This window comes from Triticum urartu, chromosome 7A (genome assembly GCF_056163025.1).
Source record: "Triticum urartu cultivar PI428250 chromosome 7A, HENAU_Tu73, whole genome shotgun sequence".
Classification (NCBI taxonomy): domain Eukaryota; kingdom Viridiplantae; phylum Streptophyta; class Magnoliopsida; order Poales; family Poaceae; genus Triticum; species Triticum urartu.
The window spans coordinates 4979602-5050075 of NC_141879.1; the positions used below are offsets into that span (position 1 = coordinate 4979602).

The 70474-nt window shown below is 47.4% G+C and overlaps 5 protein-coding genes and 1 pseudogene across 6 annotated transcripts; 1 reads left to right on the forward strand and 5 right to left on the reverse strand.

The window, feature by feature from the left end:
- Positions 1-11352: 11352 nt before the first annotated feature.
- LOC125524215 (disease resistance protein RGA5-like) lies at positions 11353-13590 on the reverse strand. Its single transcript, XM_087532832.1, has 2 exons — positions 12776-13590; positions 11353-12147 (listed from the first exon to the last, which is right to left on the reverse strand). The coding sequence occupies exons 1-2, from the start codon at positions 13588-13590 to the stop codon at positions 12105-12107; spliced, it is 858 nt and encodes a 285-aa protein (XP_087388958.1). The 3' UTR covers positions 11353-12104.
- A 6408-nt stretch (positions 13591-19998) lies between these two features.
- Positions 19999-20736, reverse strand: LOC147956726 (secreted RxLR effector protein 161 pseudogene; annotated as a pseudogene).
- A 1575-nt stretch (positions 20737-22311) lies between these two features.
- LOC147956727 (uncharacterized) lies at positions 22312-24385 on the reverse strand. Its single transcript, XM_087531444.1, has 3 exons — positions 23972-24385; positions 22739-23918; positions 22312-22562 (listed from the first exon to the last, which is right to left on the reverse strand). Exons 1-3 carry the CDS (start codon positions 24383-24385, stop codon positions 22312-22314), a joined length of 1845 nt encoding a protein of 614 aa, XP_087387570.1.
- A 1469-nt stretch (positions 24386-25854) lies between these two features.
- LOC147956728 (E3 ubiquitin-protein ligase BIG BROTHER-like) lies at positions 25855-27595 on the reverse strand. Of its 2 annotated transcripts, XM_087532834.1 has the most exons (6): positions 27448-27595; positions 27251-27318; positions 27084-27128; positions 26724-26848; positions 26533-26641; positions 25855-26238 (listed from the first exon to the last, which is right to left on the reverse strand). In XM_087532834.1, the coding sequence occupies exons 1-6, from the start codon at positions 27593-27595 to the stop codon at positions 26203-26205; spliced, it is 531 nt and encodes a 176-aa protein (XP_087388960.1). In that variant the 3' UTR covers positions 25855-26202. The 2 variants fall into 2 exon arrangements, with proteins under 2 accessions (XP_087388960.1, XP_087388959.1); XM_087532833.1 differs by lacking the exon at positions 25855-26238 and having other exon boundaries at positions 26262-26641; positions 26718-26848.
- Positions 27596-29786: 2191 nt separating this feature from the next.
- On the reverse strand, positions 29787-33718 carry LOC147956729 (disease resistance protein RGA5-like). Its single transcript, XM_087531445.1, has 4 exons — positions 33459-33718; positions 32213-33074; positions 30094-32121; positions 29787-29796 (listed from the first exon to the last, which is right to left on the reverse strand). Exons 1-4 carry the CDS (start codon positions 33568-33570, stop codon positions 29787-29789), a joined length of 3012 nt encoding a protein of 1003 aa, XP_087387571.1. The 5' UTR covers positions 33571-33718.
- Positions 33719-35811: 2093 nt separating this feature from the next.
- LOC147956730 (disease resistance protein RGA4-like) lies at positions 35812-41357 on the forward strand. Its single transcript, XM_087532827.1, has 5 exons — positions 35812-36846; positions 38086-40232; positions 40346-40474; positions 40612-40823; positions 41286-41357. Exons 1-4 carry the CDS (start codon positions 36029-36031, stop codon positions 40791-40793), a joined length of 3276 nt encoding a protein of 1091 aa, XP_087388953.1. The 5' UTR covers positions 35812-36028; the 3' UTR covers positions 40794-40823; positions 41286-41357.
- Positions 41358-70474: the final 29117 nt, after the last annotated feature.

Sequence of the window (70474 nt, forward strand, 5' to 3'; positions counted from 1 at the left end):
TGGCACCTAATATACGCTGCACAAAGGTTCTGAAACCTTCAGCTAATGCACATCACACATTCATCAGGGACATTGTGTAATTCAATAGGCTCTAGATTTTTTGCGTGAGATTTCGCTCCAAGACTTGCATGCATGTAACATCGAACATTCAGTACAAACCACAAAGGCAGGTCAAGAATTCAATGTCATTGTTCAAGTTTCAGTACAGACAACATTCAGTATATATGCCTATATGCGAGTCATACAGATTACAGAGAGGCACTGATGGTTTAAATGATTGTGCTGAAGTACCGCGGGCACACGGTCAGAGTAGGGAGACGGCGTCAGTGTTGAGACAGGATGGTCGCGATCCAAAAGCAATCGAGGAGGTCTCCAAAGGACCACAGTGATGACTTGTATAGTTTACACACATACACGTACACATGTCAGCGGAAAAAAAAACGTGCACAATCGAAATGGGCCCAGAACGCGGGAATCCCGGGAGAATATTGGTTTAGCGCGAACGATGGGCCGTCGGCCCACCTGAGCGCAGCTTTTATTTTAGAACGAAGGCTCGTCGACTTTGAATTAACAAAGCCATCAACCGGCCAGGAAGTACAAACACACACAAACCCCATGACCAAACGATACAAGGAGACACTCTAGGAGGCTTACAACTCAACGGGTCGCACAAGCTCAAAAAGAATACATGAAAACAAAGATCGAAGCTTGTCCTAGCCGAAGACTACAGCCAAACAGCCATCTAGGGGTGAGGCACACTCGAGCACGACGAGGACCTGCTTGCAACAGAGTGTGGCAAATGAGCCCGACCAACGCCCAAGTAGAAAGACATCACACATCCGCCGTCTCTCTCGCCGCAGAGGGACCCTTCCCTCTCGCCATGGCTCGCAAGGCGCCGTACCCGGCGGACTTGAGAGACGCTCACCCTAGAGCAGGGGACATGCCAGCTTCAGGACCTGGAGCAGCCGCAGCACACCACCACTAGAACATTCGAGCACTCCGCGACTGCCGCATCGCCACAACCTAGAACGCCGGAGAGCTGCAGGAAAACCACCAGGTGCAGCTACTGAAGAAAGGCAGCAGAGGCATCAAGTAAACCGGCAGGCCAACGAGGAGAACCTCGTGACACCGCCGTCACCGGACCACCCAAGCCACCCAAGCTCCGACCTTGAACCCCTCACCTGAACGCAACCCTCCCCAGGCGGCGCCCCCAAGGAAGACACGACGCACAGCGCGCCGTCGCCGCCCAATCCAAGCAGGATTTTGGGCTTTCACCCGGGAGGAGGAACAGGGGTGGAAAGGGGGAGGACCTCTGCAGCACCTCCAAGGAGGAGACGGCGTCGGGGACGTCGATGCTGCCAGGCCGGCCAAGCCGGCCAACGGTTTCCCGCGGCCCAAAACCAGACCACCGAACACCCACCCACATCATACCTGCTCTCGGAAGGAGGCTGGCGAGAAGCGGCGGGGACGAGGGAGACAGGGGAAAGGAGCCACCCTCAGATCTGACGAGGAGGGAGACCTCCGCGCCACCGCCGCCACCCGCCGTCGTCCCACCACCCGCGTGGTCGAGGCCGCCGGCCAGAGCACCCCGTGAACGACGCCGGCCGAGAAGGCGCCGCCGCCTCGCCAAGAAGGGCCGCCGCCCCAGATCCGAGGCCCTCCTCGAGGAAAGGAGCGACCGAGGCCTCGCCGCCACCATCACGGGCGGTCGCGCGAGCGGATTCGGCGGCTTTCTCAGGTGGCGGCGAGGGAGGGAGGGTGATGGAGCGGCAGCGCGACGGGGAAACCCTAGTCGCCGCCCGAGTCGCCCGAAGCGGACGACGCGGGGGCCGCGGGGGGGGGGGGGGGGTCGTCCCACCTGAGCGCAGCTACACATGACACCACGCTCGCTCGGCTTCTCCCTCTCTTGAAGAAAGGGGAAAAGACCAATCCCGTCGCCCACCACCACAGCTCCACGCCGCCGGCGACGAACCTCAGCCGCCGCTTTATCCATTCTTCTCCCGTCGCGCCTCCCCGCTCTTCTTCGTCCCCCTTCGTGCTGGGGGATTCAGCGACAGCGGTTTCCTCTATCCATTCGTCTCCCTTCATGCTTCCCCGCCCTTCGCGCTCGCAGCTTCAGCGACCGTGGTTTTCTCTCCCCCTGAGTATGGGAGGCGAGGGAAGGGGAGAGGAGCATGGGCGGCTCGGTCGCGGCCGGAGCGGAGGGATGTGGATGTCCGGCACTCAGCGGCTATGGGGCTGAAGCCGTTACAGTTCGGTCCACCCAGGCATTAAATCCTCGAAACACGATGTAAGTCCAAGGTTGAAGTGTGGTGGTTCAGATTGTGAATCCACTTCTGGTGAATCTCTTCAATACAAGTCTACTCTCCAGCTATCTAGGATTTTTTTTCGAGAATGACGGGGGGGGGGGGGGGCGAAAGCCCCACGGGTTGTTATATTACCCGAAAGCGACTTAGCGTCATACAGTGTTTTCCATCGAGGAGATAAAAACATCAAGATGAGAGGCAAAAAAACAGAAAAAGAGAGAGGAAAACTAGGTGGCTGAGAAAAGGAAGGAGCGAAACAGGAGGAGCTGCTCCCTCGGTCCAGTCTCAAAGCGCTTAGACCACAGAAGCGTATCGTCGGCCGCTCGCCGGAGGACGTCGCCAGTCCCGCATATGATGGAGTTGAAGACCACATCGTTCCTGGCTTTCCACATGCTCCACATCAGGATGTAGAGGCCATCTTTCCAGGCAGCAACATCAATTTGCAGCGAGGCTTGAGTAGAGAGAATTTCACCAACGGAGTAGAAGGTGCCCAGGCCAAGCCTAGCCCAGACCGGAGCCACACGAGGACATGCAGCGAAGAGGTGGTCCGCCGTTTCCTCCGCCTGGCAGGAGGCACATGTTGGAGAAGAGGCGCAGTTTTTGGCGTACAGGTTAGCCCGAGTGCTAAGCCGATTGCTGACTAGTAGCCTCGCGAAAATCTTGATTTTGCTAGGGAGCCTGGAGGCCCAGATGTTGATGGAGTCCTGGTCGAGCACGCCGTGTGGCGACAGAACACGAAAAGCAGCCCGGGAGCTGAAGGAAGGTCGCCTCCCCACGCCATGAAGCGACGGTCATGCACACCCAACAGATGAACATCGCGCAAGAGTGCATGCACGACACCGAGCTGACCGGCCGCCACCGCGGAGAGCCTCGGCTGGAGCGCGAGGCCGCCCACGATAACCGCAGCGACCGAAGCGTTGGGCCGTGTTGAGTGGGAGAAGAGCGCCTCGAAGGTGAAGCAGAGCGCGCCGCCTGGGAGCCACCGATCCTGCCAGAAGGAGGTGGTGCGCCCGTCTCCAAGCTGCACCCGAGTGATGGATCGATAGGTCGGGAGCGCAGCCTGCATGATCGTCTGGAGGAACGAGGGCGCCGAGCAGGGGTCCCCAACGTCACCCCTGACGTTACGGAGGAACCAAAGCTTCCAAGGCGGGGACCCGGGCCGGTGAAGAGCGTCGACGAAGTTGAGAAGAAGGCACATGTTTTGCCGCCGGAGGTCGCGAATGCCAAGTCCGCCTTCCTGCACATCAACACACACTTTGTCCCAAGCAATTAAACAGCGAGCACTAGAGCAAGTATCCTTGCCGGTCCAAAAGAAAGCACGACGCCGACGATCAATCTGCTCAAGCACTCCAGGGGGTAGCATAAAGGAACACATATAATAGGTGGCAAGGTTATTAAGCACGGCATTACAGAGAACAAGCCTACCGCCCGAGGAAAGGAGAAGAGCGCACCACCCGGACAGATACCTATCAAAGGAGTTGATGAGGGGGTCATAGGCAGAGATGGGGAGCTTTAGAGGGGAGAGGGGGAGACCAAGGTAGGGTTGAGGGAAGGTGGATATGGGGCATCCCAGGATAGCAGCCATCTGAGCAGACAGCTCGGAGGAGTAGTGCATGGGGACAAAGCCAGATTTATGGAAGTTAATGGTGAGCCCGGTCGCCAAGGCAAAAGCATCGAGGATGTTTTTAAGATAAGTAATGGAAGGGAGGTCGGCACGACAAAGGATTAAAGTATCATCTGCGTATTGCAAGACGGGGCAAGGGAGGGAGGGATCGATTGGGTGCTGCAGCCGGCCAGCGGCGCTTGCAGCCTGCGTCATGCGTTGAAGAACGTCCGCAACAATAATAAAGAGGTAAGGGGACAGGGCGTCACCCTGGCGAAGGCCGTTGCGGCAAAGGATCCGGTCACCTGGGACATTGTTGAGAAGCACCGAGGTGTGGCCAGTAGAAAGTGAAAGGTTTCGTAAAGCGTCTCAACTCCCGTAACATGGGAGCCCGCATGTATTTATATTGATATTGGCGAGGCCGGCTCTCGCAGAGGCATACATTGAGATAGATTACATTGTTGGTTGAAACAACCGTAGAGATAAGAGGAGGATTACATCAAGAGATAAACATCTACTAACAAACTAGATCCTCCTAACCTCTACGTGGCGCCCAAGTCAGGTAGACGTGACATGTTTAACACTCCCCCATAATCACAACTGTAACAAGTTGAGATTACGCTTAAATTCTTCAAAACTTCTAACAGGCAATGCTTTTGTGAATCCATCTGCAACCTGATCTTTGGAGGGTATAAATTTGATCTCAAGCTGTTTGTTGGCAACACGTTCTCTTACAAAATGAAATTCTATTTCAATATGTTTTGTCCTAGCATGAAAAACTGGATTGGCAGACAAATAGGTAGCACCAAGATTATCACACCACAAGCAAGCAGATTTATCTTGTGCTATTCCAAGTTCTTTGAGCATGGACTGAACCCAAATGACTTCTGCTGTTGCATTTGCTAATGCCTTATATTCTGCTTCTGTACTTGACCTGGAAACAGTAGCTTGTTTTCTAGCACTCCATGATATCAAATTAGACCCATAAAAGATAGCAAAACCACCTGTTGACCTTCTGTCATCTAGATAACCAGCCCAGTCTGCATCTGAGAAGGCACTGGCAAGTGTGGAGGAGGACTTACTGAATGTAAGACCTGTGGTTATAGTTTTCCTTATATACCTTAAGATCTGTTTTGCTGCTGTCCAGTGAGCTGTAGTAGGTGCATGAAGAAACTGACACACCTTGTTAACTTCAAAGGAGATGTCAGGTCGTGTGAGAGTCAGGTATTGCAGACCACCAACTAAGCTTCTGTAACCAGTAATATCCTCTTGGTTCAGTGGCTCGCCTTCTGTCAGAGACAATGATTCCGAACTGGACAGTGGTGTTGGAGAAGGTTTACAGTTTTGCATGCCAATTCTACTTAACAGTTCAGTGGCATACTTTTCTTGAGATAGATGAATACCATTACCATGTTTTCAATACCCAAGAAGAAATGCAGATCTCCCAAATCCTTGAGAGCAAACTCAGAGCCTAGGTCCTTGAGCAGTGCTGTTACAGCTCCATCAGAAGAACTAGTAACAATAATATCATCAACATATATGAGAACAAATATGGATGTCTTATGTTTGTTATAGATAAATAGAGATGTGTCAGATTTTGATGGAACAAAACCAAGAGATTGAAGTTTCATGCTCAACCGTGAGTACCAGGCTCGAGGTGCTTGTTTCAATCCATACAGTACTTTATCAAGCTTGCAGACATGGAAAGGTGCATTTTTGTCTTCATACCCAGGAGGTTGTTTCATGAACACTTCCTCTTCCAGAACATCATGAAGGAACGCGTTCTGTACGTCTAGCTGTCTGAGACTCCATCCCCTGGACACAGCTATTGACAGCATAAGACGTATTGTTGCAGCTTTAACAACGGGACTAATGTATCTTCATAGTCTATACCATACCTTTGCTTGAATCCCTTTGCTACAAGTCTTGCCTTGTACCGATCTATAGTGCCATCAGATTTTTTCTTGATTCGATAGACCCACTTGCAATCAATCAAATTCTGCCTTGTTGAGGAGGAACCAAATGCCACGTCTTATTTTTCTTTAATGCCATGATTTCTTCATCCATAGCCAGTTTCCACCTAGGATCACCAAGTGCTGTTATCAAGTTGTTAGGTTCACCAGTTGTACAAGACATACCAAACTTAGAGAAATTTTTGTAATTTAAACGAGCTGTTACTCCCTTTTGAAGTCTTGTACGCGGAGCCACAGGAGAAACTCCAGGGTACACAGGCGCAGACGATCCCTCAGGTGCGCCAACTTCAGGCGCTGTCGCCTCTAATCCCGAGGCGGATCGTGTCGCACCTGCTGGGGACACCTGCGGCGTGGGCGACCGGTCCAGACTGGTGGGGCCTGGCGAATCTGGCGCGAGCCAATCGGGTGAGCCAGGCGCGGCTGCCCGCCACACGGCATCTGGAGATTGGAGTGGGCCCGAGCTGTCGTTGTCGCGCGTGATGGTGCGCTCCAGGCCCAAGGCGGGGCCAGGTGCTATATGCAGGCCAGGTGCGCGCGCAGTGGAGGCGGGGCCGTCGTTGTCGCGCGCAGTGGAGGCGGGGCCAGGTGTTGTACGCCCAAATCCCGGAGCGGATTCTGGCCCCTGCTGTGACGGAGATCCCGAGGTGGATACGCCTTGATTTCCGCCTGTGTCTCCAGCCGGGGGGCACATAAAATGAAGACTGTTTTCTTTTGCACCATCTGAATAATCTGCAACAGTAATCTCAGGCATAATATGATGATTAGATACAAGTTGATCAGTACTATTATTTATTCCCCCATGATCAACGCCGGATAAGGTTGAAGGCAGAAGAAGTATCTCTTTGCGAAGAAGTGCACCGGCATTTGGGTGGAGTTTGACAAAAGGAAAAACGGTTTCATCAAATACGACATCCCTAGAGATATACACACGTCCAGTAGAAATATCGAGACACTTGACACCCTTGTGTTGTGCACTATAACCAAGGAAGACACATTTGGTTGATCTAAACATAAGTTTACGATTGTTGTAAGGACGTAGATTCGGCCAACAAGCACAACCAAGCACACGAAGTGACGAGTAATCTGGTTTGGTGTGAAGAAGACGTTCAGTAGGTGTTTCATGATTAATGACACGACTAGGCAGAATATTGATGAGATGGATGGCAGTGAGAAAGGCCTCATCCCAATACTTGAGTGGCATGGATGCGGCAGCAAGGAGGGAGAGACCTATGTCAACAATGTGTCTATGCTTACGTTCAGCGGAACCATTCTGTTGATGAGCATGGGGGCAAGAAACGTTATGAGAAATTCCTATCCGTTGAAAGAATGAGTTGAGTTTCTCATACTCACCACCCCAGTCTGATTGCATAGCAAGTATTTTGCAATCAAATTTCCTTTCTACTAAAGCCTAAAAGTTAAGAAAAACTTGGAAAACGTCAGAGCATTTCTTAAGAAGATATATCCACGTGTACTTGCTGAAATCATCAATGAAGCTCACATAATAGGTGTGCCTACCAACTGAAGAGGGAGCCGGTCCCCATACATCCGAAAAAACAAGTTGCAAAGGTTTTGTAGACACACTAGTGGAAATTGGATATGGTAATTGGTGGCTTTTTGCTCTTTGGAAAGAATCACAAATAGTTTCACGATCATGCTCATCAACAAAAGCGAGCTTATTTTTGCTAAGAATTTGATAGACAATAGAAAAAGACGGGTGGCCTAAACGATTGTGCCATCGTTCTGAAGACACCTTGCAAGCTCCATAGGCTTGCTTATTGGACTTGGAAAATTTGGGAATCAACGGGTAGAGACCTTCCACACATCTACCGCGATAGAGGACCCTCCTCGTGACCTGATCCTTTATCAAGAAGAAAAAAGGGTGAAACTCTATGAAGACACCATTATCAAGAGTAATATGATGAACCGAAAGGAGATTTTTTGATGCATTGGGAATGTGTAGGACTTCATCTACAAGAATATCACGATGCGGGGTTTTAATAATAGACTTGCCAACATGACTTATCATCATACCTGGACCGTTTTCTGCAGTGTGGACTTGCTCTTGGCCGTGGTATTTCTCATGCATGGTCATTTTCTCTAGCTCGGAGGTGATGTTCTCATTTGCACCGAAGTCAAGATACCAGTTGGAATCTGCTCCATATGAGGTATCTGCTGCAGCTGCAACGCGTCTCCTCTGGGAGTTGTCCTCTGCATAGCGCCACTTACACTCTTTTGCAATGTGGTTAGTTTTCTTGCAAATCTGACACTTGTTTTCATATTCTTCATACCCGGTGAAGCGGCCGCCCTGACGACCTTGATTGTTGTTGTAGTTATGGCGTGGGGGGCCATTGTTGTTGTAGTAGCCCCCGCCACCGCCGCCGTTGTAGCCACCACCAGAGCCGCGGTAGCCACCACCGCCTCCCTGGTTGTAGCCGCTGCCACCACCGCCGCTGTTGCTGCGGTAGCCGCCGCCACCGTTGTTGTAGTTGCTGTTGCCACCGCCGTTTCCACCCTTGGGTGAGTTGTGGTAGCCACCCTTGGGAGCGCCGCCGCGTCCCCGTGAGGCCGAGGACTTGAAAGCCCCGGCGCCTGTGCCCTGGAACAGCTCCATGCGCTGATCAAAGTTCGCCACCATGCCGAAGAGATCATCAACAGATAGTGGTTCGGTGCGGACATCTAGGGCTGAGATAAGTGGTTGGTAATCCATGTCGAGGCCAGCAACTATGAAGGAGATGAGTTCTTCCTCTAGGAGGGGTTTCCCTGCCATAGCAAGCTCATCTGACATGGATCTCATGTGACCAAAGAAAGCGGCAGCAGATTGGGATCCTTTCTGGGCGTTGGTGAGGGCGGTGCGGCAGATGTTTATTTTTTGATCTGGATTGGGCTGCAAACATGTTCGCGAGCGCGGACCAGATGGCTTGTGAGGTTTCAAGAGAGGCAACTTGCACCAGGACTTCCTTAGAAAGATTCCTGAGCAAATAGGCTACTAGTTGCTGATCTTGGATTAACCAAGCAGCATAGGTTGGGTTAGGGACGAGCTGGTCCTTCCCTTCGGAGTTTTTTGAGGTGATTTTGGATGGTGGTTCGGGGATGGTTCCATCGAGGTAACCAAAGAGACCCGCCCCAATGATTTGGGATCTGGCTTGGGCACGCCAAAGCACGTAGTTGGTGCGGGTTAAGGGTTCAGAGATGGTGTTGTTGAGGCCGGCTGAGGGAGCTTGGCTCGGGGAAGCCATGGCGGGTAGGAGAGGAACGATGGAGGCTAGACGAGGTGGAAGAGGAGGCTCTGATACCATGAAAGGTTTCGTAAAGCGTCTCAACTCCCGTAACATGGGAGCCCGCATGTATTTATATTGATATTGGCGTGGCCGGCTCTCGCAGAGGCATACATTGAGATAGATTACATTGTTGGTTGAAACAACCGTAGAGATAAGAGGAGGATTACATCAAGAGATAAACATCTACTAACAAACTAGATCCTCCTAACCTCTACGTGGCGCCCAAGTCAGGTAGACGTGACATGTTTAACAGAAAGGATAGCGTGGATCCAGCCACACCAACGGTTATCATGGTGGTGCCGGAAACCTTCCAAAGATATTACTCTTCATAGTGGTCCCATGGCGTCTTCAGCTTTATTAGCTTCCCGAGTTTCAACTTAGCCAAACTTGAACCACCATATTTTGAAGTATAAAGTTACATACATGAACAAGAAAATGGCGGAAGCTATATATGGCCAACCACGATGGTATATACTTGAACAAGAAAATGAAGAAAAACAAAAAGCAAAACCTACAAATAAATGAGACAGTAAACTCTAAGAGCATTAATGGTTTGACATTGCACAAGTTTATGCTTGGCCCCTCCTCCTTCTTCCGGTCTTGGGACCGGCTATGCAAAGATATTAGCTATCTTTTCTTTCTCCGTGGCTGATTTGGTAATGCTTCCAACCTACATATATGAAGTAACTCTCAGAAAAGATATAAGTGGAGTATGCATGGTTATTATTTGAAATGATGAGAAAGATATATCTAGCACGAATGCAGATTGGTAATGGCTTCTTTTTCTGTTGATTGACAATTGCTGTGATTTACTCTAGAGAGAAAGGAAAGACAAGGTGCCAATAAAGGAGAGAACTAGGTAAGCTGACAGAGTTGAGTACTTAGATAGGGAGCGTACGTACCTTGATTCCGGTAGGTGGAGATATACGGGTAGCTGGAAAATGTGATTGGGAAACACATCAGTTTGGGAATCTGGAAAAGGGGGGAAAAGGAGATTGTGAGTTACACGGCTAACTGTCCATGGAGATCAGCGCTAATGAATAAATAAATATGCACTTAGTTACCTCCGACTCCAATCCCTCGTATCCTGTTGTATGATATGATGCCTAAGGCAGTTGGGAAGCACATCTATTGCACACTTTGCTATTTCCTTAGCATTCTTGTAATCCGCGAGTGGAGCCCATAAATAGACTTCGACTTCCTGAAGGAAAGGGAGGTTCCCTAGGCTACCAAAGTCAAATTCAAAGCTAATGTCATCATCATTGGCATGTGCTACGACTTGGAACTCAAGAGATTCAAGGACCGGCATATCTCCCTCTTGAAACAAGCAAGTCGTTGCTTGTGTCTTGAAGACCCTCAGCTTGGGGAATGCACCTACACCGCCGATGGTGTCATGGTTGAAAGCTGACCATGTGACCAACTCAAGGGCAACAAGCTCTCGGAAACTTCCAAAGACCTCCAGGTCTGGACTGTATACATTTAGTTGTAAATGGGAGAGGTTGGGAAGAAGCGAGGGATTGATCGTTGCCACCAGCCCGGGTTCTTGATAGGCCATGCGCAGCACACGGAGTTGTGGAGGGAGGATGTTTCGTTCCCATGGGTTGTCGACATGACTGGAGAATCTGTACACGAGAATAAAATCAATGTCTATGACTTGGATCTTGCTCAATTTGGCTACAGACTCTGCCCAACTATTCATTGCGATATTACCACCTACAGTCACACTTTTAGAAATGCGGAGCTTCCTCAACTCTGTCAGCTTACCCAGTTCTGTCATAAAGTTTGAGTGAATACCAACTTCTCCTAGGCATAGCTCTTCTAGACATGTCAAATCTCCGATCCAACACGGCACTTCAATCTTTGTTTCACTGATGTTCAAGCACTTGAGTTGACTTAGTAGATGAATACTCTCTGGAAGTTTACTTCTGCTTTTCCCAGCCAAGTCCAATACTATCAAGAACTTTAGATATCCTATTTCCTTTGGGAGCTCATGCATACCCATGCTCGCTAGTTTGAGGTGCTTCAAGTGAACTAGCTTTCCAACATGCTCAAGATAATTAGGATTGTGTGAATCAGTGGGGCCATCCAAAGCTAGGACACGCAAAACTTCAAAGCATGAAAGTGATGGGCTGATGGCAGCATCTCATAACTGCACATTGCATTAAGTGACCTTGCTTGTAATGTGGATGTGCTAGCCAGAGGTCTGACCCGACGATGAACAACTAGCTTACGAGAGTTGCAATGTGAAGTTGTATATTGCTCGTCACTATCCAATACAGTAACAAAGTTTTCTTCCTTTGACAATAGGCATATCATATCAAGCATTATGTCATGGACACGACAACCAATTATGATTCCATGATAAGGTGTTTTTACCGGCATTATCATGCTTTTGTTCACCAACTCGTTGAAGTACCTTTCACCAGTCTCAAATAGTCTTAACCCTGGTTCCTCGTGGATAAAACCTTCGGCGACCCATTTCCATATCAAACTATCTTTCCCAATTAGATGGTCTTCAGGATATATGCTCAGATACAATAAGCAAGTCTTTAGGTGACAAGGGAGATCATAATAGCTAAATAAAAGTATTTTTCTTGTGTTTTCCACGTCTTCATTCTCTTCATGCCCAAAACCGATTGATGTGTATACCTTAGACCAAAGCTCCACCGGTTTAATGACAAGCAAACTAGCTATTGTGATTATAGCCAATGGTACACCACCACATTTATGTAAAATTTTATTGTATATCTCTGACAGTAGATGATTAGGCTGATTTATTTTACCCCCAAATAATCTTCTATGAAACAAATCCTCCGATAAATCACGAGAAAGTGGTGTAGCCTGTATACTTTACCAGTTCTTGTGGCAACTTCAAGTATACGAGTAGTTGTGATGATCCTGCTTCCACAATTACTACACACCAAAGTGGTCTTTTGACTAGTTCCTAAGTATTTGTATCCCATATGTCATCAATGACGATTAAGTACCTGTCATCACCATCCATAACGCAAGAGAGATCATAAATTAGGGAACTATTTTACAAGGCATCTAAGTATGTAGAATATCTTCAAAAGGAGGATGCATGGATGTCAGCCACCACCTCGTTAAGGAATCTAAAGTTTATCTACGAGAAGTCTATTCCTGATTAAGAAAATTTCGCAATCCAGATACTTCCATCTATTAGATATATTTTTGAATTGACATCTATCGTCAGAAGTTCAAGAATATATGAATGTGGGGGAACATTCGACAGTAAGTCCCAACCCAAAGTATAGCAAAGAAGGTAGCCAAAAGTGATATTATACATTATTCCACGCAAAAAATACAGTTTTTGAAAATATACAAGAATGACCATAGTCCATCCGAACCCATCTATAAGAGATGTCTCAAAACATAATTTATCACTCATTTCGTCGCAGGTGTGACGCTATTTTTGCCCCCATTTACTACTTGATGTATAGTATGAAACTACATAGTACTCCCTCTGTACAAGTATTTCGGTACAGAGGTAGTAGATGCATACCTCTTTATCTCATAGTTCATCAATCTGCTGCCTTTCATCCAACTCCTCATTTACTACTTGAACTATATCAAATTAAATAATAGGGTGTGTACCTCTTTTTCTCAAGTAATACTCGGATTTCATCAATCAGTTGCCTTTCATCCAAACCAGGGTACATTTTCTTGCCAATTCCATAGAAAATGTCGTTGAGAAGTTTCTTCACGCTAGGTTGGCGTCCTACCGGAACAAAAGCACTGCAATCGAACTGTGTTTTGAGCTTATCATATACTGCTTTGGCAAGAGTTGTCTTGCCAACGCCTCCGAATCCAAAAATAGAGATTATCTTTAGTTGCTTGGACACATCGCCATCCCCGTCACTCAGCATCTTGGTTAGCTCATTCAATGAATCATCAATGCCAACGAGCTCTTTTTGGTCCTTGTACAGAGCCAACAGGCGAGGGTCGGCCATGGTTGCAACATCTGGATTAGCAGCCACCTCGTGGACCCTGTACCGGTCACGCCGGTCAGCCGCCTCCTGAACACTGACCTTGATACTTTTGATCTCGTTGCCGATGGCATGGCGTTTCATAAACTTGGTGAACAAGCCGCCCATCTTCTTCATGAGTTGTTTGAGCATGTGTGGCTTGTTTTCAGGCTCAGGGCCCTCGACATGCACCAGGAACTTGTCGATGATATCCTCTATTCTGTATGAAAGGTCTCTGACCTCGTTAGCCCAGAGCTTGACTAGCTCGTCGAGCTGGTCCCGCGGCACGTCCCCGACCTTTCTGAGGGCAGCGTGCATGCTCTCCAACTCTCTCTCAAGATGTTTGACATCATCCTTGACGCTTCTCTGCAGTTTGTACTCCTCCTTGAGGAGTTCGCCGAGCTTGGGGAGCAGGCTGCCCATGGCACCTGTTGCGTGGTCCATTGCTTGCTATCAGCCATTGCGCTGTAGGAATGAATCGTGTTTTGCAAATTTCATCAGCCTGCAGAACATATAACGCAAATCTTTCAGGAGCATTCTCTATCAGAGAACCTTTTACTCTTCAATTATACAACTCTGCTTACAAACTATTAACACTTTCTACTTTGGTCTTTTCTATGCTCCAGCAGACTCTTTTCCTCCCGACTCGCTTCTCCCCTTTCTGGTCTCCTTGTTGCTGTGGTGGTAGCCTCATTTTTGTTGTAATAAGGTTGTTTCGAGACTTGCACGGACGGTGCCATGTGATGTGTTTCCGTTAACAGGTCACCGCCGGCCCTCAAGTGTCGTTAATAGTCCACCACAACGGGAACTACGACGGGCTTGCTTACGTGAGAGGCGCGGATTTGCCCGGTTTTTTAAGTAAAATAAGTTCGTCAAAAATCTATCAACATGGGCTACTTTTGAAGATCTCGACGCAAGGAATCCAAGGGTGAAACAGGCAGAACTTCCCCTCCCCTCCCTCGTGTCGCCCCGCTTGGGCGATCCGAGGGGCGAAATCCCTAGCCCCGCCACCCGCTCCCCTCCTCGTCCTCCCCTCACCGCCGCCTGAGGCAGCTGCTGCCGGGCATGCTTGGCGCGCTGCTGATGAAGGCGGCGGCGGGGCCCTCGCCGCCTCGCCTCGACCGCGGGGGGCCTTTGGATCCGGGGCGGCGGCCCCGACATGTGTGGCGTCGCCGGCTTCGGCTCCCGGTGGCGTGGGCGCGGGTCGGCGTTTCTCGGTCGTGCGGGTGGCGAGATCTCCGGTGGATGCGGGCCTGCGCGCGGCGGCGGTTTTCATCCCTTGATGCGTCAGATCTGGCCGCCTCCACTCCCCTTCTTCTCCAGCGAGCTCCTCCCCCCTCAGATCCGCCCTGCTTCGTCGTGGGGCTCCGGTCTTCTTCGGGTGGGAGTGGGTGAAGGGGATGCAGGACCGGGGGAAACCCCTAGCCAGCCGTGTCGACTGCGACGGCGGCGACGCTCGCGGGCGCCGCTCACCTTCCCGGAGGCGCCGGTCAGGTCTTGCACCCTACCCCCTTCCCCTTTGTCTCCCGGGTTAAAGCCTCAACATTGTTGGGCAGCGGCGACGCCCATGGCGCCGTAACCTTCTTCAAGGCACTGTTTTGGGAACAAAGATGGGTTGTGGGCTTCGCTGTGGTGTAGGTGGAGTGTGTCGGCGGCGGCAGCGAGTCTCCAGCGGCGGCGGTGTCTCCCTGGGTGTGTGGTCAAGCTGTTTTGGTGCTCTTCGCTGGGCTGCAGTGTTCCTCCGGTGCTCGTGGATTTTCCAGGACGGGAGGGGATAGGGTTCCCCTCCTCTGGTGGCTGCTCTTCATCTCGTCGAGCGAGCCGAAGATTTGGTCTTGGCCCTTGCTGCTGCCCATCTGTGCATTCCGACTGCTCTCTCCCTTTCAAGCCTCTACTCTGGCATTTGGCGTTGCTCTGTTTTAGGTAAGTTGTTGTCGGCAGGAAGGGAATGCCTGGTTCCGCCCCTGTGGTTTCCTTCGATGCCATTTATCCATGTTCTAGGGTGAGCATGTCCATCGTTCACCGGTGCGGCGCCTTCGAGCCAGGCGAGGAGGCAGGGGCCTTCTGTGACGATGGATCTGGATGGATGTGTTTTCTTCAAGCCCAGGCCAGGCGTTTGGCAATGGCGTGCTTTGCTCCGTCGTCGGTGCCCGTGCCTGAGCCGGTTAGCGCTTTTGCCTTGGTTCTCGGCGTGTGAGGGGTTCCTGGCATCTCCAAGCTATGTGTTCTATGTCCATCTTCTAGCTAGGTTGTTGTATGTCCAATGTGAGCTGCTCCTAGGCGCCCTTGTATCTTTGTTGTTTGTTTTCCTTCCTTGTAGTTGGTGTGTGGTTGTAACCCGGAGTTGTAATCCTGGTTGGTTGATGGCTTTGTTAATTCGAAGTCGGGCTCTACTTGAGCCTTCGTTATAAAAAAAATAGAAATCCAAGGGTGAAAACGGGTCAAATTTGGACACACGGTTTAAGAGATAAAACGTTTTGAATAAACAGATCTACGAAAAAAAGGAAAACTCTTAGGTTGCGACAAGTGGCACACATGCGGTGCGCCACTTGTTGCAACCTGGGAGGACGGAGTGATTTTTGGAAAGATTACTCCTCAATTAGTGATTTCGTGTTTTATATTCTCTATTATTCATGTGTTTTCCAACTATTGTTTTTCCTTGATGAAACTTATACTATATAGAATGCTACGTCCCCTAAAAAAATAGAATGCCATAGTAAGAGTATCTACAACCAAGCTTCCCAAACTAAAATTGAGCGGATGACCTGGCCAGTGTCTCGCCAAAAAGTGTGTCCAGTCCCCAAACTGGCCATGAAAGTCCGGGCTGACCGACACCTCTCAAACCTAGTCAAAATCCATGGCTGGTATAGGGAGGTCCGGACGCGTCCGGGCGTATCCGCCGCGTCAGACCGGTCCACCCCAGCCCCACATATAACCTCAGTCCGGACAAGCCCTAGAGCAAAGTCAACAAACTCCACTTCACTCACTCACTCTTTCTCTATCTATCTATCTCTCTCCAAGTCCCCTTCCCTTCCGATCTATATATGGTGAGCGATAGCAATAGTGGCACATCCGGTGACGGATTTGGAGTGGCGGAAACTCCGACTGGGAGTCACAGCCGCCCGACGCAGAGCCAGACAATGTGCAGGCGACGTCACCGACTCCTCTCGTCCTCTACACAGCTTCGGCCGCTCGATGCTCCTCCAGGTAGGCCGCCCCCTTTCCGCCTGCTATACCAGCTCCGGAGGGCATACCCGACCCTCGTTGGGTCCTCGTGCCCATATCGGCGCCAGCGCGGACGATGACGCTCGAATCTGAGGCGCGAGCTGCACATCGCAAGCTGCATCGGGCGAGGGAGAAGGTTTCGGCGGGGAAGGCACTGGCCGTGCGCCGATGGATCTAGAGGACCCGATCCTCGCGATGGTCCTCCAGCCCTCCTCATGACGGTGGAGACAATGCGTTGTGCCTGCGTCGCAAAAACACCAAAGGGCCCGTACTCGCCATTGAGCAGCTGAAGGGCTACTGCAGAGCCGGTAACCAAGGCAAAGACAGCCCGACTGGCCAAGGCGCGGGACCGCACGGTTCGGAGGATGACCGGCAACATCTCGTCCTCCGACAACCGCTTGAATAACTGTGTGCATCCTAACTATGAAGAGGCTGGGTATGTGCTTTTTATATTTATATCATCTTGACGCTCCATTTTAAGCTACTCCCTTTATTCCACATTGTAGTGGGCCGCGTTTCCCAAGATCCAAGTTTGACCGTAAATTTAATCAACAAGATTGACTGAGGTGGGGCCACAAATTATATCACTGAATTTATATCGAAAATACGAATTCAGTGGTATAATTTTTGCTCCCGCTGCAGTCGGTCTAGAGGGTGGAAGTACAAGTTGTTACTTTTGAGATGGGAAGTGTGGTGGCTGCAAAATCCGTGTGGCGCCAGTCACTACTCATAATGCGACCTTCTCAGTGAATCACGATGCCTTTGCTAATGTACAACAAGAATGTTGTCCAATCAACAACATGGAAAGTTTTAAAAAGAAGATCGAAGGGGTGGCGATTTGAGAGGATCAGCAGATGGAAGATGGCATACAGGTAATAACAAATTCCATCTGTCTAATTGTTTTTCTAGTGGTCTCCTAGTGGTGTAGCTAGTAGAACCGATGTGAAGTTAGAAAGTACTACCTAGTGACCTAAAACCTCTGATATGTATTTACAGAGGGAGTACTATTCTTGAGGTAAATAGAACTATTCAGGGGATTACTGATACCGAAGCTGGTAGGTTAGTGTTTTTTAGTGTGATAGTGTGCCTCTGAATGGGGTTGATCTAGAAATGGTGATGTAGATAGTTGTAGTGTTCGAATTTTATCTTCTTGAAGTAGAAATAATTATGTTTACCCTGGAAGTAGAGACCCCAATGTACATTTTGTAGTGCTACAGAAACTGTGACCACTTTTTGTGTGCCATGTTTTTATATTATTTGTGGAGTGTGGTAAAGTGCACACTGAATATTCAGGTTGCTCTGTTTAATTTTGTTTGTAGTTCACTTGTAAGCTTTACTTGAGTAGTTGCTTCAGTTTGGACTATAATGAACCTGTAATACATTGTGTGATCAGTTTCTACTGATGGATTGTATCCCTCAGATGGTGCTGGCTGTACCAGATAGATTGCTAGAGCTATGGGATCTGTCTCCTGAAAATGATGAAGTACTTTTGCTATATAATACATGAGTTTGTTCTCATGCATGTCAATTCAGTGGGCTTTCTGCCGTTACAGAGCTCACCGTGTAATGTATGTTGTTGGACAAAATATGTATTTGGTCTCAGTTGACTTTGAAGTCTATGAATTTCACGGAACTTTTACCATGGTCATTCATTCAGTTGGAGGATCATCTATCTGTATGTAACTGACAGTATGTTATATGTTCCTACAATTTGCAGAGTTTATCTTCTACTAGTAAATGTGCCCGTGCGTTGCAACGGGTGAAACAGGTTATCACACGTAAGATGTGTTGCCACTTTTCCCGTTTGCCATCGTCATGGATGTTGGTCATATTTTCCACCTAATAATCATGATAAACCTGATGGATATAAGGGGATGAGCTTGACCATTACACTATAGCACGTCACATCCGTGAGACCCTTCTTGAATCGACATGTAGTTGCGTGGATGACATGTCTCCATTGATATTTTCACATGAGTACAATTAAAGTATTATATTGTAAGATATACAGTTCTACTATTATTTGCTTACACATTAATAGTACATTATGTCCCTCAAAAAAAATCTACATTATGGCTTTAATATAGTGATCATCAAATATACAATAATTTAGTATCTCTCCTAGCATGGCAAATGCCAGTTGCAAAAGTTTCAACTTTTTTCGAAGAAAATCAAGTCATGTTCAAAATAATCTGCAGTTTTAAATACTATATAATGAATCGGACAACTAAAAATCAAAATAATAGGATTGGTCATTCCTTAAGAATATGACAGACTGGTCCTTATTGAAATCTCTAAAAGGACTTATATTTAGGATTGAAGGGAGTACTTTTGAGGGAAAATTCTCATATTTGTGAAATAGATACAGTCAGCAGATACCTACACAAATCGTGTTGTCATCTTGCATAAACTTGATCTACTAAATTAAGGAGGGATATCATGTGGTCAAAGAATATGCAAGATGGCCATACATTTAAGTTAACGATGCAGCTCAGCAAGGAGACGTTGTGTGCTGCTTTTGTTTCACTGTACGTATATCCAAATCAAATGAAAAAACCGCTCTAGCTACGGTCTATCATAATTGAAGACACATACAGCAGTGAGGACACATAGTAGAACAGTAGGATTAGTAAGCTGCGGCCTTTCATCATTGGAATCCCTTTTTAAATATATAAAAACTTGCAGACTACAAACTTGCGGACATCATTGGAAGTGTGTACGACAGGGAACTTTTCTTGATGTAGCAGCTGTTGGCCGGATCAGACCGCAGGGCAGCGGCAGGATTAGATGATGATCTGACGGGCGCCAACAGGTCTCGAGCTCCATGCCCTGTTCTGTCCCAAAGCTTGCAGCCGCCGGGCGACCAGTCCCTCTGCTGCTGGCCATCGATGCAGATGTTAGCGGACGGCCGAGCTGGCGGGTGGCATCTTGCCGGTGCTCACGCCTCACGCTCCACTCATCGACCAGCAGAAGCAGTTGCTCGAGGTCATCCTTGCCTTTGACCGCAACGACAACTACATCATCTCCGCTGCCAAGCCCGTGCGCTCCATGGCGAGGCTGGGCCAGCCGCTCACGTTCGAGGAGCTGATTATCCAGGACGCGGACCTGGATCGGGACGGATTGGCGGACTCCTTGGTAGCTCTCGAACTTCTCCCGACGAGCCATGAGTCCCGCGGGCTGCTGCTGGAGTTTTTGCACTATCGATTTTTGTCGTTGCCGGATCGAGCACTAGAGAGAGAGGAAGACAAGCTCACGAACGAGAGAGAGGGAGGATTTTTGCGCTGTGCAACTTCACAGCTTTTTCTGCGTTTTTCTCTTCTAGTTATTCTGTTACAACAGAAGCCACCCCTAGCTCGCTCACTCCCGGCGGGATCGCCATGATCCGTGATGGCCGCGCCATCCCACGACCGCGTGTCACAGCGATCGAGTCCCGCTAGGAGAGTAGCCATGGTATAAAGAAAAAACAAGAGAACGTGGAGAGGATCGTGCGTACGTGCACTGGACTCCCACGGCTACGTGCATGTGCCGGTCACATCACCATGCACACACATTATTCTAACAGAAAAACCAAAGCACCTAAACTATGCAGTCATGCAGCCAACTAGCTTAGTCTAACAAATCTCCTCCTCAAGCTTGTTGGCCTTTGATGATCTCGCCGACTCCCATCTTCTGCCTCATCTCCACAAATCGCACCCGCCCAAGAGCCTTGGTCAGAATATCCGCCAGCTGCTGCTCAGTCCCAACGTGATCGACTTCCACCTGCCCTTGCTCAATGCAATCTCTGATGAAGTGAAACTTCACATCGATATGCTTACTGCGATCATGATAGACAGGGTTCTTGGCTAAAGCTATAGCTGACTTGTTGTCGATCAGAAGTTTAAACTTCCCCGGATCAATTCCCTTCATCTCTGAAATGAGTCTGCTGAGCCAGAGACCTTGACAGGTTGCTGCAGCAGCGGCCACATACTCGGCCTCGCATGAACTGATCGCCACAACTTTCTGTTTCTGGGAAGTCCAGGTAATGGGGTTTTTGCCGAGGAAGAAGATGTGCCCGGATGTGCTCGTACGATCTCCCACATCTCCTGCATGATCACTGTCACTATACCCCAGGATATCTCCAGTCCCTCCACGCCCATACCGGCATCCATAGCTCAAGGTTCCTTGCACATACCTGAGGGTTTGCTTAACAACTGTCCAATATGTGATAGTTGATTTCTCCATAAATCTGCTAACAATTCCAACAGCATGTGTAATGTCTGGCCTTGAGTGTACAAGATACCTTAGGCTGCCGATGATGCTGCGGTAGAGGGACGGATCAAAGGGTTTTGCATCATCTTCCTTCCTCAGCTTCAGTCTGCACTCCATGGGGGTGTGGCAACGATTGCAACCTGTCATCCCAGCCTGTTCTAGGATCTTTTCTGCATAGCTCCGTTGACACAGAGTGATCTCTCCCCTAGACTGAGTTACCTCGATCCCCAAGTAGTAAGTTAGAAGGCCGAGGTCGCTCATCTTGAGAAGCTTCTGCATCTGATCTTTGAACTCTGTGATCTGAGCTGAGTCAGTGCCAGTGATTATCAGGTCATCAACGTACACTCCCACAAGCAGAAAGGATTGAGCATCTCCGCGACGATAGACAGCATGCTCCAGTGGGCTTCTTCTGAACCCAAGTGTGCAGAGACTCTCATCCAACTTGGCGTACCAATATCTCGGTGCCTGACGAAGCCCGTAAAGGGCCTTGCTCAGTTTCAGCACTTCTCCTTCTCGGCCAGGAACAGCGTATCCCGGCGGCTGGGCGACATAAACTTCCTCCGCCAGATCGCCGTTGAGGAAGGCGGACTTGACGTCCATATGATGCACCTCCCAACCCAAGTGCGCGGCGAGAGCTAGGAAGAGAAGCACCGTCTCCATTCGCGCCACTGGCGCAAACACTTCCTCAAAGTCCACGCCCTCGCGTTGTGCATATCCTTTGGCCACCAATCTCGCTTTGTGCCTGACAATGTTGCCGTCGGGATCACGCTTCACTTTGTAAACCCATTTGAGGCCGATCGGCTTGTGTCCGCGCGGGAGAGGTGTCAGCTGCGAGGTGCAATTCTCTGCGATCGCGTCCATCTCCGTGTCCATGGCCTGCTTCCAAGCCGTACTGTGCAGCGCCTCATTAATGTCATCGGGTTCCTCTGCACTGAGAAAGCAGTGTTCCATGGCCTCTCTGACCGCGTCGTCTTCTGTTTCATCGAGAATGCAGGAGACACGCCGATAGCGGATGTTGCCTGTGTCAACGTCACGGCGGTTCTCGTCATGGCTAGGCGGCGTGCCCCAGCGAATCTCTCGACCTCCATCTGGTGACGCTGGCTCAGACTGTGGCGTCCCGAGCGTGCTCCCCCTAGACGCGGATGAGCTGGGCGAGGGCGTCCCGTGCGCGCTCCCCCCGGCGTAGACATGCCGGAGGGCGAGCCGCCTGCCACAGGCGTTGAGGGAGAGGTTGGCGCGCGCGGTGTGTTGGGGACGACAGGCGTGCCACGGTCGACCTCATGGACACCCGGGTCGTGGTGTAGACCACAGTGAATGTGCCCCGGGCGGTGTATGCCTCTGCTGCACCTGGTGTACGCCACGCCCACGGTCTGGATTCTTCAAACACCACATCCCTTGTCACCTGCACCTTTTTTGTCACTGGGTTGTAGACACAGTAGGCTTTGGAGCCCTCCTTGTACCCGACGAAAACCATGGGCACGGAGCGGTCGCTGAGCTTGGTGATGCCGGGGCCGACGCGGTTGACGTGGACAGTGCACCCGAACGTGCGCAGGTGATGCACAGCAGGCTTGCGTCCGTGCCACGCCTCATACGGCGTGACTCCCTCCAGGCTGCGGGTGGGAGCGCGATTGAGCACGTACACCGCTGTCCGCACCGCCTCAGCCCAGAAGAATGCCGGCATCTCCATGCTCTTCAGCATGCACCTCGCCATCTCGACCACCGTTTGATTGCGCCGCTCCACCACTCCGTTTTGCTGCGGCGAGTACGGGCAGTGGTATAGTGCTTGACGCCCAGCTCCACGCAGTACGCCTTGAATTCGCCAGAGTTGAACTCGCCGCCCCGGTCTGACCGGAATGCGCGCAGCTTGCAGTTGCCGGAGGCCTCGGCCTGCGCCTGCACCTTCTTGAAGCGCTCGAAGGCTTCGTCTTTGGACCTCAGGAGCTCTATCCACATGTAACGACTGTAGTCATCCACGATCAGAAGGAAATACTTGTTACCTCCTGGCGTGGTCGGCTCGATTGGGCCTCAAAGATCCGTGTGCACGAGCTCCAGCCCGTGCTCTGCGCGGTATGTCGACGACTGCGGGAACGGGGCGCGGTGTTGCTTCCCCGGAGCGCACCCATCGCAGTATTGCTCACCCGGTCGATGACTGGCATGCCTCGCACCATCTGCTTCGTGGAGAGAGCTCGGAGGGCGCGGAAGTGAAGGTGTCCCATGCGTGCGTGCCATCGCCAGGTTGGGTCGTCGCCTTGTGCCAGCAGACAGGCCGGTGCGTTCATAGTGAGGACACCGGTGTACAGACGATTTCCTGAACGCCTGATGCTCGCCAGGGTGCACCGAGCGGGGTCTCGGATGACCATGAGCCCGTCTTGGATGCTGATGACGCAGCCCGGCTCGTCCAACTGCCCCATAGAGACCATGTTCGTGTGGAGGCTTGGTATGAAGAAGACACCAGCAAACGCACGCTGGTCACCACCCTGACAGCGGAACATCACCGTGCCGCGCCCGCGGATGGCCACAAGGGAGCCGTCTCCGAACTTCACTGTGCCGTGCACAGTCTCGTCGAGAGATGCGAAGACACCTCTGTCGCCTGTCATATGGCTGCTGGCTCCCGTATCAAAGAACCACACGCCGTCTGGAGAGGGCACGGGCATGCCTTTCTCCTCATTGAGGTGCACTTCTTGGGGTGCCACGACCTGGGACACGTCAACTGTGGTGACCACGGCCATGTAGAGGCCCTGATCGTGCTCGGCGTGGGCTTCAGCGAGATTTGCTTGCTCCTGCTTGCCCTTCTGTTCTTGCTCCCGGAGCCATGTGCGACACTCCTTCTTCCAGTGACCTGGTATGCCGCAGTGTTGGCACTTCCCTTTCTTTTTCTTGCCACCGGATCCACCAGAGCCGCCCGTTCCCCCGCTCCCCGGCGTACCCTTGCTTGCGCCCTGGGGCTTGCCCTTGCCGAAGGACCTGTTCTTGCCGATGTTGGCGCCGCCGCCCGAAGACGAACCACCGCCGCTGCCCACCTTCTCGCGGGCCAGCCACTCCTCGTGTGTGAGCAAGAGGCGCCCGGCGTTCTGGGTCCCGTCGTCCAGATCATAATGATCCTCACAGGCGGAGAATCGACCCACGAGCTCCTCGATCGTCATGGCTTTCAGATCGAGAAGGGACTCGATCGCCATCCCCATCGGGCGGTAACGGCGCGGCACCACCCGAAGGAATTTATGCATGGCCTTGTGCTCGGTGACGGGGTCGCCAAAGAGTTCCAGATCAGCGACGAGGGCGGAGAGCCGCAGCCTGAAATCCTCGATGGACTCCCGTCTTTGAACCGGAGATCCTCGAATTCGCGCCGGCGCACCTGCGCCTTGGCCTCGAGGGCGCGCGCGCTGCCCATCCTCATCGTCTTGATGGTCTCCCATGCCACTTTCCCCGAATCCTTCGCGGCCAGCACGCGCAGCATCTCCGGCGGGACGCCGGTGAGGATAATCTGCAGCACGCGCCGGTCGTCATTCTCGTCGGCGCCGTCTTCGAGCACCGCGTTCCAGACGCGGGCTACTTGTAGCTTCACCTGCATGACAAGTGCCCACTCCTGGTAATTGGTGCGGGTGAGCAGCATCGACGCCCCTGATTCCTCGCGCACGACGCGCTCCACCACGCGGATCTCGCCGCTGCCGCTGCCAATGAGGCGCGCGACCGGCGCCTTGGACGAAGGCGTCCGCGTTGGCGATCTAGCGCCGCTCTTGCTCTTCCCGTCTGACTCGTCGCCCGACATATGCGCCGCCGCGGATCAGACACCGCCGGCCATCGGAGCAGGATCAAACACCGGGCTCTGATGCCAATTGTCGTTGCCGGATCGAGCACTAGAGAGAGAGGAAGACAAGATCACGAACGAGAGAGAGGAAGGATTTTTGCGCTGTGCAACTTCATTGGTTTTTCTGCGTTTCTCCCTTCTAGTTACTCTGTTACAACAGAAGCCACCCCCAGCTCGCTCACTCCCGGCGGGATCGCCATGATCCGTGATGGCCGCGCCATCCCACGACCGCGTGTCACAGCGATCGAGTCCCGCCAGGAGAGGAGCCAGGGTATAAAGAAAAAACAAGAGAACGTGGAGAGGATCGTGCGTACGTGCACTGGACTCCCACGGCTACGTGCATGTGCTGGTCACATCACCATGCACACACATTATTCTAACAGAAAAATCAAAGCACCTAAACTATGCAGCCATGCAGCCAACTAGCTTAGTCTAACAATTTTTACACATTCGGGACCGATGGAACGTACCCTGACGGACGCGGACGGTGCCATGACATGAGACCTAGCCGGAGATAGTCCATGTCTCCACCGCCCTCATGGTCCGCACTATCCTCTGGGAGCTCGTGCCAGGCGCCGCCTCCTCGCCTCAGTGCCCCTCGTCGTTGTCATCGTGGACCATGGCTAGCCCGAATCGCAACCTTGACGGCTGCGGCTTGAGCTCGTCCAGGCGGTCACCAAGGGAGCCTCCAGTACGTCTACGACGATTGCTTGCTGTTATTGCCGCTGAAGTCATGGTCGACGAAGCACCGCCGAGCAGCGCCTCCAGCCACCCCTCCTACGCCATGGCTAGGGCGACTTGCGCAGGCAACGACGGACGCTGGGCCACCATCAACCTGACCCTCCGTGACCCTATTTTTTACGTCTCTTCTTACTCTCGGTGATAAATAATACCTGTTGTGCTGCATGAGTCCTGGAAGGACACAAACGGCCGAGCGGTCGTTTTTCCCATGTTTTGAGCTGGGAGAGTTTTTGTTTTTTTAGATGATCGAGCTAGGAGAGATGTGGTCTTCAGAACATGCACGGGAGGCCTTTTTTTTAACTGAGCCCACAGGCCTTTTTATCAGAAGCGCACAAAAATAGGATCGCTAGGCAGGCTCGATCGCTATGCTTGGTCCAATTGGATCGATGGTTTCCCTTGTAAAAAACTAATAGACCTATGAAGAACTATGAAAGCTTCCGTCCTTTATTATTAGGTAAAGATTTCATACTTCGTCTAGCAATTATTTACTTCTGCATTGATGGCGAAACTACCCACTGTGTTAGAATCTTGGCTCCATCCATAGTTATCATGATTCAACAGTGAGGCCATAGCATCGACACAAACATCGCAAGTTAGCCAAATACCTCCTCATTACAGACTGGGCATGCCCGAATGAAAACGAAAGTACATATCAGAATATTAGAAAATCCTCCTAATATCAGAAAATATAGGATTGTACACCAAGACATCACAATTTGTATGCATCAAATGGAGTTCAGACAATGTGTGTACTGAAATAGCACAATGGTATCTGGGTATTGCGTTCCTTGAGACATATAGCAGGTTTATAAAACAATTTTCAATACTTAAAGACAAATCAGAAGACGCTTGCCATCACCATGAGATTGGTAGACAAAGGAACTTCATTATCGTTTGTAATACACGCTATTTTGCTATGCTGGTATGAAAGACTGATGCACAAGAGTGTCTTGTAGCTTAATAGGCGATATGAGAGCAAGATCTCCCGTCATCATGATGCGACAATGAGGCCATAGCATCGCTACAAACATTGCAAGTTAACCGAATACCTCCTCATTGCACTCTGGGCATGACTGAATGAAAATAAAGGTACATATCAAAAAAAATCGGACAATCCTCCTAATATCAAACAATATAAGATTGTACGCCAAGATATCAACAATCTGTAGGCATCAAATGGAGTCCAGACAATGTGTGTAATGAAATAGCACATTTGGTATCAAGGTATTTCGTTTCTTGAGACATATAGCAGGTTTATACTAGCATTCGACATATATTCATAGAAGTAAAAAAACTTATATTTGATTTGTAGCATATCAAAATAGAATTGAGCAGTACTTAGAGAAGAAGAAAAAAAACACTACTACCTTGTTAATCTCAAGCCATCGAGTTATGCAATCTGCATGGTAAGAATGGCTGCACGGCAATCGTATCAACTTCTGTCGGCTTTTAATGTTTGATTTACAGATCGCACATCTGCATGGAGATTTCACATGTTATATGTTTGTCTTAGGGTTACAAAATGATGAGCAATTCTCAGAGTAAAACTAACTCGTACTCCTCGTTGTTCTTTTTGCTGGAGAAGAAGGTACAATTGTTCCTAAAAGGCACCAGGTAGCATGTCAGCTCATCAGATAATCCTCTGGATTGAGTTCCTACTGCTTGATCCTTTGCTTGCAGTTGCTACAAAATACCAAAATAATAGTAAAAAATTGGTGTGATACAAGACGTCAATCAAAGTGTGTCTATTTATGTCCAATTTTTTTATGTCAAATCGTGGGAACAAAGTAGTATACCTAGAATTACTTATGGGAACAAGTAGTATAAGTAAACCACATTGACAATATGTGTTTAGAAAATTGTTGTTCTCTGAAAACCGTCAAAGTATCGTCCATTCCGCAAAAGCAAAACAACATACCTCATATGACATATTATCTGGGTCGGCAATATCTTCTGTTGCCACCTGCATATACAAATTATCCTCAACTTATCATTCTGGGCTGCCGTTCATTATTCAGTGCAGACATCTGGGTCTGATGATCCCAATGAACCCAAAGGAAACAAAAGAGTAGAATCGCAGGAAACCTGAGCTACATTATTGGCAGGTAGTCGATACTCAACAACCAGTGATGATGGTTCCAAGAATACGCTACCTAAAAGTAATGCACCACGAACATGTAGTAAGCGTGAGCAACTGAGCATTAGTTAGTACAGCTAATGAATCCACCTCAAACAATGCAAAAGATGCTTGGAGATTGGTAGTGGCAGCACCATATTATTACCAGCAAAATCCTTTGAAGCAGTGGTAACTACCAGTGAATCCTCCTCTTCTAGCAATTGCCTAGCCGAAGATTCATCTGATTCACACCAGGCCTCAATCTTGTGGGTCTCCTTGGAGACATGGACTGCGTAAATATTAGGAGCTGTCATTAGTGAACTGTGACTGTGAGACTTCCCTGCAGCAATTTGCAAACGTACATTGTAATTAAATCAAGTAAATGCAACTCTACAGATAAAAACCTGTTGTGGCTATCATCTTAACTGAAAGAACATTCATAATTTGTGTTTAGACTTGCATTAGAAGCTGATAATTGCAGTCCTTCCGTTTGTAGACTAACTAAAAGCAAATATTGCAGGAAGAGAGACTTTTCAGCAATTACTGGTGCTCTGGACAAAGTAGAACGTCACAGTCTCCAAATAAATACAACTAAATTTTACTGCGTCGATGAGGGAGGTGTGGAAGTCGCCCACCTTCCACGCCTCCTTGTTCTTTCCTGTCAGCCTATACAGGCCTACAAGTGGGGTGCACCTAATGCAATCCGCTCCAGGGTTGGGGCGCGGAGAAGTGCATCAGCGTGAGCCCCTACGCGTCCTCCGCGTCGGCCTTCTTGGCGGCCTTCCAGATCTAACGAGGTCTAGGAAGCTGGTGAAGGGGGGCATCGGATGGGGGCGGCGGCAAGGGGTGGATGGGGGCAGTGGCATACGGGGTGGTTGCGATGTGAGAGAAGGGGTCGAGTGGAGAGCGGCCGCTCGAGGAGAACCGACCGTTTCTTTTTGGGAAACGTTTGGGGCCGGGGCACCAGCCGAAGCTTTGGCCGGTCCAGTTCACGCGCGCGCGATGCGATCCACTCGCGGGCAACCACGTGGCGCGATGGACCCGAGACGACTAGTCTTCCTCCCTTTTTTCTTCTTCCTCTCGCGCATCTCTCTCTTTCTCTCTCCCCGTTGCCATGGTCAACACGTCGTCCCGCGCCGCAGGCCTCCCAGGCGCGCCGCCGTTCAGCAGATCTGGCCGCCCTTGACCAGATCCACGCGGATCCGCGTGCATCGGAACACTCCCTACCTCGCCGGACCCGGCCACGCCGGAGCTGCAACCAGCCATGGCAGGACTGCACCCCGCGGCGCAAATTTGCTGGAACGGCGACGTTACGGCGAGACGACGGATGACCATTTTTTGCTACAACTGTGTTTTGGTTTTGCTACTACCATAGAGATTTTTTGCTGAAACCGATGGTATTTTTTGCTTCAATCAGAGATGCGCGACAGCTGGGGAGGCTGGCGAGTGCTGCAACCGTTGACAGGAAAGCTTCAACCCAAGATAAAAAATGCTTCAACCGTATATACAGAAAGCTGTAAGCGTTCAGTGCTATCGAGGAAAGCTACAACCGTCTATATAAAATGCTACAACCTTTGATGAAAAAAGTTTCAACCGAACGATAGAAAAAAGCTTTCACCCAAACGCTGCTCAAAAAGAAAAAAAGTTTCAATCGTTTACGGAAAAGCTTCTACCGTAGAGGAAAAAGCTTCAACCTTTGAGAGAGAAAGCTACAACCAGACTCTGTAGAATCAGAGAAGTTGCAACCGTCGGAGTGCTGTGTCCGGTGAACCATCGCCACCGGAGCGCGGCCGTCGTGCACTGGAATTGCGAGCGGTGGCACCGGAGCTACAAGGGCTGCAACATGGCCGCATGCTGCTGCATCCATGGAGGTTAGGTAACACACGAAGGCGACATAGGTGAGGGCGGCGACCAGCGGCGAGGGCGGTGACCGCAGGCGACCGACGGCGAGGGCGGCCGACGATGAGGAGGCGAGGCGAGCCGGTCGGCGCGTGTTGGGGCGTCGACGTGCACGAGGCGGGCCTGTCCCTTTTCCCGTGTGGGAGGTTGAAGAAGAAGGTGGGGGACGAAGGGATCTGACGGCGAGGGCATCAGATCTGACGGTTGGGGCTCGACCGGCCCAACCGTTGGGCCGGTGCGCCGGCGCAGATCACTGCCCTTTCTTTTTTAGCTGGTTTTCTTCGTGCGATCTCTTTTCTTCAGCAGTGGAAATTATTGACTATAAAGGTGGAAGATCGCGAGGCGATGGTTGTGCGTCTTCGCTCATCGCGTTGGAGCGTGCTACCCCCACCTAAGGCTGCTCTGTGGTTCTCCTCCATTGTCTGCGCTGGCTGCTTAGTTTTCTGCTAGTAGGTTGTGGGTCTGCGTGCTTTATTTGGCCCTGTGCCATGTATCATTACTTTAGTTCGTGGCCCTGTTGTGGCAGTGCCGTTCCATACTGTGTGGTGATCCCTTTCGAACCGTGCTTGGTGGCTTTATTTATGAAGTCGGGCATATGTCTTTTCTCTAAAAAAAGCTGGAAGATGTAAAAGAAAACAGTTGATACAAAAAATATACCTGGAACATGCGGTCGCAAAGAGGACTCCATTAAACCTGAATTCCTGATTACAACAACCACTTAGCTTGGTCACAACGTAAGAATTAAATCAGGTTAATCAAAGAATCCAAGTCAAAGTAAAGGAGAGCATATTTCCTTGTTTTCAAAAGGAACATTGGTAGTAACGTACTCCCTCCGTCCCAAAATATAAGAATGTTTCTGACACTAGTGTCGTGTTAAAAACGTTCTTATATTATGGGACAGAGGGAGTAGTACCTTTGATCAGCTGGACTCTTCACTTTCTTATCGTATTCATCACGTTCTTCCTCCAGAATCTCATATGGTTGTTGTTTCTGTTTTCTACTTTCATCACCATTGGAACTATAAACCGATGATTGCTCGTTGATTCTAGGATTGCATTGATGATTATTGACCAAGCCATATTCTTGACCAGCAGCTCCACCCCAAAATTTTACAGAGATTTTTCTAAGGCTTGGCATATGCTCGATGCTGATAATACCATTTTCATATTGCTCCATTTGCGGGATGGCGTTGAAAATTAGCTTGAGCTTCAAAAGATTACACATTGCATGTGCCTCAAATTTTAGCCAAGCTATACCACTTGTGAACCTCAACTTGAAGTATTTTAGAACTAAGAACCCCGCCTTGCCAAAGATGATCTTGTCATCGGGTGATGTCTCGACATACAACGACAGAGCAGTGAGGGCGGGCAAACCTCCAAGGATACCAACACCATATATCAGCAGTTCACTCACTGCAATCTTTAGAATGCATAGGTTGCCAAGTTGTTCCATCCACCTTGGGATTCTGTGAAATATGATGCCGTTGTGTGGCGAGCATTCAAATCTCCGGAGATGGGGGAGAGGTGCCATGTTATTCCAGTAAATGATTGCTTTCGAAGCGCGGCCATACCTAACCGAGGATTTGTGAGCCACTACCATAGTTTTAAGGTTGCTATGTCCTCCGATCAAAGAAGACAGAGCTTCCAGGATTCGCTCCGCATCTTCCATACTTCCCTCCAGATGGTCGGAAGAAGGCGGTGTAGAAATATAAAGATCCTGAAGGTGGTTCGGCATGCCAAGGCTCCCGAGATTGATGGACCAATCCAGAAGATTTGTGTCAACGGGAAGACTGAGGTGCCACAAGTGTGGGAGATATGTAACATCCCATGGAACATAAAGGCCCCTTGTATCCATAACATCCAGTGTTTCCAAACATTGCAGCCCTTTCAAACGGTTTGGTAGTTTTATGCAGACATCACATATAATCTTCAGATATCTCAGATGGAACAACTCTGATATCCTAGTGAGTTCTATGGCCGGGTCTTGGTCGCCATGACGATGACCGGAGAGTTGAAGGTTTAGAACACGAAGAAGCTTGAACTCTCCAATGCAAGGCATACACCCCAATAATCCAAAAAATCCAAGTGACCGTACTTGTGCCTTACTGATGTTTGATGGTATCTTAGCATATTTTACACCACCGAGTTGGAGAGACAGTCGACGGACCTTTTGATAAAGTGCCACATTCTTTCGACAACTGTAGTCTATTGCCACAATGAAATTCTCTTCTGCAGACTTGTTTGCAATAAGATCATATACCACGTCATGGACTTCACAAGACAACACCTCATTGTTGTAGTTGATACATATCGGCTGGATAAATCTTCTACCAATAAGTTGACCAAGATAGCTTTCTGCAACTTCCTTGATGTCTTGCCCTTCTGTTGTATCGATTAAACCTTCAGCCACCCATTGCTTGAGCAAATCATCCTTGCAGAATGTGTGGCCCTCTTGATACATGCTAAGATAGAGTAGGCATGTCTTCAAATAATGAGGAAGGTTATTGTAGCTCAGACTCAATACTTGTCTCGTTCTTTCTGAAATAGAATTTGCTGAGAAACATGAGCTTAATGACTGATGGATATACGTCAATATATCAGTAGATATGACAGGCTGGCTTGCTAAAAGACTAGCTATGCTAATTGTGGCTAGCGGCAAACCATCGCATATTTCAACGATTTTGTTTGAAACTTCTTTCAGTTCTTCAGGGCAATCATTTTCAGAGCTAAAGAGTGTGTTAAAGAACAGCTTTCTTGAGTGATCATCATCCAGAGGTTCCATCTGAAAAACATGTTCTGACTGGTAAGAGCAACATGTTAATGCAATGTCTTCGATCTGTGTAATTGTTACTATTCTGCTGCCTTGACTGCCCTTTGGGAAAGCATGATTAATAATATCCCATACTGATGTTGCCCATAAATCGTCAATAATAATTAGATACCTGCATGCCAAAGTAGAGGCGTCATATTAGGATTTATTTATGGAAGAGCAGAGTATTAGGTTAATCTGTTTGAAGAATAACAGTACTATACCTTTTATCTTGTAGATATTTCTTGATATTGTCAATGAGGTCAGCCTCCTTACAGTCTTGCGGGGAGTGCTGATGCTGGAGTTGTGCTAGCATGTCACGGAAAATTCTCTTCGTATCAGGCTTCTTGGACACCCGAATGAAAGCACGACAATGGTATTGCTTCCCAAGTCTTTTGTCCAGCACTCTGGCAAGCGTAGTTTTACCGAGACATGCATGTCCGAGAACAGATAGCACCTTGAGCTGCTGATCGCCATCATTAGCCAGTGAGTTGATGAATCCGTTCATCCGCCCATCAATTACTATGTCTTGGTACTGCATTGGAGCTGGAAGCATAGGACCAAGGGACACAAACCTACGCCTCAAGGTGCTGCAAGAATGGAGATTGTACACGTGGTGCCGTTCAATTGCCTCTTGGACATACTTCCTCAACTCATACAGTGTTTCCACAATGACATCAACCTTAGTCTTAGTCTTGGGAGTCTTGGCATGACCGAAGAATTTGAAGCGGGATCTGGTTGTCTTGATGTTGTTGGGGACAATGGAGGCATCTTCAGGCCTATCAAATATTAAGCTGTCCATGTAATCCTCCATGTCGTAAGACAGGTCACGCGCCTCATTCATCCAGCAATTTGCCGCCGGGGGAGGGTCCTCCACCTCTGACAGTTTATCAAGGTAGGAGCTCATCTTGTGAACATCATCTTTGAGGAGGCGCATTCCGTCCTTGACCCTGGTGGAGCTGGAGCATCCATTAGGAGGAGCTAACAGCAGCATGTCCAGCTTACGGGCAAGGGGTCTCATGGCTCCCAGGGAAGCACAGATAGGTGCCCCAATCTCCCTGCCTCCTCTGCCTTGGATCGAAACATCTAAACACACGCAGACAGAGTACTACTATTAATTAAGGAATAATGCATGTTATTTACAGCCAAAAAGAAAAAGGAAAATACAGAATCAGCCGCAGCAGCTTGAGTCCGGGAAACGGGCGCAGGTACGGGAGAGCTAGCTAGCTACCCAGGATTAAAAAAAATTACTTGAGCTCACCGATGTAGGAAAGCTTGGAGATCAGAGAAACGGTTGACTAAATCGTGTTGCCGAGGGTGAAATGAAATTCAGAGGATGAGACGGGAAAGAAAATACAGTAGTACTAGTAATCTCATACTACAAGGAGAATGTAAGCAACACCACGTCGTAAGCAGTCATTAGCGCAAGGGAGGGAGAGAGAGAGAGGAGAGGAGCTGTCGCAGGCTCACCTCTAGTAGGACGAGTTGGATCGGAGAAGACGGCCTTGTGCGCAGGTGGTAGCTGCTGCTCAAGGAGAGGCACGGTCGCCGCCTCCTCCTTGAACTCTTGCCGGAGCTCCATCAATCGGTCAGATCCACCGCTATCTATTGTAGTGTGACTCTCGGTCCTCTAGATTTCACCCCCGAAGAAACAGAAACAGTGTTTTGGAGCGGGGCACCTACATCCGTCCTTGCTCACTCTTCCATCCTCAATAATGAGCTTGTGTCTGTCGCTTGCTTTTAGGACTGTATCTTTAATTTCATCCTCAATAATGAGCTTGTGTCGCTTGCTTTTACGACTGTTTCACCACAAGGACGACACCAAACGTGTCTGAACAGATTTAATTAGAGGAGCATGAAATTCAACGCTACCCGACGAAAATCATACTGAATGAATTGTATTATTGGTTAAATTTAAAATATTTACACCGAAACATATGAAATTAAACAAAGTTTTAATGATAACAAACTAAAAAAACTAAGCAATGTACCGGGCGATGACCTCCTAGGCATGGCCACCGGCACCTCCGTCATTGTTCGGTCGGTCATCATCGCCGCTGTCTTTGCAAATTAAACATTTTTTTCTCCTATTTTATCTTTGCAATTTATCTATCTTCCTCTACAAGATTTAATCCTTGCAAGTAACCGTCAAGGAGCTTGACAACCTGATAGAGGCGAACATGTCCCATCTTTCAATGAGATGGCAGCTATCATTTTTGGTGGAGTAGACTTTTACGATCCGACTACGAACGTGCGAGGACGTCGCGTCTTAGCAATCTCTAACCAACTCCGAGGGTTATTGATCACGTCGGAGCACGAACAACCTGACCACGAAGATCTATTTCTTGCAAACAAACGAAAAACAATCATGAAACTGAAATTGCAATATGGATATTGCGAATAAAAGAGGAAAGCTTTATTGATCAAGTGGGGTTCTGTGACGTCTTGGTCTGGTCATTGAAAACAAACGAAGTGCGCGAAGTTGCAGCTATGGCCAACTTTTAATCTAAACAAAATCCAAAGAAAAAGGTACTAGATTGATCTACTTATATAGGATCAACGGGTAGAAGCCAAAGAGGTGGGAGGAAGTCCAAAGGCATCCTAAAACCAACCCTAGGTCATACAAGGCCCATGGGCCAAAGTAGAGGTGATGCAACACCTTTTGATTTGTAGTTTGACTCGGATTCTGCTGCAGCGTCACATTGTTTCGTTAATATCTCAACGCTGCGGGTGAATTTGAAGGTGAATCCAATTGGGTTGGAAAGAGCATGAAATCTACTTTCCAACAAAAACAGAATCACACAATTCAGAGTCGGGATAAAAGAGATCTTGGCGTTTTGAGTCAGATATGTCTGTGCAGTCCGAATCTGAGTCCAGAATGTCGGAGACTTGGACTCTATCTTCTCTTGGCCCAAAAGTGACGTGAGAGGACTTTTTGAACAGCACCTAAACTTTCCTTTTTCCCTTATCTTCATATGTGGATTATACAAATGTCACATACACCTGCAATTAGACATGACACAAAAGTCTGTCAAGTATTTTTGTCCTGAATAATATAAATAAATTATTGCATAGTCTGCATTAGAAATCACCTCATAAATATGCATGTATGCAATATTTTTTGTCGTATCCAAGGTAGTCATATCCTCGTCACAACTCTCTTGTTTGTGTTGGTTCAAGTAAGAGTACCTACAGCCAGGTTTCCCAAACTGATCGAGCGGATTACTTGGTCAGTGTCCGGTCAAAAAAATGTTCGGGCTGACCGGCACCCCTCAAACCCACCAAATATGCGGCTGGTATTGGGAGGCCCAGACGCTTCTGGGCGCGTCCGCCACGTCGGACCGGCCTACCCTGGCCCCACATATAACCCCAGTCTAGACGAACCCAAGACTGAAGTCACTCCACTCCACTCCATCTCTCTCTCCCTCTCTCTCTATCTCTTTCCCTCTCTCTCTCTTCGAGTCCCCCCTCTGATCTATATATAGTGAGCGACAACAGTAGTGCCACGTCCGATAACGGATCTGGCAGCGACTCCAACTAGGAGTCATAGTGCGTGACGCGGAGCTGGATGGCATGGAGGAGATCGCCCTCTATAGCGATGTGCCGATTGCGACTAGGCCGGGGCAGCAGCGAAAGCTCGGGTTCCATCCCGTCCCCTGTCCCCCGTCACCGGCGACGCAGTGCGTGCGACGTCATCGGCCACTCTCGTCCTCTGCATAGCTTCAGGTGCTCAACGCTCCTCCAGGTAGGCCGCCCCCGTCTTCGCCTGCTGTACCAGCTCGGGAGGGTGTCCCCAGCCACCGTTGGTCCCCAGTGCCCGTGTCAGCGTCCGCCCAATTCTAAGGCGCGAGCTGCAGCGGGCGAGAGATAGGATTACGGTAGGGAAGGCGCTTGCCGCGCGCCGATGGATCTAGAGGACCCGATCCTCGCGATGGTCCTAATCTGTTCAGTGCCACTAATCTGTTCCCGGCCTCTCTCTCTCTAGAGAGAGGATAGAGAAATATAGTATAATGGAGTGAAATTGGTGTGCGGAGAAGACGATGGAAGCAGCTGCGGTTGGCACCGCCGTCGGCAAGCTCGCGCCTAAGCTCTATGACCTGCTGCTAGCAAATCGCAGGGTGCGCGCGGATCTGGAGCATGACATCGAGTCCATCAAGAAGGAGCTTCTCATGATCTCTGCCGTCATCCGACAAGATGGCGGGAGGAGGAGGGGCGGCGACGACGACGTCCACGGCCGCTGGATCGCGATGGTGCGTGAGCTGGCGCGCGAGATCGAGGACTGCGTCGACAGCTTCACGCACCGCGTGGCGCTCGCGTCCGGCACGTCGTGGATCCGTCGGAAACTCCACCGGGTGAAGACGGTGAGGGCCCGTAACCAGTTTGCTGCGGCCATCCGCCGTCTCAAGAAGAAATCAGCCGAGGCAGCCATGCTGCGAAACAAGTACGAGCCAGATGCATCATCCGTGCCCACAACAAACTTCCACACCGGCAACACCGGATCCAGCTGCAACTTGGTACCTGATGATGATGAGGATACGGAGACGGACACCGTGGCCGTGGGCATCGACTCTCAGCGGGATGAACTCCTGGAGATGATAAGGGGACAACAACCCGAGGATCTCAAGGTGATCTCCCTTGTTGGGTTCGGTGGAATAGGGAAGACTCTTCTCGCCCGGCAAGCCTACGACGACACGGTTGAGGAAGGGGAATACCACGTACGAGCTTGGGTTCGTGCTGCGGACAAAGATGCAAGAGATGTTCTCAAGGGAATACTCCGGCAGCTTGGAATTTCAGGCAGCAGCTCCTGCCATCTCAGGAAGCTCCGCGCAAGCCTCCGGGAGTGCCTCGGAACCAAGAGGTATATTTATATATCTAATCTATGTACATACCCCAACCATTTTAATTTGCAATAAAAATTGTGATATTACTCTTATTTGGGGTTAAAAAAATTAAATACTCCGCACATGTCTACATAAATAAGTACTAGTGCACGATATATTTGTACACACAAACTAAATTATTCATCACCAACAGAGCTTATTAATTAATTTATATCAAAAGGACCATGCAGTTTATTATACATTTCTAATAGTCACGAGTAAGAAAATACGCATGTGTACATCCAGCTTGGATAAACAGAGAAGTTTGGCAGTGCAATTTGGACTACTTTTATTTTGTGGTAAGCAAGACATAAGTGCAATGTTGTTGATAAAATTGAAGTTACTTTGTTTTCAAAACCAAGCAGACACTCTTTATTGATTTAATTTCTCTGAGGTGGCAACTAAAACAGCTAGACATGAAGCACATATACGATTTCCACCTTACTCTCATGTGCTCAAATACTATCTTACAGAGGAAGTGAAAACAAACCCTACAACTCATAATGCTTTGCGAAATTATTTATCATAGTAGAAAAGAAGTGTCTAATACCATTGATTTGCTACCAAATGCCAGCTATATGAATTATCATCAGTCATGTACACTCAATAAAGAACACTTCCACATCGATCTAGTTGCTTATAGACTTATAAGGATTCTATGTAGTTAAATGAGAAACATAATAAAAAAATGAAGTACATAATAACCTAGATGTAAATAAACCAAATTGTCATATCAATTCTGACTTCCTTGCGCACTTTCCAATCTGTGCTCCCACTAACAAGCGAATATCATGAATTTTAGATCGGCTAAACTTTGAGTGCTTCGTTGAGTCATATATGGGTGTCTCCTCTCTACACAGGACTCAATCGTGCTCTACAAAGCAACCGAACCTAGTAAAACATATCAAGGTGTATCATATTGTTTAAGTGTAAGGTGATCTTAGCATAACAATGTATGAATCTTATTAATATTGTGGCACAAACACTAACCATCGATACCATATTTCTTAGCATAACACTGTATGTATCTATGACGACGATAATTCCTATTTCAATCCTTCCGTTCTTTCTCTTTGACGATAATTCCTATTTATTTAATTCTTTTTTCATTCTAGTTGAAACAGATCCCTATTATAGTGATACAAATCTACTTGCTTTGTCTGAAGATCGAATATCTTGTAATAGTTCTTATGATTTGTCAATCTACCTCTTGTCAGGTTCTTCATTGTGATTGATGACATACGAGCCGCATTTTGGCACGATGTAAAAGATGCCTTCCCTGTTGTTCCGGGAGTGAGCAGCATAGTTATGGTGACGACAGCCATTCAGTCCATAGCAAATGCCTGCAGCACCACCCATGGTCATGTCTATGTGATGAAAACTCTTGCCAAGGAACATTCAAGACAGCTGTTCCTCAAAGAAGCTTTCTTGGAAGATGCACCAGCACCTGGTGATCGCTCGCGGCTTAGTACTTCACAAGCACTGACCAAATGTGATGGTCTACCCCTTGCTCTTGTTACCACTGCCCAGTTCTTGCAAAGTAGAGGGAATCCAGAAAGGTGGGGAAATCTATGCAAATACCTTGGCAAACATTTGGAGACAGAAAATACCTTAGCAAGAATGAAGCGTGTGCTCGTCCATAGCTATACTAGCCTTGGTAGTGAAGATGTCAAGACCTGCTTGCTATATCTGAGTATTTACTCAAGTGGCCATCCAATCAGAAGAGGAATTCTGATAAGGAGATTGTTAGCTGAAGGACTCATCAACGAAGACAATAGACGCAGTCCCCTCAGTGTTGCTATTGACTGTTTTGATGAGCTGGTCAATCGGAGTATCATTCAACCTATTCATGCCAGCGGTGCAGAGGTGAAGAAATGCCAGATTCATGGCATGATGCTCGAGTTCATCCTGCACAAGTCCATGTGTGAAGACTTTGTTACATCATTGTATGATAAGGATCCCCTACCTGGGAGTAATATCCGTTGGCTTTCACTGCACAATAAAACAGTTGAAAGGTCCAAAACGAATCCAAAGAGTTTACGTCTTGTCCGGTCCCTGACAGTCTTCGGTAAGGCGCACAAATCTGTCTTGGACTTTTCCATGTACAAACTGTTGCGTGTCTTGGATCTAGAAGAGTGCAATGAACACTTGGATGACAAGCATCTCAAGGAGATATGCAATCTGTTGCTGCTCAGATACCTAAGCCTCGGGGGCGCTGTTATGGTTACTATGCTTCCCAAAGAGGTCAAGAAGCTTCAATTTTTGGAGACATTGGACATAAGAAAAACCAAGATAGAGATTCTGCCCACACAAGTCATGGAGCTGCCATGTTTAGTTCATCTGTTTGGAAAGTTCAAGCTCCAACACAATGTCGGAGACCGGAGAATGGGTAAGCTAAAGACTTGGTTATCAGAGAACAGCAAATTAGAAACGCTGTCTGGATTTGTTGTGGACAAGAGCCAAGAATTGCCACAGCTCATGGATCATATGGAGTACCTGACAAAGGTGAAAATATGGTGTGAGTCCACCGGCACCAATGCCTTTGCCAACAACAACTTAAGTCATCTCTCAAAAGCCATCAAGGGGTTCATCCAGAGAGGCACCCAACCAAACGAAGCTCGTTCACTCTCGCTGAACATCAAGGATGAATGGCCCCAAGACTTTCTGGATTTCTCCCTGGATAAGGATTACTCCTACTACCTTACCTCACTCAAACTACGAGGGAACAGAATATGCAGCCAGCTGCCTCTGTTTGTTACCATGCTGGGTGGTCTCACTAAGTTGTGTCTGTCATTCCCTGATGATCATAAGCTCAGTGGTAACTTTCTAGAATCCCTGAGCAGAGTGTGTGGCTTGGAGTACCTAAAGCTGATTGCAACTCAACTGGACAAGCCTGTCATTGGACAAGGCGCACTCAGAAGCCTACAATGCCTATGCGTCATGGTAGAAGTCATGACTGAGCTGGAAATCCAAGAGGGAGCTATGCCACGTGTCGAATCACTCCAGCTGCTATGTAAGAACATGAATGGCTTTAGTGGGACGACGATCCAGTGCCTGCCACGTCTTAAGGAGGTCGTTCTCCATGATGGACTGAGCAACCAAACAAAACAGGACTGGAAAGAAGCAGCAAAGAGACACCCAAGACATCCCAAGCTCTTCTTCGTCACGAGAGAAATCGTTAATGAGCCTACTGCGAAATTTATCCCGGCAGCAACAATTACTGATATGATGGCCCAAGAGGTTCCTGTGGGAAGTAAGCTTGCAGAGAATTTTGATAGCCCTGAGATACCGCCTACTGATACGACGTCATCAATGACAACGCCTCCCGGTGCCATTTCGAATGGAGAGTCCGGTAAGCAAGCTTGTATGTGCATCTTATTCTGGTCAATTGCTACTTTGGTTAATTCTTGGGGTGTGTTGAGTTATATGTAAACTCTCTCTTCACACAGGCACATGACATTTTTTTTTATTGTGCAGTACCGATTGCTACTTCTGAGCTGAAAAATGAGCCTGCTGTGGAAATCCCCATGGCACCAGCTGCTACTACTAATATGACATTGCCGGTGAATGATGAGGCTTCTGCTAATGCACAACAAGAATATTCTGGTAATTCACTAAGTGTGTATGTGCATCTTTTTTTTTCTTAACTTCTACTTATGTTAATTCTAGAGGTGTGTTGAGTTGTACATATACTCTCTCTTCAGCACACACGTGACATTATTTACTTATTTTTAATTGTGTAGTACAAGTTGTTACTTCTGAGATGGGGAGTGTGGTGGCTGCAGAAAACCATGTGGCGCCAGTTACTACTGATAATGCGACCTTCTCGGTGAATAGCGATGCCTTTGCTAATGCACAACAAGAATGTTGTCCAATCAACAACATGGAAAGTTTTAAAAAGAAGATTGAAGGGGTGGCTATTTGAGAGGATCAGCAGATGGAAGATGGCATACAGGTAATAACAAATTCCATCTGTCTAATTGTTTTTCTACTGCTCTCCTAGTGGTGTACCTAGTAGAACCGATGTGAAGTTAGAAAGCACTACCTAGTGACCTATAAAACATCTTATATGTATTTACAGAGGGAGTACTATTCTTGAGGTAAATAGAACTATTCAGGTGATTACTGATACCGAAGCTGGTAGATTAGTGTTTTTATAGTGTGATAGTGTGCCTCTGAATGGGGTTGATCTAGAAATGGTGGTGTAGATAGTTGTAGTGTTGGTGCAGCTGGTAGATTAGTGTTTCTATATATTTGTGGAGTGTGGTAAAGTGCACACTGAATATTCAGGTTGCTCTGTTCAATTTTGTTTGTAGTTCACTTGTAAACTTTGCCGGAGCAGTTGCTTCAGTTTGGACTATAATGAACCTGTAGTGCATTGTATGATCAGTTTCTAATGATGGATTGCATCCCTCAGGTGGTGCCGGCTGTACTGCTAGAGCTATGGGCTCTGTCTCCTGAAGATGACGTGCTTCCAACAAGTTCCTCCTCTTGGTACTTTGGCTTCAAATAATACATGAGTTTGTTCTCATGCATGTCAATTCGGTGGGCTTTCTGCCTTTACAGAGCTCACCATGTATTGTATGTTGTTGGACACAATATGTATTTGGTCATTCATTCAGTCACACAAAGTTATACTATGTTCCTACAATTTGCAGAGTTCTTTTTTTACTTTTTTTGCTTCATTTTCTGGTTTACCACACAACCGCCACGCAATCAAAGCCACTGTTTGCACAGAGGGATCGGCAAGATTTTGTCTGCCTATGCCTGAACTAAAAATTAGCAGAGCATTTGGATGTCATAAAAAGAAAAGGCAGACTCCTCTGCCCCAGCGACTCCCAGCACTGAGGGAGACGCTGGCCCCTCACACGAATGGCGGATTCCATCCATTCTCTTTTGGAGCAAAGAGTGCTCCGAATTGAAATAAATATTGCGAGAACCAAGACGACCCCCAACTGAATCTCAAAGACATCAGGAACCCTAGTTTCTAGCTACAGATCGAAAACTTACAGGACAACCTGCGACGACTCCACTCGAGCCTACGGACGGGACGGGGTCGGCGTTCGGCGACCACCGCGCCACCAGCCACCGGCAGAAACATTGGCTCGCCGCCTCTCCGGCACATCTCTCTCACGCCTCCTCTGCTCCGGAGAGACGCCCGCGGCCCAGCGCCACGTGAGCTCGTGCAAATCGCCGCGCTGATTGGACGGACACCAAAATTCAGCCGCGATTTGAATCTTTTTTCTTTGAAGCGACTGATTTCTGCTCTAGCAAATCTTGTTTTTCAGTGTACGCACAGATGTATTATGCCCAGCACTAGGCGCCCGGCGTGCCTGCCCAAAGTTTCGGCCGGTGGCGCCCCAGCCGTCGGATTAGCCCCTTCCGAGCCGCTCGATTCATATCCCCTCAGGTCGTCTGCAGCGCGCGCTCCTCCCACTCGCCGCCGCTGCCGCTGCACCCTGGGCGGCACGCCGAACCAACCTCCCGTTGCTCGCTGCATCCATCTCACGCGCTCCCTGCATCTCGTTGTAATTGCACCCTCGCTGACATCTCGTCCCTATCTAGTTGTGCAATTTCTAGCAAAAACATGATTCCACCAAAAGAAATTACATGGTTCCAGCAAAACATTAGAACGGTTCCAGCAAAATGACATGTTCACAGCAAAAACATTGATATGCTTCTAGCAAAAAAAATACATGGTTGAAGCAAAAAAAATATGATATGGTTCCAACTAAAAAAAATGATATGGTTTCCGACAAAAAAAAGGTCAAAATGAGACATGCCATCTTGCTGTGGTAACTCCTCAACTTGCCTGTGGTAGCAAAAAAAAAGGTCATCGTTCTATGGTCGCATCGTCGCCGTAGCCTGAAGCATGACGCCCGTTCACCGGTTGCGGCTCCCCCGGACGCCGCAGCTCCCCACCATCCATGATTGCAGTTCGCCTTTCGGCCGCAGCTCCCATGGACGCGGCTGCAGCTCGCCGTTCCGGGCCTCGGTGGAGAAGAGGATGTAGCTCCGCATCCATGTACGCAGCTCCTGCTCGCATCAGCACCGGCGTCCCTCGGGCTGTATCAAGAGCAGAGAAGCCTCGGCAAAGGTTTTGACGTCAACGCCTGCAAGAGCGGTGAACAGAGCACATGTGAGCTGAGCTGTATGAACCGTGGATCTGAAGCTTGTCGCTTTGAGGAATGAAGATAGGCTTGTGTACCAGGATGGATCTTATCGGCAACCTGCAAGTAAGCGCTCCACGGGGCTTTTTCTTAGTCTTTCCCGAATACGCTTGCATTCACGGTGAGGCAGGTCGTTAATCGATACTACATCGGGCCTTTGCTGTACATCAATCAAGATTTGTAAACCTTGCGTGGTGTGGCGTGTGTCAGTGTGTGTGATTGATGAACCATATAAACTGAGCTTGATTTGTGTGTGTTTGATGGAACAAGAAATGTTATACTATGATCAGTGCTTGGTTCAATATATGGTTATTTGCGATTGTACTGAAGAGTTTGAGTGGATAATCTTATAGGGCTACCATCATAGTAGTACCGGCTCTGATCAATTCGGCAGATCCATTTCTTGAATTTACACTAGTACGTTAAGTCATTCCCATGGGCAACCGTACATGCCAACTTACTGATCCTCGAGGAGCAGCTGGCGTGTGCCACGTGATTCCCGTACGTGTTCGTTATTTATCTCCATGCGGCGAGACTCCTGGTTTTCTAGCTGGGTTCCCTTCTCCGGAGTCATTGGCGCGAGACCATGGTGGGGTGAGGACGAATTCGAGGAGCAAGCGTTAATCCATTTCCCGTGCCAAATCACACGTATTGGGGCGGTTCAAGGTGACGAGATGTGCGGCGATTACGACGCCCGACATGAGTAACTTTTTTGGTGGCATATTTTTTGTCTAAGTTCTACTAGCGAACATGGTGTTTTAATTTGCCAGATATGTGATTTAGAGAAGCATGTGTTGTGGATTCTTCTCCAGGTTAGTGGGTCTCTATTTTAAAACTCACTAGTATTTGCCCCTTTCTTTTTGTCCGGGCCGTTTTATTTGCCAAGTCCAGGCAGGGGGTCGGCAGGGCAATTTTTTTCTAACTGCGAAGGCAAATCGTGAAATAGACACGTCTGACATCATCATCATTGGACAAAAAATTCGACTTATCTTATCTTATCTTACCTAATAATAATAAAGAGAATGGTCCGTCGTCGCGGCGATTTTGCAAAAAAGTCCCTCGGTTTCTAAGAAATTAACCCGCAGTCCCTATTTTAGTGGGTCTCTATATAACGTTCCAATTTTGCAAAACAATCCCTCTACTCATTTGAATTCCACATGCTGTCCTCCCGTCGTCTTATCCATTTCTCCTGCGACAGCGACGGCGGCTTCGCCCATTCCGTCGTGCGCCGGCGACGGCCGCCGCCGTGCCTCGCGCGGGAGGATGGAGGGCACTCGCCAGGAGGTTGGAGGACGTTCGACGGGGCGAGTGCTGCGGAGACGGCGCGGCGAGGCGGGGCAGTGGCGGTTGTTGACCGGCCGTCATGCGTCGCAGGGGAGGATGGAGGACGCTCGCCGTAGCGTGCGCGGCGGGAGGCGTCTGCTGCCGCGCGTCGAGGTGGAGCAGTGGCGTTGGTCGAGGAGGCAGAGGCAGCCAAGTCAATGAGGCACTGGCGTCGGCCGTCGAATTGGCGGCCGGAGCAGAGGACGACAGCTCCCGCCCTCGCTGCTGTCTGCGCGCGCCCGCGTGCTCGCCTCGCCTCCGTCCGCGTCCTTCAGCTCGCCTCCGCCCGCGTCCTGCCGCGTGCCAACCGCGCCGGGAGACCACCTCTGCCTGCCGCGCGCGCGTGGAGAGTTGAGGTGCGGCATGCTCCTGCTGCTGCCGCTCGCCGGCCATCGGCGCTAGGTGGGGCTCGGGTGTGCGGAGGTAGCAACCAAAGCATGGTGCCCGCGCTGCGCCGTCCGCACCGGCCTGGCCAGGAATGCGGGCTGCCTGGAGGTGCTCATCCCCCTGCTACTGAAGCCCCTCAAGCAGGTTCTGCCCGCACGGCCGCCATAGCACTTTGGATGTGAGTCTGCATAAATCAGCCGCCGGCCGCGAGCACGCGCCATCTCCGACATCCTGCTCCCGTGTATGATTTGGATTGAATTCGTAACCGTGTCCTTCTCCAACAAAAATCAAGGGAGTGTCCGACCCGGATTGGACTTTGCTCCTATAAGAAGGAAGGGTCCTCGGCCGGAACCTCCATTAGGTTGCGTGCTTGGACCAGTAAATCCATCAATTCCGGGAGTACTTGGACCAGAAGCATCATGTCGCCTTCGAGTTCGCTGGAGGAAGAAACGCCGAGTTGGACCGAGGTAGAAGAACATCGGTCGAGCCGTCCAATATCGACAACAGCAGATACAGCAGAGGTATGTAGCCCCTTGAAAGCCAAATCACTAAAAAGAAAATCAAGGGTAGCCCCTGTTTCTGTCTGCCACACAAGTGCGAAGCTGTTCTTTTGTTCAGTATATAGTTCAACAGTTTTTAGCGAAGTTTAAGTTACATACAAGTTGTAGCTTATGTACTTTGTACACAAGTGGAATATGTTAATCTGCTTCTGCTGCTACACAAAGAAAAGTGCAGTGGAGTAACTACTGCTCCGCTCCAGAAACAGAGCACGCAGCCAAACAGAGATGCAGTATATAGAGACAGACACTCAAATAAATGATGGCTGAGACAAAATCCATGTACTGAATAAATCTACCCCTGTTTCAGTTAATTTTTTGTTTCAGTTTATTTTTTCTGAAAATTGGTGCTACTTCCGATTGCTCACAATTTCAGTTTGGCTGATATGATACAAGCTCCTGTTTCAGTTTATTTTTTCTGAAAAATTATTGTTACTAGCCAAGGAATGAACCAAGAAATTTCATGTTGCTGAATACATATACCTGAACATGTCTCTCAAAAAAAAAAAAATACCTGAACATGGTGTCTTCAACTTGGTTATAGTAATTCTTGGGCATGATGCTGGAGTAATTCTTGAACTTTCATATATTCTGCTCTTTCTTCAGTTATCAATTAGCTTAATTGCATACACATAGAGATGCTTGCTGCACCTAGCAAAATAGGATTAGGAGGTGTATTCAGTGGAGTGGATTAATTGGTTTTGACATCTATGTAATATATTGTATCCGTCGACTTTGCAGCCGTCGTCTCCGTCAACTTCGCCACAAGGCCATCTGCCATTGCCTGTGCCGACTTGGCCGAAAGACCTTCAGCGATCGCCTACACCTACTTTGCCGCAGGTACTTTTGAAGCATCTGATGGGTCTCATCTGTTTGTCAATTCGTCAGTTTACTGTAGCCAATATAGTTGTTGCCAACAGTAGACTACATTTGATTGACAAGCAACACATAATGCCATCCTACATATATGGATTCTGTTTGTACTTGATAGCAGCAGACTAATTTTTTTTTGTTTCTGATATGGTTGAAGGTATTGTTTGATCTATTTTCAAATGATACGCATACACACATGAATTGTAAAGACTTAAAATTATGAAGGGTGATTAGCAATTTATATATAGTTGAGAATCTATTTGTGCTAATTGTAATTTGTATATCTTAGTTATTTTCTACTACAGAACTTGGGGTGTACAAGGTAGTATTAAATATTCATAGATGCTACTCCACTCAGTAAATGAACAAAAAAGGTGGTACTGATCTAACAGTTCGAGGTTTACATTTTATTTTTGTTATGGCTGCAGAAAATAGATGACAATGCTGAACTGAACGTTGCAAAGGATTTTGATAACCGACCTTCCAAAAAGGCAAAAATTTCTGAATCAGGTGTTCTGAACGAATCAGGCATCCAGAAAACACCTTACACTCTATCAACACGTCCACCGACATTGGTTGACTCATTCATGCTTATTTCAAATTTTGTTTATGGATACCGCACTACAAAATATATTATTTGAAAAAAGGATATAGTAAATGAATGTAGTTTATAGTTTATTAAAATAGCTTGATTAATTATGACAATTGTAATATTCTAACAACATGATTGTAATACTAGGAGCATTACAGGTCAATGAACTATAAGTTGTGGGGAAGGGAGACTCGAGAAGCGATGTGGCCGAAATTTGACTAAACTATATATTTTTTGGCCGAAAGGTTTCGGTACTTTCCATCCCAGGCGAAAATAGGCAAAATTTAGCCGAAATCCGTTTTTTAACCAAAAATCAAAACACAGCTCCCGTTGCAACGCACGGGCTTTTGTGCCAGTACTAAAATGAAAATCAGTAGACAGTTGAATGGAAAATTCCAAAACAAAAGGACTTACTAAATCGTACCAGAGTTTTGGTGGCCGTCCAGCGATTCACGTAAGCACCTGTGGCTCCTCGTTTCATTTGTAGGTTTAGTAAATCGTCCCAATCAAAATGGTGGAAATAATTTATTATATGTGAAAGAACATGGTGGTTATTTTTCTCGTTGTGCCTATCTCCATATGCTTGCACATATATCCATCGTACTCTAATTTCCTATGTCACTTTTTCATTAAAGAAACTAGTAGTATGCCCATGCGTTGCCACGGGCTTCTGAAATATTTTGTTGGAGGTATATAAAATAATCCATGTAAAATATCGCAGGAAGAGACAATATAGCATGGACACAATTGCATAATAATTGAAGTCTACTTCACTTGTAATGTAAACTGATAACAAAAAGGTAAATTGACGATGTATACACATAAATCGATGATCCAACTAAAAATATATTACAAATTATTAAAATCTACTTGATGGCCTTTAGTTTTCTTCTGATTATGTGTGTGCACATGTATTGCTGTATAAACTTCGATGTATTTTTTGTCCTTTGCAACGACGTCGCCTTGACATTCTTGTTAATGGATTCCTTTGTCCATCTCAATCCCTCTCATACTCTACAAAATAATAATATAAATACACCATTTGTATTATCATGTGCAAGAAATATATATAGAAAAATAATTATTTGTATGCATCTCTTCTCATTTTATAAAATCGGCGAGTTTTCAGTCCAGTCCGGTATATTATAAAGCTTTGTCAATCAACATTTTCAAAGCATCATCCAAAGATCTAAAGTGAACATATAAACACGTATACTTAATTGGTCAGTTGCTAAATGCGAGCACGTGACCGTTTTTAGTCAGAGTGAGTGGCATCATGCTTTTTAGTAGAGTGAGTCGCATCCCTATTTAATAAATTGTAGGCTCACCTGTAAATCACTTGTTGGTAGTTGCTCTATAGAAATGACTTGTTATGGTATGTGATATTTTTCACTATATAAAAAAGCATATGACATTTCTCTCATAACAAAGAGGCGAAAAATGCAAACATCCACTCACACTAGTAGAAAAAGGGCCATTTGTCCCGGTTCGTAAGGGCCATTTGTCCCGGTTGTTGAACCGGGACTAAAGTGTCGTTACTAATGCCCTAGGCCTTTATGTTGGAAATATGCCCTAGAGGCAATAATAAAAGCATTATTATTATATTTCCTTGTTCATGATAATTGTCTTTTATTCATGCTATAATTGTGTTATCCGGAAATCGTAATGCATGTGCGAATATATAGACACCAACATGTCCCTAGTAAGCCTCTAGTTGACTAGCTCGTTGATCAACAGATAGTCATGGTTTCCTGACTATGGACATTGGATGTCATTGATAACGAGATCACATCATTAGGAGAATGATGTGATGGACAAGACCCAATCCTAAGCATAGCACAAGATCGTATAATTCGTTTGCTAGAGCTTTTCCAATGTCAAGTATCTTTTCCTTAGACCATGAGATCGTGTAACTCCCGGATACCGTAGGAGTGCTTTGGGTATGCCAAACGTCACAACGTAACTGGGTGACTATAAAGGTATACTACGGGTATCCCCGAAAGTATCTGTTGGGTTGACACGGATCGAGACTGGGATTTGTCACTCCGTATGACGCAGAGGTATCACTGGGCCCACTCGGTAATGCATCATCATAATGAGCTCAATGTGATCAAAGTGTTTGATCACGGGATCATGCATTATGGTACCAGTAAAGTGACTTGCCGGTAACGAGATTGAACGAGGTATTGGGATACCGACGATCGAATCTCGGGCAAGTAACATGCCGATTGACAAAGGGAATTGTATACGGGGTTGATTGAATCCTCGACATCGTGGTTCATCCGATGAGATCATCCAGGAGCATGTGGGAGCCAACATGGGTATCCAGATCCCGCTGTTGGTTATTGACCGGAGAGTCGTCTCGGTCATGTCTGCGTGTCTCCCGAACCCATAGGGTCTACACACTTAAGGTTCGGTGACGCTAGGGTTATTAGGAAGACTTATATGTGATTACCGAATGTTGTTCAGAGTCCCGGATGAGATCCCGGACGTCACAAGGAGTTCCGGAATAGTCCGGAGGTAAAGATTTATATATGGGAAGTTGTCATACGGTCACCAGAAAGGTTTGGGGGCATATCGGTATTGTACCGGGGCCACCGGAGGGGTTCCGGGGGTCCACCGGGAGGGGCCACCTCTCCCGGAGGGCCTTATGGGCTGTATGAGGAAGGGATCCAGCCCAAAGTGGGCTGGGGCGCCACTCCCCCCTAGGGCCCATGCGCCTAGGGTTGGGGGAAACCCTGAGGGGGGGGGGCGCCCCCTTGCTTGGGGGGCAAGCCCCCTCCCCTTGGCCGCCGCCCCCCTCTAGATCTCATCTATAGGGGCCAGCCCCCCTTCTCCCTTCCCCTATAAATAGAGGGGCAAGGGGAGGGCTGCTGGACACATCCAAGGCGCAGCCCCTCCCCTCCCCAACACCTCTCCTCCTCCGTCACGAGCTTGGCGAAGCCCTGTCGGAGTACTGCGGCTCCACCACCACCACGCTGTCGTGCTGCTGCTGGAGCCATCTTCCTCAACCTCTCCTTCCCCCTTGTTGGATCAAGAAGGAGGAGACGTCACGCTGACCGTACGTGTGTTGAACGCGGAGGTGCCGTTCGTTCTGCGCTAGGATCTCCGGTGATTTGGATCACGTCGAGTACGACTCCCTCATCCCCGTTCTTTGAACGCTTCCGCTCGCGATCTACAAAGGTATGTAGATGCAATCTGAATACTTGTTGCTAGATGAACTCATAGATGGATCTTGGTGAAACCGTAGGAAATTTTTTGTTTTCTGCAACGTTCCCCAACAGTGGTATCAGAGCCAGGTCTATGAGTAGTTCTCTTGGCACGAGTAGAACACAATTTGTTGTGGGCGTAGATGTTGTCAACTTTCTTGCCGCTACTAGTCTTATTTTGCTTCAGCGGTATTGTGGGATGAAGCGGCCCGGACCAACCTTACACGTACGCTTACGTGAGACCGGTTCCACCGACTAACATGCACTAGTTGCATAAGGTGGCTGGCGGGTGTCTGTGTCTCCCACTTTAGTTGGAGCGGATTCGACGAAAAGGGTCCTTATGAAGGGTAAATAGAAGTTGACAAATCACGTTGTGGCTTTTACGTAGGTAAGAAAACGTTCTTGCTAGAACCCTATTGCAGCCACGTAAAACTTGCAACAACAATTAGAGGACGTCTAACTTGTGTTTTGCAGCAAGTGCTTTGTGATATGATATGGCCAAAGTTGTGATGAATGATGAATGATATATATGTGATGTATGAGATCATGTTCATGTAATAGGAATCACGACTTGCATGTCGATGAGTATGACAACCGGCAGGAGCCATAGGAGTTGTCATTATTTTTTGTATGACCTGCGTGTCATTGGAAACGCCATGTAAATTACTTTACTTTATTGCTAAACTTGTTAGCCATATTAGTAGAAGTAATAGTTGGCGAGCAACTTCATGGAGACACGATGATGGAGATCATGATGATGGAGATCATGGTGTCATGCCGGTGACAAGATGATCATGGAGCTCCAAGATGGAGATCAAAGGAGCTATATGATATTGGCCATATCATGTCACTATTATTATTTGATTGCATGTGATGTTTATCATGTTTTTGCATCTTGTTTACTTAGAACGACGGTAGTAAATAAGATGATCCCTCATAATAAATTTCAAGAAAGTGTTCCCCCTAACTGTGCACCGTTGCGACAGTTCGTTGTTTCGAAGCACCACGTGATGATCGGGTGTGATAGATTCCAACATTCACATACAACGGGTGTAAGACATATTTACACATGCAAACACTTAGGTTAACTTGACGAGCCTAGCATGTACAGACATGGCCTCGGAACACAAGAGACCGAAAGGTCGAACATGAGTCGTATGAAAGATACGATCAACATGGAGATGTTCACCGATGATGACTAGTCCGTCTCACGTGATGATCGGACACGGCCTAGTTGAGTCGGATCATGTTTCACTTAGATGACTAGAGGGATGTCTAATCTGAGTGGGAGTTCATTAAATAATTTGATTAGATGAACTTAATTATCATGAACTTAGTCTAAAATCTTTGCATGAATGTCTTGTAGATCAAATGGCCAACGCTAATGTCAACCTCAAATTCAACGCGTTCCTAGAGAAAACCAAGCTGAAAGACGATGGCAACAACTATACGGACTGGGTCCGGAACCTGAGGATCATCCTCATAGCTGCCAGGAAACAATATGTCCTAGAAGCACCGCTAGGTGATGCACCCGTCCCGGAGAACCAAGACGTTATGAACGCTTGGCAGCAGCGTGCTGATGATTACTCCCTCGTTCAGTGCGGCATGCTTTACAACTTAGAACCGGGGCTCCAAAAGCGTTTTGAGCAACACGGAGCATATGAGATGTTCGAAGAGCTGAAAATGGTTTTCCAAGCTCATGCCCGGGTCAAGAGATATGAAGTCTCCGACAAGTTCTACAGTTGTAAGATGGAGGAAAATAGTTCTGTCAGTGAACACATACTCAAGATGTCTGGGTTGCACAACCGCTTGACTCAGCTGGAGATTAACCTCCCAGACGAGGCGGTCATTGACAGAATCCTTCAGTCGCTCCCACCTAGCTACAAGAGCTTTGTGATGAACTACAATATGTAGGGGATGGAAAAGACCATTCCTGAGGTATTTGCTATGCTGAAATCAGCGGAGGTAGAAATCAAAAAGGAACATCAAGTGTTGATGGTCAATAAAACCACCAAGTTCAAGAAAGGCAAGGGTAAGAAGAACTTCAAGAAGGACGGCAAGGATGTTGCCGCGCCCGGTAAGCAAGTTGCCGAGAAGAAGTCAAAGAATGGACCCAAGCCTGAGACTGAGTGCTTTTATTGCAAAGGGAAGGGTCACTGGAAGCGGAACTGCCCCAAATACTTAGCGGACAAGAAGGCCGGCAACACTAAAGGTATATGTGATATACATGTAATTGATGTGTACCTTACCAGTGCTCGTAGTAGCTCCTGGGTATTTGATACCGGTGCCGTTGCTCATATTTGTAACTCAAAACAGGAGCTGCGGAATAAGCGGAGACTGGCGAAGGACGAGGTGACGGTGCGCGTTGGGAATGGTTCCAAGGTCGATGTGATCGCCGTCGGCACGCTACCTCTACATTTACCTACGGGATTAGTTTTAAACCTCAATAATTGTTATTTGGTGCCAAGTTTGAGCATGAACATTGTATCTGGATCTTGTTTAATACGAGATGGCTACTCATTTAAATCCGAGAATAATGGTTGTTCTATTTATATGAGTGATATGTTTTATGGTCATGCTCTGATGGTTAATGGTTTATTCTTAATGAATCTCGTACGTGATGATACACATATTCATAGTGTGAATACCAAAAGATGTAAAGTTGATAACGATAGTCCCACATACTTGTGGCATTGCCGCCTTGGTCACATTGGTGTCAAGCGCATGAAGAAGCTCCATGCTGATGGACTTTTAGAGTCTCTCGATTATGAATCATTTCACACATGCGAACCATGCCTCATGGGCAAAATGACCAAGACTCCGTTCTCCGGAACAATGGAGCGAGCAACCAACTTATTGGAAATCATACATACTGATGTGTGCGGTCCAATGAGTGTTGAGGCTCGCGAAGGATATCGTTATGTTCTCACTCTCACGGATGACTTGAGTAGATATGGGTATGTCTACTTGATGAAACACAAGTCTGAGACCTTTGAAAAGTTCAAGGAATTTTAGAATGAGGTAGAGAATCAACGTGACCGAAAAATAAAGTTCTTACGATCAGATCGTGGAGGAGAATATTTAAGTCACGAATTTGGAACACACTTAAGGAAATGTGGAATCGTTTCACAACTCACGCCGCCTGGAACACCTCAACGTAACGTTGTGTCCGAACATTGTAATCGCACTCTATTGGATATGGTGCGATCTATGATGTCTCTTACTGATTTACCGCTATCATTTTGGGGATACGCTCTAGAGACAGCTACATTCACTTTAAATAGGGCACCGTCTAAATCCGTTGAGACGACACCGTATGAATTATGGTTTGGGAAGAAACCTAAGCTGTCGTTTCTAAAAGTTTGGGGATGCGATGCTTATGTCAAGAAACTTCAACCTGAAAAGCTCGAACCCAAGTCGGAAAAATGCGTCTTCATAGGATACCCTAAGGAAACCATTGGGTATACCTTCTACCTAAGATCCGAAGGAAAGATCTTTGTTGCCAAGAACGGATCCTTTCTGGAGAAAGAGTTTCTCTCGAAAGAAGTAAGTGGGAGGAAAGTGGAACTTGATGAAGTATTACCCCTTGAACCGGAGAGTAGCGCAGCTCAAGAAAATGTTTCTCTGGTGCCTCCTGTTGGGTTTCGTAGTAATTTCAAAAATTTTCCTACGCACACGCAAGATCATGTGATGCATAGCAACGAGGGGGAGAGTGTTGTCTACGTACCCAATGCAGACCGACTGCGGAAGTGATGACACGACGTAGAGGAAGTAGTCGTACGTCTTCACGATCCAACCGATCAAGCACCGAAACTACGACACCTCCGAGTTCGAGCACACGTTCAGCTCGATGACGATCCCCGGACTCCGATCCAGCAAAGTGTCGGGGTAGAGTTTCGTCAGCACGACGGCATGGTGACGATCTTGATGAACTACAGCAGCAGGGCTTCGCCTAAACTCCGCTACAGTATTATCGAGGTATATGGTGGCAGGGGGCACCTCACACGGCTAAGGAATAGATCACGTGGATCAACTTGTGTGTCTAGAGGTGTCCCCTGCCTCCGTATATAAAGGAGGAGAGGAGGGGAGGCTGGCCGGCCAAGGGGGGAGGCGCAGGAGAGTCCTACTCCCTCTGGGAGTAGGATTCCCCCTCCAATCCTAGTCCAACTAGGATTCCTCAGAGGGGAAAAGAGGAGGAGGGGGCCGGCCACCTCTCCTAGTCCTAATAGGACTAGGGGAAGGGGGGGCGCGCAGCCCATCTAGGGCAGCCCCTTCTCTTTTCCACTAAGGCCCACTATGGCCCATATAGCTCCCGGGGGGTTCCGGTAACCCTCCCGGTATTCCGGTAAAATCCCGATTTCACCCGGAACACTTCCGATATCCAAATATAGGCTTCCAATATATCAATCTTTATGTCTCGACCATTTCGAGACTCCTCGTCATGTCCGTGATCACATCCGGGACTCCGAACAACCTTCGGTACATCAAAATGCATAAACTCATAATATAACTGTCATCGTAACCTTAAGCGTGCGGACCCTACGGGTTCGAGAACAATGTAGACATGACCAAGACATGTCTCCGGTCAATAACCAATAGCGGGACCTGGATGCCCATATTGGCTCCTACATATTCTACGAAGATCTTTATCGGTCAGACCGCATAACAACATACGTTGTTCCCTTTGTCATCGGTATGTTACTTGCCCGAGATTCGATCGCCGGTATCCAATACCTAGTTCAATCTCGTTCCGGCAAGTCTCTTTACTCGTTCCGTAATACATCATCTCACAACTAACACATTAGTTGTAATGCTTGCAAGGCTTATGTGATGTGTATTACCGAGAGGGCCCAGAGATACCTCTCCGACAATCGGAGTGACAAATCCTAATCTCGAAATACGCCAACCCAACATCTACCTTTGGAGACACCTGTAATGCTCCTTTATGATCACCCAGTTACGTTGTGACGTTTGGTAGCACCCAAAGTGTTCCTCCGGTGAACGGGAGTTGCATAATCTCATAGTCATAGGAACATGTATAAGTCATGAAGAAAGCAATAGCAACATACTAAACGATCGGGTGCTAAGCTAATGGAATGGGTCATGTCAATCAGATCATTCAACTAATGATGTGACCTCGTTAATCAAATAACAACTCATTGTTCATGGTCAGGAAACATAACCATCTTTGATTAACGAGCTAGTCAAGTAGAGGCATACTAGTGACACTTTGTTTGTCTATGTATTCACACATGTATTATGTTTCCGGTTAATACAATTCTAGCATGAATAATAAACATTTATCATGATTATAAGGAAATAAATAATAACTTTATTATTGCCTCTAGGGCATATTTCCTTCAGTCTCCCACTTGCACTAGAGTCAATAATCTAGATTATACTGTAATGATTCTAACACCCATGGAACTTTGGTGCTGATCATGTTTTGCTCGTGGAAGAGGCTTAGTCAACGGGTCTGCAGCATTCAGATCCGTATGTATCTTGCAAATCTCTATGTCTCCCACCTGGACTAGATCCCGGATGGAGTTGAAGCATCTCTTGATGTGTTTGGTCCTTTTGTGAAATCTGGATTCCTTTGCCAAGGCAATTGCACCAGTATTGTCACAAAAGATTTTCATTGGACCCGATGCATTAGGTATGACACCTAGATCGGATATGAACTCCTTCATCCAGACTCCTTCGTTCGCTGCTTCCGAAGCAGCTATGTACTCCGCTTCACATGTAGATCCCACTACGACGCTTTGTTTAGAACTGCACCAACTGACAGCTCCACCGTTTAATGTAAACACGTATTCGGTTTGCGATTTAGAATCGTCCGGATCAGTGTCAAAGCTTGCATTAACGTAACCTTTTACGGTGAGCTCTTTGTCACCTCCATATACGAGAAACATATCCTTAGTCCTTTTCAGGTATTTCAGGATGTTCTTGACCGCTGTCCAGTGATCCATTCCTGGATTACTTTGGTACCTCCCTGCTAAACTTATAGCAAGGCACACATCAGGTCTGGTACACAGCATTGCATACATGATAGATCCTATGGCTGATGCATAGGGAACATCTTTCATATTCTCTCTACCTTCTGCAGTGGTCGGGCATTGAGTCTTACTCAATTTCACACCTTGTAACACAGGCAAGAACCCTTTCTTTGCTTGATCCATTTTGAACTTTTTCAAAAAAAATTCAAGGTATGTGCTTTGTGAAAGTCCAATTAAGCGTCTTGATCTATCTCTATAGATCTTAATGCCTAATATGTAAGCAGCTTCACCGAGGTCTTTCATTGAAAAACTTTTATTCAAGTATCCCTTTATGCTATCCAGAAATTCTATATCATTTCCAATTAGCAATATGTCATCCACATATAATATCAGAAATGCTACAGAGCTCCCACTCACTTTCTTGTAAATACAGGCTTCTCCGAAAGTCTGTATAAAACCAAATGCTTTGATCACACTATCAAAACGTTTATTCCAACTCCGAGAGGCTTGCACCAGTCCATAAATGGATCGCTGGAGCTTGCACACTTTGTTAGCTCCCTTTGGATCGACAAAACCTTCCGGTTGCATCATATACAACTCTTCTTCCAGAAATCCATTCAGGAATGCAGTTTTGACATCCATCTGCCAAATTTCATAATCATAAAATGCGGCAATCGCTAACATGATTTGGACGGACTTAAGCATCGCTACGGGTGAGAAGGTCTCATCGTAGTCAATCCCTTGAACTTGTCGAAAACCTTTCGCGACAAGTCGAGCTTTGTAGACAGTAACATTACCATCAGCGTCAGTCTTCTTCTTAAAGATCCATTTATTTTCAATTGCTTGCCGATCATCGGGCAAGTCAACCAAAGTCCATACTTTGTTCTCATACATGGATCCCATCTCAGATTTCATGGCTTCAAGCCACTTTGCGGAATCTGGGCTCACCATCGCTTCTTCATAGTTCGTAGGTTCATCATGATCTAGCAGCATGACTTCCAGAACTGGATTACCGTACCACTCTGGTGCGGATCTTACTCTGGTTGATCTACGAGGTTCAGTAGTATCTTGTTCTGAAGTTTGATGATCATTATCATTAACTTCCTCACTTATTGGTGTAGGTGTCGCAGAAACAATTTTCTGTGATGTACTACTTTCCAACAAGGGAGCAGGTACAGTTACCTCGTCAAGTTCTACTTTCCTCCCACTCACTTCTTTCGAGAGAAACTCCTTCTCTAGAAAGGATCCATTCTTGGCAACGAATGTTTTGCCTTCGGATCTGTGATAGAAGGTGTACCCAACAGTTTCCTTTGGGTATCCTATGAAGACACATTTCTCCGATTTGGGTTCGAGCTTATCAGGTTGAAGCTTTTTCACATAAGCATCGCAGCCCCAAACTTTAAGAAACGACAACTTTGGTTTCTTGCCAAACCACAGTTCATAAGGCGTCGTCTCAACGGATTTTGATGGTGCCCTATTTAACGTGAATGCGGCCGTCTCTAGAGCATAACCCCAAAACGATAGCGGTAAATCAGTAAGAGACATCATAGATCGCACCATATCTAGTAAAGTACGATTACGACGTTCGGACACACCATTACGCTGTGGTGTTCCGGGTGGCGTGAGTTGCGAAACTATTCCATAGTTTTTCAAATGTACACCAAACTCGTAACTCAAATATTCTCCTCCACGATCAGATCGCAGAAACTTTATTTTCTTGTTACGATGATTTTCAACTTCACTCTGAAATTCTTTGAACTTTTCAAATGTTTCAGACTTATGTTTCATTAAGTAGATATACCCATATCTGCTTAAATCATCTGTGAAGGTGAGAAAATAACGATATCCGCCACGAGCCTCAATATTCATCGGACCACATACATCGGTATGTATGATTTCCAACAAATCTGTTGCTCTCTCCATAGTACCGGAGAACGGTGTTTTAGTCATCTTGCCCATGAGGCACGGTTCGCAAGTACCAAGTGATTCATAATCAAGTGGTTCCAAAAGTCCATCAGTATGGAGTTTCTTCATGCGCTTTATACCGATATGACCTAAACGAGAGTGCCACAAATAAGTTGCACTTTCATTATCAACTCTGCATCTTTTGGCTTCAACATTATGAATATGTGTATTACTACTATCGAGATTCAATAAGAATAGACCACTCTTCAAAGGTGCATGACCATAAAAGATATTACACATATAAATAGAACAACCATTATTCTCTGATTTAAATGAATAACCGTCTCGCATTAAACAAGATCCAGATATAATGTTCATGCTCAACGCTGGCACCAAATAACAATTATTTAGGTCTAATATTAATCCCGAAGGTAGATGTAGAGGTAGCGTGCCGACCGCGATCACATCGACTTTGGAACCGTTTCCCACGCGCATCGTCACCTCGTCCTTTGCCAGTGCCCGCTTATTCCGTAGTCCCTGTTTCGAGTTGCAAATATTAGCAACAGAACCAGTATCAAATACCCAGGTGCTACTGCGAGCTCTAGTAAGGTACACATCAATAACATGTATATCACATATACCTTTGTTCACCTTGCCATCCTTCTTATCCGCCAAATACTTGGGGCAGTTCCGCTTCCAGTGACCAGTCTGCTTGCAGTAGAAGCACTCAGTTTCAGGCTTAGGTCCAGACTTGGGTTTCTTCTCCTGAGCAGCAACTTGTTTGTTGTTCTTCTTAAAGTTCCCCTTCTTCTTCCCTTTGCCCTTTTTCTTGAAACTAGTGGTTTTGTTAACCATCAACACTTGATGCTCCTTTTTGATTTCTACCTCCGCAGCTTTCAGCATAGCGAAGAGCTCGGGAATAGTCTTGTTCATCCCTTGCATATTATAGTTCATCATGAAGCTCTTGTAGCTTGGTGGCAGTGATTGGAGAATTCTGTCAATGACGCAATCATCTGGAAGATTAACTCCCAATTGAATCAAGTGATTATTATACCCAGACATTTTGAGTATATGCTCACTGACAGAACTGTTCTCCTCCATCTTGCAGCTATAGAACTTATTGGAGACTTCATATCTCTCAATTCGGGCATTTGCTTGAAATATTAACTTCAACTCCTGGAACATCTCATATGCTCCATGACGTTCAAAACGTCGTTGAAGTCCCGATTCTAAGCCGTAAAGCATGGCACACTGAACTATCGAGTAGTCATCAGCTTTGCTCTGCCAGACGTTCATAACATCTGGTGTTGCTCCAGCAGTAGGCCTGGCACCCAGCGGTGCTTCCAGGACATAATTCTTCTGTGCAGCAATGAGGATAATCCTCAAGTTACGGACCCAGTCCGTGTAATTGCTACCATCATCTTTCAACTTTGCTTTCTCAAGGAACGCATTAAAATTCAACGGAACAACAGCACAAGCCATCTATCTACAATCAACATAAACAAGCAAGATACTATCAGGTACTAAGTTCATGATAAATTTAAGTTCAATTAATCATATTACTTAAGAACTCCCACTTAGATAGACATCCCTCTAATCTTCTAAGTGATTACGTGATCCAAATCAACTAAACCATAACCGATCATCACGTGAGATGGAGTAGTTTTCAATGGTGAACATCGTTTATGTTGATCATATCTACTATATGATTCACGCTCGACCTTTCGGTCTCCGTGTTCCGAGGCCATATCTGCATATGCTAGGCTCGTCAAGTTTAACCTGAGTATTCTGCGTGTGCAAAACTGGCTTGCACCCGTTGTAGATGGACGTAGAGCTTATCACACCCGATCATCACGTGGTGTCTGGGCACGACGAACTTTGGCAACGGTGCATACTCAGGGAGAACACTTCTTGATAATTTAGTGAGAGATCATCTTATAATGCTACCGTCAATCAAAGCAAGATAAGATGCATAAAAAGATAAACATCACATGCAATCAATATAAGTGATATGATATGGCCATCATCATCTTGTGCTTGTGATCTCCATCTCCGAAGCACCGTCATGATCACCATCGTCACCGGCGCGACACCTTGATCTCCATCGTAGCATCATTGTCGTCTCGCCAATCTTATGCTTCCACGACTATCACTACCGTTTAGTAATAAAGTAAAGCATTACATCGCGATTGCATTGCATACAATAAAGCGACAACCATATGGCTCCTGCCAGTTGCCGATAACTCGGTTACAAAACATGATCATCTCATACAATAGAATTCAGCATCATGCCTTGACCATATCACATCACAACATGCCCTGCAAAAACAAGTTAGACGTCCTCTACTTTGTTGTTGCATGTTTTACGTGGCTGCTACGGGCTTAAGTAAGAACCAATCTCACCTACGCATCAAAACCACAACGATAGTTTGTCAAATAGACTCCGTTTTAACCTTCTCAAGGACCGGGCGTAGCCATACTCGGTTCAACTAAAGTTGGAGAGACAGTCGCCCGCAAGCCATCTATGTGCAAAGCACGTCGAGGGAACCAGTCTCGCGTAAGCGTACGCGTAAGGTTGGTCCGGGTCGTCTCGTCCAACAATACCGCCGAACCAAAGTATGACATGCTGGTAGGCAGTATGACTTGTATCGTCCACAACTCACTTGTGTTCTACTCGTGCATATAACATCAACATAAATAACCTAGGCTCGGATGCCACTGTTGGGTTTCGTAGTAATTTCAAAAATTTTCCTACGCACACGCAAGATCATGTGATGCATAGCAACGAGGGGGAGAGTGTTGTCTACGTACCCAACGCAGACCGACTGCGGAAGCGATGACACGACGTAGAGGAAGTAGTCGTACGTCTTCACGATCCAACCGATCAAGCACCGAAACTACGGCACCTCCGAGTTCGAGCACACGTTCAGCTCGATGACGATCCCCGGACTCCGATCCAGCAAAGTGTCGGGGTAGAGTTTCGTCAGCACGACGGCGTGGTGACGATCTTGATGAACTACAGCAGCAGGGCTTCGCCTAAACTCCGCTACAGTATTATCGAGGTATATGGTGGCAGGGGGCACCGCACACGGCTAAGGAATAGATCACGTGGATCAACTTGTGTGTCTAGAGGTGTCCCCTGCCTCCGTATATAAAGGAGGAGAGGAGGGGAGGCTGGCCGGCCAAGGGGGGAGGCGCAGGAGAGTCCTACTCCCTCTGGGAGTAGGATTCCCCCTCCAATCCTAGTCCAACTAGGATTCCTCGGAGGGGAAAAGAGGAGGAGGGGGCCGGCCACCTCTCCTAGTCCTAATAGGACTAGGGGAAGGGGGGGTGCGCAGCCCATCTAGGGCAGCCCCTTCTCTTTTCCACTAAGGCCCACTATGGCCCATATAGCTCCCGGGGGGTTCCGGTAACCCTCCCGGTATTCCGGTAAAATCCCGATTTCACCCGGAACACTTCCGATATCCAAATATAGGCTTCCAATATATCAATCTTTACGTCTCGACCATTTCGAGACTCCTCGTCATGTCCGTGATCACATCCGGGACTCCAAACAACCTTCGGTACATCAAAATGCATAAACTCATAATATAACTGTCATCGTAACCTTAAGCGTGCGGACCCTACGGGTTCGAGAACAATGTAGACATGACCGAGACATGTCTCCGGTCAATAACCAATAGCGGACCTGGATGCCCATATTGGCTCCTACATATTCTACGAAGATCTTTATCGGTCAGACCGCATAACAACATACGTTGTTCCCTTTGTCATCGGTATGTTACTTGCCCGAGATTCGATCGTCGGTATCCAATACCTAGTTCAATCTCGTTACCGGCAAGTCTCTTTACTCGTTCCGTAATACATCATCTCACAACTAACACATTAGTTGTAATGCTTGCAAGGCTTATGTGATGTGTATTACCGAGAGGGCCCAGAGATACCTCTCCGACAATCGGAGTGACAAATCCTAATCTCGAAATACGCCAACCCAACATCTACCTTTGGAGACACCTGTAATGCTCCTTTATGATCACCCAGTTACGTTGTGACGTTTGGTAGCACCCAAAGTGTTCCTCCGGTGAACGGGAGTTGCATAATCTCATAGTCATAGGAACATGTATAAGTCATGAAGAAAGCAATAGCAACATACTAAACGACCGGGTGCTAAGCTAATGGAATGGGTCATGTCAATCAGATCATTCAACTAATGATGTGACCTCGTTAATCAAATAACAACTCATTGTTCATGGTCAGGAAACATAACCATCTTTGATTAACGAGCTAGTCAAGTAGAGGCATACTAGTGACACTTTGTTTGTCTATGTATTCACACATGTATTATGTTTCCGGTTAATACAATTCTAGCATGAATAATAAACATTTATCATGATTATAAGGAAATAAATAATAATTTTATTATTGCCTCTAGGGCATATTTCCTTCACCTCCACCGGTTAGAGAGGAGGTTAATGATGATGATCATGAAACTTCAGATCAAGTTACTACTGAACTTCGTAGGTCCACAAGGACTCGTTCCGCACCAGAGTGGTACGGCAAGCCTGTCCTGGAAATCATGTTGTTAGACAACGGTGAACCTTCGAACTATGAAGAAGCAACGGCGGGCCCAGATTCCAACAAATGGCTAGAGGCCATGCAATCCGAGATAGGATCCATGTATGAAAACAAAGTATGGACTTTGACAGACTTGCCCAATGATCGGCGAGCGATAGAAAACAAATGGATCTTTAAGAAGAAGACGGACGCGGATGGTAATGTTACCATCTATAAAGCTCGACTTGTCGCTAAGGGTTATCAGCAAGTTCAAGGGGTTGACTACGATGAGACTTTCTCTCTCGTAGCGAAGCTGAAGTCCGTCCGAATCATGTTAGCAATTGCCGCATACTATGATTATGAGATATGGCAAATGGACGTCAAAACGGCATTCCTTAACGGTTATCTTAAGGAAGAACTATATATGATGCAGCTGGAAGGTTTTGTCGACCCTAAGAATGCTAACAAGGTATGCAAGCTCCAGCGATCCATTTATGGGCTGGTGCAAGCATCTCGGTGTTGGAACATTCGCTTTGATGAGATGATCAAGGCGTTTGGGTTTATACAGACTTATGGAGAAGCCTGCGTTTACAAGAAAGTGAGTGGGAGCTCTGTAGCATTTCTCATATTATATGTAGATGACATACTTTTGATGGGAAATGATATAGAACTTTTGGACAGCATCAAGGCCTACTTGAATAAGAGTTTTTCAATGAAGGACCTTGGAGAAGCTGCTTATATATTAGGCATCAAGATCTATAGAGATAGATCAAGACGCCTCATAGGTCTTTCACAAAGCACATACCTTGAAAAGATATTGAAGAAGTTCAATATGGATCAGTCCAAGAAGGGGTTCTTGCCTGTGTTGCAAGGTGTGAAATTGAGCTCAACTCAATGTCCGACCACGGCAGAAGATATAGAAGAGATGAGTGTCATCCCCTATGCCTTAGCCATAGGGTCTATTATGTATGCCATGCTGTGTACCAGACCTGATGTAAACCTTGCCGTAAGTTTGGTAGGAAGGTACCAAAGTAATCCCGGCAAGGAACACTGGACAGCGGTCAAGAATATCCTGAAGTACCTGAAAAGGACAAGGACATGTTTCTCGTTGATGGAGGTGACGAAGAGCTCGTCGTAAAGGGTTACGTCGACGCTAGCTTCGACACAGATCTGGATGACTCTAAGTCACAAACCGGATACGTGTATATGTTGAATGGTGGAGCAGTAAGCTGGTGCAGCTGCAAGCAGAGCGTCGTGGCGGGATCTACATGTGAAGTGGAGTACATGGCAGCCTCGGAGGCAGCGCATGAAGAAATTTGGGTGAAGGAGTTCATCACCGACCTAGGAGTCATACCCAATGCGTCGGGGCCGATCAAACTCTTCTATGACAACACTGGAGCTATTGCACTTGCCAAGGAGCCCAGGTTTCACAAGAAGACCAGGCACATCAAGTGTCACTTCAACTCCATTTGTGAAAATGTTCAAGATGGAGACATAGAAATTTGCAAAGTGCATACGGATCTGAATGTCGCAGATCCGTTGAATAAACCTCTCCCTAGAGCAAAACATGATCAACACCAGAACTCTATTGGTGTTCGATTCATCACAATGTAACTAGATTATTGACTCTAGTGCAAGTGGGAGACTGTTGGAAATATGCGCTAGAGGCAATAATAAAAGCATTATTATTATATTTCCTTGTTCATCATAATTGTCTTTTATTCATGCTATAATTGTGTTATCCGGAAATCGTAATGCATGTGTGAATATATAGACACCAACATGTCCCTAGTAAGCCTCTAGTTGACTAGCTCGTTGATCAACAGATAGTCATGGTTTCCTGACTATGGACATTGGATGTCATTGATAACGAGATCACATCATTAGGAGAATGATGTGATGGACAAGACCCAATCCTAAGCATAGCACAAGATCGTATAATTCGTTTGCTAGAGCTTTTCCAATGTCAAGTATCTTTTCCTTAGACCATGAGATCGTGTAACTCCCGAATACCGTAGGAGTGCTTTGGGTATGCCAAACGTCACAATGTAACTGGGTGACTATAAAGGTATACTACGGGTATCTCCGAAAGTATCTGTTGGGTTGACACGGATCGAGACTGGGATTTGTCACTCCGTATGACGGAGAGGTATCACTGGGCCCACTCGGTAATGCATCATCATAATGAGCTCAATGTGATCAAAGTGTTTGATCACGGGATCATGCATTACAGTACGAGTAAAGTGACTTGCCGGTAACGAGATTGAACGAGGTATTGGGATACCGATGATCGAATCTCGGGCAAGTAACATGCCGATTGACAAAGGGAATTGTATACGAGGTTGATTGAATCCTCGACATCGTGGTTCATCCGATGAGATCATCGAGGAGCATGTGGGAGCCAACATGGGTATCCAGATCCCGCTGTTGGTTATTGACCGGAGAGTCGTCTCGGTCATGTCTGCGTGTCTCCCGAACCCGTAGGGTCTACACACTTAAGGTTCGGTGACGCTAGGGTTATTAGGAAGACTTATATGTGATTACCGAATGTTGTTCGGAGTCCCGGATGAGATCCCGGACGTCACGAGGAGTTCCGGAATAGTCCGGAGGTAAAGATTTATATATGGGAAGTTGTCATACGGTCACCGGAAAGGTTCGGGGGCATATCGGTATTGTACCGGGGCCACCGGAGGGGTTTCGGGGGTCCACCGGCAGGGGCCACCTCGCCTTATGGGCTGTACGAGGAAGGGATCCAGCCCAAAGTGGGCTGGTGCGCCACTCCCCCCTAGGGCCCATGCGCCTAGGGTTGGGGGAAACCCCGAGGGGGGGCGCCCCCTTGCTTAGGGGGCAAGCCACCTCCCCTTGGTCGCCGCCCCCCTCTAGATCTCATCTAGAGGGGCCGGCCCCCCTTCTCCCTTCCCCTATAAATATAGGGGCGAGGGGAGGGCTGCTGGACACATCCAAGGCGCAGCCCCTCCCCTCCCCAACACCTCTCCTCCTCCGTCACGAGCTTGGCGAAGCCCTGTCGGAGTACTGCGGCTCCACCACCACCACGCCGTCGTGCTGCTGCTGGAGCCATCTTCCTCAACCTCTCCTTCCCCCTTGCTGGATCAAGAAGGAGGAGACGTCACGCTGACCGTACGTGTGTTGAACGCGGAGGTGCCGTCGGTTCGGCGCTAGGATCTCCGGTGATTTGGATCACGTCGAGTACGACTCCCTCATCCCTGTTCTTTGAACGCTTCCGCTCGCGATCTACAAAGGTACTTAGATGCAATCTGAATACTCGTTGCTAGATGAACTCATAGATGGATCTTGGTGAAACCGTAGGAAAATTTTTGTTTTCTGCAACGTTCCCCAATACTTTAGTCCCGGTTCTTACATGATCTGGGACAGATGGGCCTCCACCTGGCCGGTGCAGCGAGCCCAGGTAGGAGGCCCTTTGATCCCGGTTGGTGGCACCAACTGGGACCAATAGGCATCCACGCATCAGCAGCTGGCAGGAGCTGAGGTTTTTTTTAAAGGAGGTGGTTTAGGGGGTTTGGGGGTTAATTTAGGTGTTTCATATATTGTGTTAGCTAGCTAATTAATAGAGAGAAGTGTCCTCTCTTATCTCCATGCTTGGTCGACGCTATGTACTATACGTATAGAGAGGACTCGACACGCTAGCTAGTAAGCAAATGAAGGAAACAGAAGATCGTCTTGAACATATGCATACAGAGAGAAGTGATATCCCTCACCTTCTCCAAGAGATTGGTCGAACAACAAGTTCTCGTATATCTATCCGACGCTACTGGCTACATATATAAAATATAATTATCTCTTACAATATAATCTCCTAATTATATATGAACTCAGGGTCCACATGGTATTCTCCATCTTTATCGATCATGTCGTCAAGAAAGAATGCCGCCAATTCCTCTTGAATTACTCGCATACGATCTGGTGGTAGGAGTTCATCCCGCATCCGAAACATCTAATTTGAAGAAGGGGGTCAATACATATATATATATATGAATAAATGAAACTCAACACAAATGATGGTAATAAAGTAAAATTGTGAATATTATTATTTACACACTTCATATTGTTTGTCAGAGTAGCCCCGCTCACAGGTCGTGTGGCGGATGTACTCGCAAACGTAGTATCCACAGTAATTATTCCCGGCTTCCTGCCACAACCACTTTACAAAAAATAGAGGTCAATCAAACTGATAAGCAAGCATGCTATAAATGGTATTGATGAAACTAGCGCTTGAATCACTAGGAGATGCGCGGAACATGCTAGCAGTACTTACTTTCGGGTGTCTAAATTGCAGCTTCTTCGGCAGTCCCGGAGCTTTTGAGGTGAATTTTGTCCAAACCCTGCCAGACAAAAAAACAATTACTTGATATCAGGAAATGAACAAAGTTGCCGATATGGTGCGACAATGATCGATTTAACTTACTTCTCGAGCATTTCGGTCATGTTCGCATACTCCTGGGGATCTTTCCGTCTCGAGTCTAAGACGGTTACTAGTCCCTGCTCAAGCTTAATCTCTAGGAGAATATAGTGGAACCTGCGCACGCATGCATAACTCATCAATTACATTACTATAACCTGGACTAATAAGGGAAACCGAATATGCACAAGACAGTAACACTCACTTGAACTTGTAAGGAAAGAGTATTATATCTTTGTTTTCATTTATTACCAACGATCGTAGCAAGTTGGCCTCGGTCTCTCTGGCCTTAAATTCAACCGTATATGCATCTATGAGATTTGTGTTAATGAACCCAATATCACCGATTGGTCTTTTCTTCAATTCGGCGATCTTCAATCTGCATAATATAGTGAGGATAATTATAAATACATGCAATGAAAGAGCTGACCTATATATAGAGACTTAATGACAGAAGTAATACTTATAGACAATAGCAAGTGACCGTTAATTTATCGAGTGCATGTTGATTGAAAAACTGGAAGAACTCCTCAAATGGAACATTCAACAGATCAATTCCAACGAGGTCATGCTCCTCTTTAACTCCCAGCGTCAATTATTCCTCCCCCCGGACTCTCTGCAGGTTTTCATGTACCAATCATGGAATCTTCGCATCATCATTGTTAGAGATCTTTCATCTTTGACGGGAGGCTTCCCGTACTCGTATATGTGTTCGTCCACCTCCAAGAAATCATAATGTACATCGTCGGGCAGGTAATTTCCAAGATTGGTATAACCGGGCACCATCCTCGGATCATTAGAGACGATATCGCTAGACACCTTGAGCGGGGGGCACGATTGGTTTGCTTGTTCTACGAGCTGGGCATTTTTTTCCCAGCTCGTCGTTCTTTTAACCTTTGATCACTGATAGTACTTCTCGACCGCCCCGCTTCGATAAATGACCTTTCAATAATGCGCTCATAGTTGCCTCTCGGTGGAGACTTTGGTGGTTTCGTCAGGGCAGCCAGAGTGCGCTTCACTTTCACCGGATCTATCTTCTCCTCCTGTGGTGGATGTTTCTTTGCTTTCACCCCTTCAAAGAAGTTCATCACTTCGGCTTGCATGATCTTCGCGTTTTCCTCCAGGGTCCTCTCGTATGGTAACTTCTCTGGAGTCTTCAGAGAAGGACCAAATCTGTATTGCCTCCCGCCTCTAGCTGTACTGCTAGACGCCGGAGCAGATGGAGCGGCTGCGGCTGTCTTCTTTCCTTTCTTACGAGGCGGAGGAGAAGGACTACGACGCGCCGGAGCAGCCGGAGCGGTGGTGGGTCTCTTCTGCCCTAGAGGCAATAATAAAGTTATTATTTATTTCCTTATATCATGATAAATGTTTATTATTCATGCTAGAATTGTATTAACCGGAAACATAATACATGTGTGAATACATAGACAAACAGAGTGTCACTAGTATGCCTCTACTTGACTAGCTCGTTAATCAAAGATGGTTATGTTTCGTAACCATGGACAAAGAGTTGTTATTTGATTAACGGGATCACATCATTAGTTGAATGATCTGATTGACATGACCCATTCCATTAGCTTAGCACCCGATCGTTTAGTATGTTGCTATTGCTTTCTTCATGACTTATACATGTTCCTATGACTATGAGATTATGCAACTCCCGTTTGCCGGAGGAACACTTTGGGTGCCACCAAACTTCACAACGTAACTGGGTGATTATAAAGGAGCATTACAGGTGTCTCCAAAGGTACATGTTGGGTTGGCGTATTTCGAGATTAGGATTTGTCACTCCGATTGTCGGAGAGGTATCTCTGGGCCCTCTCGGTAATGCACATCACATAAGCCTTGCAAGCATTGTAACTAAGATGTTAGTTGTGAGATGATGTATTACGGAACGAGTAAAGAGACTTTACAGTAACGAGATTGAACTAGGTATTGGATACCGATGATCGAATCTCGGACAAGTAACATACCGATGACAAAGGGAACAACGTATGTTGTTATGCGGTCTGACCGATAAAGATCTTCGTAGAATATGTAGGAGCCAATATGGGCATCCAGGTCCCGCTATTGGTTATTGACCGGAGACGTGTCTCAGTCATGTCTACATTGTTCTCGAACCGTAGGGTCCACACGCTTAACGTTACGATGACAGTAATTATGAGTTTATACATTTTGATGTACCGAAGGTTGTTCGGAGTCCCGGATGTGATCACGGACATGACGAGGAGTCTCGAAATGGTAGAGACATAAATATTAATATATTGGAAGCCTATATTTGGATATCGGAAGTGTTCCGGGTGAAATCGGGATTTTACCGGAGTACCGGGAGGTTACCGGAACCCCCGGGGAACCATATGGGCCTTAGTGGGCTTTAGTGGAAAGGTGAAAGGGACAACCCAAGGTGGCTGCGCACCTCCCCCCTTCCCCTAGTCCTATTAGGACTAGGAGAGGTGGCCGGCCCCCCTCTCTCTCTTTCCCCCTCGGGGAATCCTAGTCCAACTAGGATTGGGGGGGAGTCCTACTCCCTGTAGGAGTAGGACTCCTCCTGCGCCTCCATAGGGCTGGCCGCACCCCTCCCCCTTGGCTCCTTTATATACGGAAGCAGGAGGCACCTCTAGACACACAAGTTGATCATTGAGATCGTTCCTTAGCCGTGTGCGGTGCCCCCTGCCACCATATTCCACCTCGATCATATCGTTGTAGTGCTTAGGCGAAGCCCTGCGTCAGTAGAACATCAAGATCGTAACCACACCGTCGTGCTGACGGAACTCCTCCTCCCCGAAGCTTTGCTGGATCAGTGCCCGGGGATCGTCATCGAGCTGTACGTGTGCTAAGAACTCGGAGGTGCCGGAGTAACGGTGCTTGGATCGGTCGGATCGGGAAGAAGACGTACGACTACTTCCTCTATGTTGTGTCAACGCTTCCGTTGCAATCTACAAGGGTACGTAGATCATACTCTCCCCCTCGTTGCTATGCATCACCATGATCTTGCGTGTGCGTAGGAAATTACTACGTTCCCCAACAGTGGCATCCGAGCTTAGGTTTTATGGTTTGATGTTATATGCACAAGTAGAACACAAGTGAGTTGTGGGCGATATAAGTCATACTGCCTACCAGCATGTCATACTTTGGTTCGACGGTATTGTTGGACGAGACGACCCGGACCAACATTACGCGTACGCTTACGCGAGACCGGTTCTCCCGACGTGCTTTGCACATAGGTGGCTTGCGGGCGACTGTCTCTCCAACTTTAGTTGAACCAAGTGTGGCTACGCCCGGTCCTTGCGAAGGTTAAAACGGAGTCTATTTGACAAACTATCGTTGTGGTTTTGATGCGTAGGTGAGATTGGTTCTTGCTTCAGCCCATAGCAGCCACGTAAAACTTGCAACAACAAAGTAGAGGACGTCTAACTTGTTTTTGCAGGGCATGTTGTGATGTGATATGGTCAAGGCATGATGATGAATTTTATTGTATGAGATGATCATGTTTTGTAACCGAGTTATCGGCAACTGGCAGGAGCCATATGGTTGTCGCTTTATTGTATGCAATGCAATCGCGATGTAATGCTTTACTTTATCACTAAGCGGTAGTGATAGTC

What these genes read in the sequence shown, in the direction of transcription:
- LOC125524215 (XM_087532832.1), bottom strand. Translation starts at nt 13,590, where the DNA reads ATGGACCACGCAACAGGTGCCATGGGCAGCCTGCTCCCCAAGCTCGGC. An exon ending in GTATTACTTGAGAAAAAGAG is followed by an intron (nt 12,148 to 12,775) that starts GTACACACCCTA and finishes TGGTGATGACAG; the next exon opens with GTACTTAATCGTCATTGATG.
- LOC147956727 (XM_087531444.1), bottom strand. Translation starts at nt 24,385, where the DNA reads ATGTCGGGCGACGAGTCAGACGGGAAGAGCAAGAGCGGCGCTAGATCG. An exon ending in CCCTCGAGGCCAAGGCGCAG is followed by an intron (nt 23,919 to 23,971) that starts GTGCGCCGGCGC and finishes GAGTCCATCGAG; the next exon opens with GATTTCAGGCTGCGGCTCTC. An exon ending in GGTGAGCAATACTGCGATGG is followed by an intron (nt 22,563 to 22,738) that starts GTGCGCTCCGGG and finishes ACATGTGGATAG; the next exon opens with AGCTCCTGAGGTCCAAAGAC.
- LOC147956728 (XM_087532833.1), bottom strand. Translation starts at nt 27,595, where the DNA reads ATGACAGCTCCTAATATTTACGCAGTCCATGTCTCCAAGGAGACCCAC. An exon ending in CAGATAATATGTCATATGAG is followed by an intron (nt 26,849 to 27,083) that starts GTATGTTGTTTT and finishes GGTATTTTGTAG; the next exon opens with CAACTGCAAGCAAAGGATCA. An exon ending in AAGAACAACGAGGAGTACGA is followed by an intron (nt 26,642 to 26,717) that starts GTTAGTTTTACT and finishes ATCTCCATGCAG; the next exon opens with ATGTGCGATCTGTAAATCAA.
- LOC147956729 (XM_087531445.1), bottom strand. Translation starts at nt 33,570, where the DNA reads ATGGAGCTCCGGCAAGAGTTCAAGGAGGAGGCGGCGACCGTGCCTCTC. An exon ending in TCCAACTCGTCCTACTAGAG is followed by an intron (nt 33,075 to 33,458) that starts GTGAGCCTGCGA and finishes GCGTGTGTTTAG; the next exon opens with ATGTTTCGATCCAAGGCAGA. An exon ending in AAATATCTACAAGATAAAAG is followed by an intron (nt 32,122 to 32,212) that starts GTATAGTACTGT and finishes TTTGGCATGCAG; the next exon opens with GTATCTAATTATTATTGACG.
- LOC147956730 (XM_087532827.1), top strand. Translation starts at nt 36,029, where the DNA reads ATGGAAGCAGCTGCGGTTGGCACCGCCGTCGGCAAGCTCGCGCCTAAG. An exon ending in AGAGTCCGGTAAGCAAGCTT is followed by an intron (nt 40,233 to 40,345) that starts GTATGTGCATCT and finishes TTTATTGTGCAG; the next exon opens with TACCGATTGCTACTTCTGAG. An exon ending in TGCACAACAAGAATATTCTG is followed by an intron (nt 40,475 to 40,611) that starts GTAATTCACTAA and finishes TTAATTGTGTAG; the next exon opens with TACAAGTTGTTACTTCTGAG.